This window comes from Enhydra lutris, unplaced genomic scaffold (genome assembly GCF_002288905.1).
Source record: "Enhydra lutris kenyoni isolate GAN:26980312 unplaced genomic scaffold, ASM228890v2 scaffoldscaffold15, whole genome shotgun sequence".
NCBI classification, from domain to species: domain Eukaryota; kingdom Metazoa; phylum Chordata; class Mammalia; order Carnivora; family Mustelidae; genus Enhydra; species Enhydra lutris.
In genome coordinates this window covers 25,650,348-25,722,436 of record NW_019154099.1, presented here as the reverse complement: position 1 = coordinate 25,722,436, position 72,089 = coordinate 25,650,348, and the positions used below count along the sequence as shown (strand labels likewise).

At 36.4% G+C, this 72,089-nt stretch overlaps 1 pseudogene; it reads right to left on the bottom strand.

The window, feature by feature from the left end:
* Positions 1 to 39,105: 39,105 nt before the first annotated feature.
* Positions 39,106 to 47,088, bottom strand: LOC111146871 (annotated as a pseudogene).
* Between the last annotated feature and the right edge of the window lie 25,001 nt (positions 47,089 to 72,089).

Sequence of the window (72,089 nt, the reverse complement as noted above, 5' to 3'; positions counted from 1 at the left end):
ATTATATTCAATCAGCCAATATATAAGACCCATTTTTTAAAAGTGATATGTCTTCATGGGTTAGACCAATACTTAATATAGCATTAAACTAGCTCAACAAATGTTTGCTGAAGGTTAGATGGATGAATAAATGAAATACTTTGAAAATATCTTTAGAGATATTTCCATTTAGGTTAGGAAAATTAATGTTTTTAAGTGATTTAAGTTCTGCTGTAGAATGTTATCATTAAAAATTGACATACAAACTGAAATGGAATCCTACTTACATAGTTGTTAATGAAAATTGATTTTGCTTCCACAGCGACAGATGTTTTTAAAAGAAAAACATCTCCTTTCTAGAAATGGAATGTACACCATAAAGGTTCATTAGAAAACTTTGGATACTAAAATTTCCATAATTGCTATTACCTGTTGACAAAATAATATGAAAATGCAAACTGTTCTGAGAATATTTTAGGACAAATTCTATTATTAATGAAGCTGATGTGGATGCTTGTTTTTCACTCAAATTCAGATTCAGAAACTAAAGCTTGTCTTGGAACTAAGGATTGTATTAGAAAGACAAACAGAAATAATTCTTTGATTTAAAAATACATAAGGAAATTTCTATACAGGAAATTCACTTATTTTTTACTGCAATAAATATTTACTGAGAATTATCATGTGACATTGTTCTTGGTACTAGGATACATTAGTGAAAAATGAAGTTTTTTGCCTACATGCAGCTTACATTGTAGTGATGGGCAATCAACTTAAATAGACAAATATGGTAAGTAATTAAATTTTATTTTATGTTATAGAGTATAATATGGAATCAAATTAGACTTTAATATATCAGATCAAGTTAGATATTATCAGAAAGGTGAAGTATGAAAGAGATGCTCATTTGTCTAGGTTAGGAGCATTCTCTATGATGCAGATAGCCAACACCCAAACTGTCAGGTGACAGGAATAGGAGTGTTAGAAAAACAGCAAAGGAGAAGGAAAAATGTAAGTGTGGGTACAGCAGAGTAAAGTGAGGTGAAGAAAATAAATAATAAATGTACAGTGATAATGGAGAGTTGGTCCTGAAGGTACCTTTAGGGTATATCAGGACTCTGGCTTTTCTTTGTCTAAAACTGGGAGACAGTTCAGGTTTCTGTAGAGGACTGGTATGATCTGGCCCAAATTTCAAAGACGTCTGTGGTTACTTTCAAAATACACATAAGAAAAATATTTTTAAAAAGTAACTATTTAAAAGACCTAGTGTGTGGTGGTTTCTGTTTCCTCAACTAGATCTTGTTGGAACATGGTTAGTTAGGTAGAGAATGGCTTCTGAGCAACAGGGTGGGGAGGTGAAAGTGGAGCTGAAGCTTTCACCAGTAGAGATAGGAAAGTCAGTGAGTATTGAAGGATTCAAATTAAATGGGCATCATCATTTTTATCTATTTATAAAACAAAAGTGGAGATTTTAAGTAGACAGTATAAATAAGATGATCAGTAAAAAGTGAGTTCACAACTAGAAATATGAATTTGGGTTAATGACATAGAGAATTATGGTAGAAACTTCTAATCATATAACAAAATTCCTTCTTTTCCTCCATTATAATAAAATTTTGGCTGGGACTATGCTATTTTACTAGATATTTTTAAGCTTTCTCATCACCGGTTAAGTTCTGATCATTGGACAGAAGTATGTTAATTACAGATCTAGAACTTAAGACAGAAGGCATGCTTCCTAGAAGCAATCTTCCTTCTTCCCAGTGATTGGAATCCAGGTATGGATTTGAACCATAAAAAAAAACAACATTATAGGGGACTGTGAAGTAATTATCTGGATGACATCCAGGTCTCTGAGGTGCAAAAATGAAACAGTGATTCCAAACTCTAACGAGAGAGAGACATTAAATTTTATATTGTAAAAACCACTATATTTCAGGGTCTCTTTGACCCTAAAATATAGAGATACTAGAGTCACAGATGTGTAATAAAAGTTATTTAAGGGGCACCTGGGTGGCTCAGTGAGTTGAGCTTCTAACTCCTGACTTTGGCTCAAGTCATGATCTTAGGATCCTGAGATCTAGCCCCATTAGGTCCCATGCTCAGCAGGGTGTCTGCTTGATTCTCTCCCTCTCCCCCTGCCCCCCCCATTTCTGTCTCTAAAATAAATAAATAAATCTTTAAAAAAGTTATTTAAAATGATTTCTAACTTTTTGGTTCTAGGTTAATTGCATTTCAAAGAGCTGTAAGAACTTGTAAAAAGGGAAAGTGTTGATTCTATTTCAGACAACTATGAGAAATAACTTCCATCAGAATCTTGGAATCAAACAACCATATTCTTCCTTCTATTTATATTTTCTTTAATTTCTTGGTCAATTTTTTTCCAGAGCTCTCTTCTGCTAAAATTAGCAAATACTGCAACTCCACTGACCCTTGCAACCTAAAGTAAATTCAACTGAGTAAGTACACAGCTTTCAGTGATCATGATCACAGAATGTAGATCAAATATATAATGAATTTGCTGATTTCAACTTTTATTATATCCTTTTTCCCTCTCACTTCATTATCTGTCATTGATATGAAGGCATTATGGTTCATAAGTGCTTTTTCTTTTTTTTTTTTTTAAAGATTTTATTTATTTATTTGACAGAGACACAGTAAGAGAGGGAACACAAGCAGAGGGAGTGGGAGAGGGAGAAAAAGGCTTCCTGCTCAGCAGGGAGCCTGATGCTGGGCCCAAACGCATTACTCTGGGATTGTGACCTGAGCCAAAGGCAGATATTTAATGACTTAGCCACACAGGCAACCCCATAAGTACTTCTTCAAGCATGTTAACTTCCTCTATTTCTTATGCTTTTAAGAATGCATAACATTTTAATAGTATTAGTAGAAAATCATTGAATAGATTTATCTACATATTGACCTATTCTCTTTCCCAATCTTAGTCACTTAAAATAAACTGAAGAGCCTTTCAAATATTTTAGGAATTCTGTTGACAAATATATTTACCACATTCATCCACACTGTATCTATATAGAATACATAAAAATTATGGTATTCTTAATGATATTCTGAACTCTACATTTCCTGGAAATACATTGTGACTCCTTGTATTGAAGTTAATCATCCCTATATATCAGAAGAAATGGATAGCAGTCACTGGATTGCAATCCTGGGACTGTCATCTCCAAGACATATATTTCAGAAAGAAAACACTAAGCCAAGGATTTTCAATCATATCAGAAAGATAATGAGTTTATATTTTCTCTAAATATAAAAATATTATGTACTAACTTGTGCTTTCAGCCATGAAGAAGTAACAAAGAATGGGGTTACCCTCTTAAGCAAATAAAGACCTAGAGAATATATGAAACAGTGGTTTTCAGATATTAGACAGGCAGCAGTGGACAATGATTCCTGAAGAAAGAGAGATTCCAGTCTGCAGCACAGGAAAAGGAAAAGTGAATGGAGCCCAAAGTCAAGTGATTACCATATCAGCCAGAACTCACAGGGAAGAGCTCCAGAGAGAAGGGAGTTCTATAGAGAGAAAAAGAGTTCAGAAATTTGCACACAGACCTGTGTCTTAACACTAAGCAGCATCAGAGAATATGCATGAGAAAATGGCCAGAAGCTTGTGAAAGAATACATGAAAAGGATCAAGTTGAACAGTTCCTGGAGCCCACACAGGTTTAAGAATTATTTTTGTTCCCACCATCCAAAGTACAGAACAGTAAAATATGGACCTTAGGGGTTATTGGGTAGGGTATTTAGAAGGACAATATTTGATAGTGGGACAAAATTGCTGGAAAGTAATGCCCTGCCTAATGAAGTGTAAAAGGCAAAACTCCTTCCAAATAATGAAGGTGTCTCACACAAAAATGGTCAAGGATATATTTTTTTTTACGATTTTATTTATTTGAGAGAGAGAGAGAATGAGAGAGAGAAAGAGAGGAGAGGATGAGAAGGGGGAAGGTCAGAGGGAGAAGCAGACTCCCTGCTCAGCAGGGAGTCTGATGCAGGACTCAATCCCAGAACTCCAGGATCATGACCTGAGTCGAAGGCAGTCGCCTACCCAACTGAGCCACCCAGGCACCCAAGGATTTTTCTTTTTTGTATTCAATTTTTATTTTTAAAAATTTTGGGTGTACAAAAACTGTACATGTTTAATGTATATATTTTGATAAGTTTGGACAGATGCATACACCCATGATACCATCACTATAATCAAAGTAACTAAACATATTCATTACCTCCAAAAATTTCTTAGTCTTCTTTGGGACTTCCTTCCCTTCCTTCCATTTCCTTCCTTCCTTCCTCTCTCTTTTTTCAGCTTTGTAAGAATACCTAATTGAGATCTCTCTTAATATATTTTAAATGTACAATATCATATTACTAACTGAAGATACTATGTTGTACAGCATATCTTTAGAATGTGTCTTGCAAAAATGGGGGAACTTTATAACTATATTTGGTATGTTCAAAAAGGGGGAGGAAAATAAAAGAATTTTTTTAAAGATTTCACTTATTTATTTGAGAGAGTGAGACAGATAATAAGCTGGGGAGGAGGCAGATGAAGAGGGAGAAGCAAACTCTCTGCTGAGCAGGGGGCCTGACATGGGGCTTGATCCCAGGAATCTGGGATCATGATCTGAAACAAAGGCAGACACTCAACCAACTGAGCCACCCAGGCACCCCAGAAAGCATGAGAACATTCAAGTATTGTTATTACTATTAATTAAAAAGACCCAAATCAAACTTTTGGAGGTGAAATGAATTGTGTCAAGATTAAAAAAAAAAGAATTAACAGCATATTAGACACTATTAAAGGAAATCTTTGAACTTGAAATATAGCAATAGAAACTAACCATATGAGGGGCACTTGGATGGCTCAATCAGTTAGGTGTCTGACTCTTGGTTTCTGCTTAGGTCATGATCTCAGGGTTGTGGGGCTGAGCCCCATATAACATCAGGGTCCACACTCAACGGGGAGTTTGCTTCCCTTCTTCCTCTGCCCCTCCCCCAGCTTATGCACTCTTTCTCTCTAAAATAAACAAAAATCTTAAAACAAACAAACAAAAACAAAACCCTAACCACATGAAACACAAACAGGTTAAAAAAAAAGAGATACTAAAAACAAATTCTGATCATAAATGAGATATGGGATAACTTTAACCAGCCACATAGACATATAATATAACTCCTAAAACAGAGTAGGATACAAAAAAGATATTTCAAGAAATAATGGCTGAACATTCTCCAAATTTGATGAAAACCATAAAGCTTTAGAACCAAGAAGCTCAATGAACCCCAAGCACAAAAAGCATGAAGAAAAACTATACCAAGCTATAATATAATTTCCTATAACCAGTGTTAAATATATATTTTTAATGAAGTCACAGGAAAAAAAAAGTTTATATACAGGAAAAAAAAATTTATATACAGAATAATATAAGAATGATCACTTCTCATCAGAAACCATATAATGAAAGCCAAACACTGGTGCAACATTAAAATACAAAATAAAAAAACCGGAGGAGTCAAGATGGCGGAGAAGTAGTAGGCTGAGGCTACATCAGGTAGCAGGAGATCAGCTAGATAGCTTATCTAAAGATTGCAAACACCTACAAATCCAATGGGAGATCAAAGAGAAGAAGAACAGCAATCCTAGAAACAGAAAATCAACCACTTTCTGAAAGGTAGGACTGGCAGAGAAGTGAATCCAAAGCCACGGGAAGATAGACCGCGGGGGGAGGGGCCAGCTCCCGGCAAGCGGCAGAGCAACGGAGCACAAAAATGGGACTTTTAAAAGTCTGTTCCGCTGAGGGACATCGCTCCAGAGGCTAAACCAGGGTGAAGCTCATGCGGGGTCAGCATGGCCCCAGGTCCCAGAGGGTCACAGAAGGATCGGGGGTGTCTGAGTGTCGCAGAGCTTGCAGGTATTAGAACGGGGAAGCCGGCTACAGAGACAGAGCCGAGGAGTGAGCTCTCAGCTCGGGGTTACCTTGACCCGGTCGCAGCCTGGGTGAGCTCGGAGCTCGGCGGGAGGCCAGGGAGATGGAAGTTATTGAGCACTATTCTCTGAGGGTGCACTGAGGAGTGGGGCCCCGAGCTCTTGGGTCCTCTGGGCCGGAGACTGGGAGGCCGCCATTTCATTCCTGTCCTCCTGAACGCTACGGAAAGCGTTCAGGGAACAAAAGCTCCTGAAAGCGAACCCGAGCGGATTACTCAGCCCGGCCCCTGGTAAGGGCGGTGCAATTCCGCCTGGGGCAAAGACACTTGAGAATCACTACAACAGGCCCCTCACCCAGAAGATCAACAAGAAATCCATCCAGGACCAAGTTCACCGACCAAGGAGTGCAGGTTCAATACCAAGGAGAGCAGCGAAATTCCAGAGGAGGAGAAAGCAAAGCACTGAACTCATGGCTTTCTCCCATGATTCATTAGTCTTGTAGACTTGCAGTTAATTTGTTTTTTTTGTGTGTGTGTGTGTTTTTTTTTTCAATTTTTTTTCTTCTTCTGCTAATTTTTTTTTAACTTTTACCCTTTTCTTTTTTAACTTTTTTTAACTAGTTTATCTACTATATATATATTTTTTTCTTTATTCATTTTCTTTTCTTAATTGTTTCTTTTTTTTTTCTGAACCTCGTTTTATATCCTTTCTCACCCCCCCATGATTTGGGGTCTCTTCTGATTTGTTTAAGCGTATTTTCCTGGGGTCTTTACCATCCTTTTAGTATTTTACTTGCTCCTTCATATACTCTTATCTGGACAAAATGACAAGGCAGAAAAATTCACCACAAAAAAAAGAACAAGAGGCAGTACTGAAGGCTAGGGACCTATTCAATACAGACATTGGTAACATGTCAGATATAGAGTTCAGAATGACGATTCTCAAGGTTCTAGCCGGGCTCGAAAAAGGCATGGAAGATATTAGAGAAACCCTCTCGGGAGATATGAAAACCCTTTCTGGAGAAATAAAAGAACTAAAATCTAACCAAGTTGAAATAAAAAAAGCTATTAATGAGATGCAATCAAAAATGGAGGCTCTCACTGCTAGGATAAATGAGGCAGAAGAAAGAATTAGTGATATAGAAGACCAAATGACAGAGAATAAAGAAGCTGAACAAAAGAGGAACAAACAGCTACTGGACCACGAGGAGAGAATTCAAGAGATAAGTGACACCATAAGACAAAACAACATTAGAATAATTGGGATGCCAGAAGAAGAAGAAAGAGAGAGGTGAGCAGAAGGTGTATTGGAGAGAATTATTGGAGAGAATTTCCCTAATATGGCAAAGGGAACAAGCATCAAAATCCAGGAGGCGCAGAGAACCCCCCTCAAAATCAACAAGAATACGTCCACACCCCGTCACCTAATAGTAAAATTTACAAGTCTTAGTGAAAAAGAGAAAATCCTGAAAGCAGCCCGGGAAAAGAAGTCCGTAACATACAATGGTAAAAATATTAGATTGGCAGCAGATTTATCCACAGAGACCTGGCAGGCCAGAAAGAACTGGCATGATATATTCAGAGTACTAAACGAGAAAAACATGCAGCCAAGAATACTATATCCAGCTAGGCTATCATTGAAAATAGAAGGAGAGATAAAAAGCTTCCAGGACAAACAAAAACTGAAAGAATTTGCAAACACCAAACCAGCTCTACAGAAAATATTGAAAGGGGTCCTCTAAGCAAAGAAAGAGCCTAAAAGTAGTAGATCAGAAAGGAACAGAGACAATATACAGTAACAGTCACCTTATAGGCAATACAATGACACTAAATTCATATCTCTCAATAATTACCCTGAATGTTAATGGGCTAATGCCCCAATCAAAAGACACAGGGTATCAGAATGGATAAAAAAACAAAACCCATCTATATGTTGCCTACAAGAAACTCATTTCAGACCTGAAGACACCTCCAGATTTAAAGTGAGGGGGTGGAAAAGAATTTACCATGCTAATGGACATCAGAAGAAAGCAGGGGTGGCAATCCTTATATCAGATCAATTAGATTTTATGCCAAAGACTATAATAAGAGATGAGGAAGGACACTATATCATACTCAAAGGATCTAACAAGAAGATCTAACAATTTTAAATATCTATGACCCTAGTGTGGGAGCAGCCAACTATATAAACCAATTAATAACAAAATCAAAGAAACACATCGACAATAATACAATAATAGTAGGGGACTTTAACACTCCCCTCACTGAAATGGACAGATCATCCAAGCAAAAGATCAACAAGGAAATCAAGGCCTTGAATGACACACTGGACCAGATGGACATCACATATATATTCAGAACATTTCATCCCAAAGCAACAGAATACACATTCTTCTCTAGTGCACATGGAACATTCTCCAGAATAGAGCACATCCTTGGTCCTAAATCAGGTCTCAACTGGTATCAAAAGATTGGGATCATTCCCTGCATATTTTCAGACCACAACGCTCTGAAGCTAGAACTCAATCACAAGAGGAAATTTGGAAAGGACCCAAATACATGGAGACTAAACAGCATCCTTCTAAAGAATGAATGGGTCAACCAGGAAATTAAAGAAGAATTGAAAAAATTCATGGAAACAAATGATAATGAATACACAACGGTTCAAAATCTGTGGGACACAGCAAAGGCAGTCCTGAGAGGAAAATATACAGCGGTACAATCCTTTCTCAAGAAACAAGAAAGGTCTCAAGTACACAACCTAGCCCTACACCTAAAGGAGCTGGAGAAAGAACAAGAAAGAAAGCCTAGACCCAGCAGGAGAAGTGAAATCTTAAAGATCAGAGCAGAAATCAATGAAATAGAAACCAAAAAAAACAATAGAACAAATCAACGAAACTAGGAGCTGGTTCTTTGAAAGAATTAATAAGATCGATAAACCCCTGGCCAGACTTACCAAAAAGAAAAGAGAAAGGACCCAAATAAATAAAATCATGAATGAAAGAGGAGAGATCACAACGAACACCAAAGAAATACAGACAATTATAAGAACATACTATGAGCAACTCTACGCCAACAAATTTGACAATCTGGAAGAAATGGATGCATTCCTAGAGACATATAAACTACCACAACTGAACCAGGAAGAAATTGAAAGCCTGAACAGACCCATAACCAGTAAGGAGATTGAAACAGTCATCAAAAATCTCCAAACAAACAAAAGCCCAGGGCCAGACGGCTTCCCGGGGGAATTCTACCAAACATTTAAAGAAGAACTAATTCCTATTCTCCTGAAACTGTTCCAAAAAATAGAAATGGAAGGAAAACTTCCAAACTCATTTTATGAGGCCAGCATCACCTTGATCCCAAAACCAGACAAGGACCCCATCAAAAAAGAGAACTACAGACCAATATCCTTGATGAACACAGATGCAAAAATTCTCGCCAAAATACTAGCCAATAGGATTCAACAGTACATTAAAAGGATTATTCACCACGACCAAGTGGGATTTATTCCAGGGCTGCAAGGTTGGTTCAACATCTGCAAATCAATCAATGTGATACAACGCATTAATAAAAGAAAGAACAAGAACCATATGATACTCTCCATAGATGCTGAAAAAGCATTTGACGAAGTACAGCATCCCTTCCTGATCAAAACTCTTCAAAGTGTGGGGATAGAGGGCACACCTCAATATCATCAAAGCCATCTATGAAAAACCCACCGCAAATATCATTCTCAATGGAGAAAAACTGAAAGCTTTTCCGCTAAGGTCAGGAACACGTCAGGGATGTCCGTTATCACCACTGCTATTCAACATAGTACTAGAAGTCCTAGCCTCAGCAATCAGACAACAAAAGGAAATTAAAGGCATCCAAATCGGCCAAGAAGAAGTCAAACTATCACTCTTCGCAGATTATATGATACTATATGTGGAAAACCCAAAAGACTCCACTCCAAAACTGCTTGAACTTGTACAGGAATTCAGTAAAGTGTCAGGATATAAAATCAATGCACAGAAATCAGTTGCTTTTCTCTACACCAACAACAAGACAGAAGAAAGAGAAATTAAGGAGTCAATCCCATTTACCATTGCACCCAAAACTATAAGATACCTAGGAATAAACCTAACCAAAGAGGCTCAGAATCTATACTCAGAAAAGTATAAAGTACTCATGAAAGAAATTGAGGAAGACACAAAGAAATGGAAAAATGTTCCATGCTCCTGGATTGGAAGAACAAATATTGTGAAAATGTCTATGCTACCTAAAGCAATCTACACATTTAATGCAATTCCTATCAAAATACCATCCATTTTTTTTCAAGGAAATGGAACAAATAACCCTAAAATTTATATGGAACCAGAAAAGACCTCAAACAGCCAAAGGAATATTGAAAAAGAAAGCCAAAGTTGGTGTCATCACAATTCCGGACTTCAAGCTCTATTACACAGCTGTCATCATCAAGACAGCATGGTACTGGCACAAAAACAGACACATAGATCAATGGAACAGAATAGAGAACCCAGAAATAGACCCTCAACTCTATGGTCAACTAATCTTCGACAAAGCAGGAAAGAATGTCCAATGGAAAAAAGACAGCCTCTTCAATAAATAGTGTTGGGAAAATTGGACAGCCACATGCAGAAAAATGAAATTGGACCATTTCCTTACACCACACACGAAAATAGACTCAAAATGGATTAAGGACCTCGATGTGAGAAAGGCATCCATCAAAATCCTTGAGGAGAACACAGGCAGCAACCTCTTCGACCTCAGCCGCAGCAACATCTTCCTAGGAACATCGCCAAAGGCAAGGGAAGCAAGGACAAAAATGAACTATTGGGATTTCATCAAGATCAAAAGCTTTTGCACAGCAAAGGCACAAAACCAGCAGTTTAAACAGCACAGTTAACAAAACCAAAAGACAACTGACAGAATGGGAGAAGATATTTGCAAACGACATATCAGATAAAGGGCTAGTGTCCAAAATCTATAAAGAACTTAGCAAACTCGACACCCAAAGAACAAAGAATCCCATCAAGAAATGGGTAGAAGACATGAACAGACATTTCCGCAAAGAAGACATCCAGATGGCCAACAGACACATGAAAAAGTGCTCCACATCACTCGGCATCAGGGAAATACAAATCAAAACCACAATGATATATCACCTCACACCAGTCAGAATGGCTAAAATGAACAAGTCAGGAAATGACAGATGCTGGCGAGGATGCGGAGAAAGGGGAACCCTCCTACACTGTTGGTGGGAATGCAAGCTGGTGCAACCACTCTGGAAAACAGCATGGAGGTTCCTCAAAATGTTGAAAATAGAACTACCCTATCACCCAGCAATTGCACTGCTGGGTATTTACCCTAAAGATACAAACTTAGTGATCCGAAGGGGCACGTGCACCCGAATGTTTATAGCAGCAATGTCTACAATAGCCAAACTATGGAAAGAACCTAGATGTCCATCAACAGACGAATGGATAAAGAAGATGTGGTATATATACACAATGGAATACTATGCAGCCATCAAAAGAAATGAAATCTTGCCATTTGCGACGACGTGGATGGAAGTAGAGGGTATCATGCTTAGCGAAATAAGTCCATCAGAGAAAGACAACTATCATATGATCTCCCTGATATGAGGGAGAGGAGATGCAACATGGGGGGTTAAGGGGGTAGGAGAAGAGTAAATGAAACAAGATGGGATTGGGAGGGAGACAAACTATAAGTGACTCTTAATCTCACAAAACAAACTGAGGGTTGATGGGGAGGGGGGTTGGGGGGTGTGGGTTATGGACATTGGGGAGGGTATGTGCTATGGTGAGTGCTGTGAAGTGTGTAAACCTGGCGATTCACAGACCTGTACCCCTGGGGATAAAAATATATGTTTATAAAAAATAAAATTAAAAAAAAATATATATATATATATATATAAAAAAAACTACAAACAAGTTAAAAGTAAAAGGAAGGCAAATACATACTATTGCACTAACACTAATCAGGAGGAAACGGCTGGAGTGGACATATTAATATCAGACAAAGTGTATTCCAGAGAAAAGGATATTACCAGGTTGAAGCAATCATTTTACAATGATAAAGGGGTCAATTCATCAAGAGGACATAAATATGATGATAGAAAGTACTTTCATGTTTGCACACAGATGGTTTGGGTAACAAAGGAACACAAAAAATCTTCTGTGGGTGACAGATTTCCTTATTTTCTTGATTAGGTGATTGTTCCAAGCTGTATATGTGAAAAATTATAAAATTATCCTATTTAAATATGTGTAATTATGTCTTAATTATGACGCAACAAAATTATAAGAAGACATGTGCCCTCTAATGAAATTCAGAAAATAAAAAGTGAGAGGGGATAGTCTCACCTCCTTTAAAACTTTAGGGGAGGGGAGCCTGGGTAGCTCGGCTGGCTAAGCATCTGGCTCAGGTCATGATCTCAGGGTCCTGGGATCCAGCCCTTAGTAGGGCTCCCTGCTTAGTGGGGAGTCTGCTTCTCCCTCAGCCTCTCCCCACTATTAATTCTCTTTCTCATTCTCTCTCTCAAATAATCACATAAAATCTTAAAAAACAAAACAACAACAACACCTTAGGGGAAAGTTATTCAACTTTCAACAGGAAGTATGATGGTAACCATAGGCTTGTCCTAGGTGCCCTTTATCAGTTTATGTTCCTTTTTGTGCCTAGTTTGCTGAAAGCTTTGTACTCAGTAAAGGTTATATTTTGTAAAATTCCTTTTCTGCATCTATTGAGATAATCATATCATTTTTCTTTTTTATTCTCATTAATATAGTGAATTACATTGCTTAATTTTTAAATTGTAAGCCCCTTTCATTTCTAAGATAAACCCTATTTAGCCATGATATATTTTTGGATTTATTTTACTAAAACTGTGTTGAGAATTTTTGCATCAGTGCTCATAAAATTATTTTTGTCTTGCCTTTTTTCTGGTTTTCTGTCAGAACATTGCTAGCCTCACAGAATGTGTTTGGAAATATGCCTTTATATTCAATTATCTGGAAGTGTTTATGTAAAATTGGTATTCTTTCTTTCTCAAATGTCTGGCAGTGAAGCCACCTTGGTCTAAAATTTTTTGATAGAATATATTCAAGTGCAAATTCAATTTGTTTAATAACCATAGAGATATTCCCTTTTTGAGTGAGCTTTGGTAGCTTATGTCTTTCAAGAAATTTATCCATTTCATCTATGTTTTGAATGTATGTTCATTAAGTTGTTTATAACATTTTCTTGGTACTCTTCTACTCTCTGTAGAATTATCAGAGATGTCCCCTTTCTCATTCCTTATTTTGGGGAATATATTCCTCACTATCTTCATTGAGGCAGAATATAAAGCTCATTACAGATTTTTTAAAAAGACTGATCACTTTACTGTCCTATTAATTTTTTTTTCCTTTGACACAAGGCTACTCTTCAGCCCAGCATGAGAAGACTCTCTAGCAGCTTCTTCATTCCTATTTATCCACATGGATTACATATTGGTTAACTCAAATTCTATAACGAAGGAATTCAGATGAACTGAGAGCAAAAAGTTGCAAATACCTAAAGCCAGGGTCTATTGTTCAGGTTCACCAAGGATCACCCTTCACTCTCCAAACACATAGAGTTTCCAGTCCAGTAACAGGTGCAAGACCAGGTGTTAGATGTCATCCCAAATGGATAGCTACACTCACTTCAGGTATCTTTTTTTCAACCTGGAACATAATGATTTTAACAATATCTAGACTACTTTCAGAATGGGAAGTTATTATTTTATATCACATTTTCCACTAATCTAACCCAAAAAACAGAGAAGAGGACCCAGACATTTGCTATAGGTTACCTTAGATTCTAGGTACTATTAACGTCTGCTTCAATGGCTGTTTTCATAAGAGAAAAGACACATTCCACATAGGGAGCCTAAGAAAATGCTTCCACATTTAGGTCAGGATTATTTGATTGAGTTTAAGGGTCTACATTGTGTATCAGCTGTCTAGAAAATTAAGATTGATGGAGCATTTAATGTTTCCAAAAATAGTTTCAGAGCTGCCAGACTGATTTATCTGTACCTCACTGTACCATTCTGTTACTGGATCCAACATTTTCCTGTAATTCACTGCTCTTCCTTCTAATGCTTCAGTTGGACAAACAACTTTGTGTGTATTATCTAAGGATATGTATGTCCCCCCACAACTTTCTCTCACCTCCCATATGAATATATCTTGGACAAATGTTTTAATACTTTCAAATCTTTGAGTTCTCATTCCTGGGAGTAAAGTCTAATAGGGTATCCTTTACAAATCAATAAATTCTTCCATATTTTTATCAGAAAACAAGAGAGAATGTAAGATGAGAATTCTAGAAAAGTGTATTGTTAGGTGCATTTACAGCCAAATAAACCTTCACATTTTATCTACTACATATTCAAATTATATACACTCATATATACTTTAAATTATATCTATGTATAGCCAATAAAGCTTTAAGTATGGCATTATCAAATTATGATCAAGATGATGTGGTACTGAAGTTGTTTTAACTATTGTGTTCTGCAGCTTTGAAAGAGGAAAGCCAGTTGTTGCTAAAGAGCTTTGTTAAATCAGTATGTGATTCATTAAGTGAAATTTACAAAACCTTATGCTAATTTCCCTTTGAATGAATATTTCCAGTGGCAAAACTTGCACATCAATAGTTAAGATATTCATTGTATATTGAACTGTTTACCATGAACTCAAAATGAAGTCTTTACAGAGTTATTCATCAAATGAATTTATGACTTTGAAAATAAAAATTTTTAAAGTTACCACGGTACAATAAAATTACAGTCAGTCATGGCTAAACAAAAAAAATAAAAGCCAAGAAATTTAAGTGCCTTCTTGTTCTTTGATGTATTTGTTTCAGTGGAAAATTTCCCTTCTGATGATGGCCTTTAACATTTAATTTATATTTATTCACATCAATCTGAACCCTGTAAAAAGAAATCACCATGTATTATATACATTCCCTGTATCTTACAAAATACCTAAGGTTTTAGATTAAGAATTGAAGTATAAGTTCATTTAGCACCAATCCAGTGGTTCTAACTGCAGTTCTAATAATCACTGAATCACATTTCCTGCAATGTTGGAGCAAACTTCCAGTACAGAATTCAGAAGTGAAGAAAATTACTCATCTTTCTTAATCAGTGTGAAACATGTGGCTTACTATCACTGCATTGGCCTTGCACAGCCATAATGCATCAAGCTGTGTATACTGAGGCGAAAATCAAGTTGAACTCAGAAGAGAAATAAGCGGAACAATGATACTTCCTAATTTAAAAAGTTTGGCCTCTCACTTAGATAACTGCCATGGGCTCCAAACTCTGCCCTCTGCTTTCTTATATACTTTCTTTAGGGGATTATGCCCAAAGCAGAGTTTTTCCTAAATAAATCATAAATCCTCCATAAATTGTGTCATGTTATCCATTTGCTTAAAACTTAATATACTTGGGAAAAACTGACATTTCTCACTATGACCTGTAAGGCCCTGCATCTTCTGGATCCTGTAGAGCACTCTACCCTGATCTCTAGCACAATGCTTGAGACACACGGGCTGCTTTCAGAGTCAATATTATCCCAAGCTCCCCGCCATGTAACAGTCTTTGTACAGCATTTTCCTTCTGCCTGGAACTCTCTCTTTCCTGCTGTTTTATCACAAGATTCCATTAGGGCTCTGAATAAATGTAACTTCTGAAAGTTCCTCCCTGAACTCTTTCTCCAGAGGTAGTTTGGATTCTCTAACTCTCTAGTCTTAACCACTGTAATTTCTTTCTTTCTTAATGGCACTTGCCATACCTTCTATTATTACTTGGCTCTCTAACTGTATTTCTGTCTTCCCTTCCATACTGTAAGCTCTTTAAGGACAGGAGCTATATTTGTTTGTCTTTAGCCACCTAGCACTCAGCACAATGTTGGTACAAAGTAAGTGAAGAGTAAATATTTTAGCAAATTAATCATTTATATGAAACATCTGGACAAATAATTATTTTTTAAAATATTCTACTTCCTGTAAAATTGATATTTTATTGATAGGAAAAATGTCACTTGTTTTTCTAATAGCTTTGGTGAATAAGAAAGCAACTTACTCATTTCCTCATGCCTTCTTATTCCTCTTATGACTAATAGCATTCATTAGCAAGTTGGCTTTTAAGAATCATGAGTACATTTCGAGTTTATATAAGAACCAAATTTATGTCATTAATATCATTCCTCCCCATAGCCCCTTGGTAAGAAACTGTAGAAGGTCACTGTGGAGGGATAGACAAATTTGTGCAAAGCCAAGGGATCTCCTAAGAGTAAAGGAATAGACATCCTTCCTCTTTTTAATGTTATTAAGCGGAATGAAAAAGGCTTATCCCAACTGAGAGATTTTGGGACTCCATAATGGAAATGATCATGAGGAAACAGGAAGCCTGGGCAGGTAATCCAGGTTTAGTGCCATGGCCAAAGGGAAGTTAGAAAGGGGTGGCTCTGGTACAACATGTGGCTGCTCTGGAACATGTCACTGAGACAATCACTGGCATAGAGAAAACACTTTGCCAATATGGTAATTCACGTAAGTATAAAGTAAACAGCCACCATCTGTCTGGAGAAGACTGTCTGGAAGTAATCCAGGAGGTCTGGGCTTATGTTTTATTGAAAGACCACTGAGGCCTGTAAGAAAATCAGCACAGTGGTGAGCGAGGCTCGTTTGAATTGTGGAACCCTAGTTTTCTACAGGAATCATAACAAAAGGAACTGTAGCCAAAAGGCTGGCCTAATAGCAGATTACTCAGTACAGACCAGCTGAGCCCAGGAGTCTAGGAAATTGGGAGAAAGATCTACAGGTGGATGGTCCATATAATTTGAATGTGAATGAACAACATGGACTTATTTGAATATCTCTAGCAGACATTGTCAGTGATCTATTTCCCATAGGTACTTAACATTTCCAAGCACGGAAGCTCTAGTTCCAACTACGGTCTTTGTGTCCTTTTGCTTAAGGACTGACCAGAGCCTGAGTGCTTAATGCATCAGAAGTGTTGGGGAACAGAAGAACTCTCTGGAAAATAGCATTTAACCAATGGGAATTGGTAGAGAATTACCCCAATTCCAGCATTTTCAAAAGGAATAACTGAGGAATGTATTCTATATGGATGCTCAGAATTCCCAGGTGGGAATAAGTTACAGCAGCTTGGAATTTGAGAACATAACCTCTCTTGACTTCCTTCCTCTCCCAGCCTGTATTATTTCCTAGAGCTGCTATAAAAAAACAAATAAACTAAGTGAATTAAAACAATAGAAATTTATTTTCTTAGGCTAGAAAACCAAAATCAATGCATAAGCAAAACCATGCTTTCTCTGAAGGCTGTGAGGAAGAATTTTTCTTTGCTTCTTCCTCATTCTTGACGGTTGCCAAAAATCCCTAGTGTTCCTTGTCTTACAGTTGTATCACTTGAACCTTTGCTTCCATCATCACCTGACCTCCTTCTCTGTCTCTTCTCTGTGTCTCTACCTCCAAATCACCCTTTTCTTTCCCTTACAAGACATCAGTTATTGTATATGGGGCCCTGCCCTAACCCAGTATGACCTCACTTAATTACATATGCAAATCTCCAATTCCAAAGGTCATGTTCCAGGTAGACATGAATTTTGGAAGAACACTGGTCAACTGGTATATCTTCTCATTTGTTTTTCCCACATACAGTGTCTCAAGGAAACAACTTGTACTTAAATCTTTGTTTCAAGGATAACTTTTGGGGGAGCTCTCACACCCTGCCTAACAACCATGCAAAGGTCTCACACGAAATAGATTTCTGTTATGATAATACCTTCCTCCACTTTATCTCATTGTTTCTAGATTAATACATCTGACTAAGTCTTGCTATGGATTAATGAAGGAAGTACTGTTTCTGCTGTAGGAGGTAAGGGATTATTCATCAAAAGAGTAGGAGAACCTAGCTATTAGAAACCAACCAGAACCCAGAGATCATGACTGGGATGCTGCTAGATCAATGAGGGCTGAACATAAGGATGAATAAAGTTGAGTTTATTAATAATAGGGTTCCTATGATTTCATAATTTGTATCTGTCAAAGATATGTAGAGCTAGCCTTAATATGTTGATGGATGAGTTCTTTAAAAATTAAAAAAAATAAAAATAAAAAGCTAAGTAATTAATGGAAATTAGGTAGAAATGCCAGAACTGCCTTTTGGTCAGAAGACTGAGAGCATAGCAAGCTAGAGTAAATTGATTATATAAAATTAGAGAACCCAACAGCTGGCTCTGATTTCCAAGGATTAGCTCTAAGGACAACGTCCCTAAAGCAAAGAGGTGGCAAGGGTATTGTTGAGAAGCCAGTGGTGGCTATTCTTTGCAGGCTAGGGATTAATGGTAGAAAGGCTGCTATTCAACTGGATAATATGTCAGTGAGGACAGAATTCCAAAAGAACGAAGGTCAAGTTTCAGCACTTAACCATCAGAGACAAGTGGCTGAAATTATGGTAATGGTAGCAAGGCTGAAATGACACTTGTGACTCCCAGGAATCTGTGGAGGGCTGACAGGCTATGGTGTTCTTAAGGTAAAGGTCCATGAGCAGCCAGTGATTTCTTAACTTTTGTAATGAAGAAATTTATTTATGAATTTATAGATGGTGCCTGGATGGCTCAGTCAGAAAAGCATGCGACTTCTGATTTTGGGGCATTGTGAGTTCGAGTCCTATGTGTGGTGTCGAGATTACTTAAATAAATAAAACTTAAAAAAAAAAAAAAAAAAAAAAAAGAGGGACCAGAAGGCTGATGGCAACTGTTACAATGCAAATTATAAACCTGAATCTAATTTCCAGACCTGCAACATTCCTCAAACAGAAGTTCCTCTGACAGAAGCAGAGGCCAGGGCTCTTTGAGAAATAAGTATTTAATGCTACAGCATGAATACATACTAGTAATTATTCCTATATATCTCAAAGAGACCTATAGTCATTCACCAGAGTAACTGTACAGTGAAGAAAGAGGAATACTCAATTATTTCAAGGATTGGTGAATATACTTTGAGCTGTCATTCATACTAAGGACCCCTAGTTGGAGTGGGGATTTCAAATTTTAGATGTTAAGTGAAGTACTGCTCTAAATCCATTCACAGTGTATAAAGTAGATCTTAGCATCCTATTCTGTATCATCAGGAAAAGAGCTACCCTGATGGACATAGTTAATGCCCCATCAATGGCATCCTTATAGTATTCTTCAAGATGAAAAATCATACAAGGGCCCAATGGCCAGGGCATGCTGACTTATTCTATTATGTGGAACATATGGGTTTGAGATGTAAGGGTTAGAAGTAGAAGGAACCTTTTATCATCATCACCAGTGAGTCACATGTAGAGTTTCTGCTTCCTTTTCCCCATAAATACAGATTCTGCTTGACTAAACTCCCCGGTCCCTAAAGGCACTTTTCTCCCAGGGGACATAGAAAACTAAAACTGTGGTTACTACCTAATCACTTTGAAATCCTTATCTCAGAAGACCAAATGGCAAAAGTCACTACACCAGCAGGAGGAACTGATCATTATACTATAGAAAACATAGAGAAAACAATGTCTGAAACCCATGGGATTGGTGTTCCCATGCCTAGTGTCAAAAGTAAATGAGCATTTATACCAGTTATGGTCTGACATGGAAAGGTCATTTGGGGGCTCAAATCCTACCATGCAAATAACTGAGAACAACAAAACTGCTGGTTGTGGATGTGGGTGAGGGGAAATCTAGAAATGGCATGAGAGATATCGTTGCCATTGGACCAATGAAGCAGTAGATATTGGGGCCATCTCAGTAACAGTCTTATTTTTTGTGTTTGTTTGTTTTGTTTCAAGAAAGTAGACCTGTCAAAATTTTGAAGAACTATGAAAGGACAGAGTAAAATTGACTCAGCATACAAGAAGTACATTTCTCATTTTTTTCATCTCCCATTTTTTATTTATTCATTTTCTAAGATAAAAAATTATGGTCTTACAATATTGTAAATAGGATATAAGGAGGAAAAACTAGCTATAATTTTGCCATTATTTACTAGAGTTTGGCAGCATATGCAGATATAGAAATTTGTGCCCACATCTTTGAATATTTCTGAAAGCAGAAGGCTTAGTAGAGAAGTTTGCAAACACAATGAATAGGGACTCATAGAATGGTGTTTCCAGGAAAAGGAGAATGAGAAAAATGTTCTCCCAAGTTCCCACAGCTTTCAGATTCTTTGGGAAAAAAAAATGTAGTTTTCTAAGAATTTAAGTGGAAAAGGAGGCTAAACATTGATCCCTGTCTCTTCAGAATACCGTTTCAGAGATAGTCATGAGCGACTAAGAGGATCAGACCAAGTAAGACCTCTACCTGGGCTGTTTTACCATTGACACGTGGTTAGTTTTTAAGAAGATTACTGTCATGGCCTTTTTTCCTTCCTAGCCCACAACATCAGAGGAGGAAGAACCAGAAGAAGGAGAGAGAACAGAATACCAGAAAAGGCATAGCTCCAACACACTCATCTCCATTGTAGAGAAAAGACAGAATGAAAGAGTAAGTCCTGCCTCCTTCTCACTCCAAAGTCCTGGAACTGAAACAACCATTTAGGAAAGATGTAAGACTTGAACTGAATTTTAATTGGAAGTTTAATTACAAGGCAATAAGGAAATCAATAATGGAAAGTGTATAGAAGGAGTCATATAATCTTAACACTAAGGAATTTACTAATCATTAGAGACTAGAGAGTCTATATTATTCAGTTGGGGATATATATATATATATTTTTTTCAAAAATGAAGAAATAAAAAAGGAAACAAAGTCCAAACTTACCCAGTGTATTTGTCTTGTTTAATAAACTAGTTACATATGATGACACCGAAGAGTTCAGAAGACACTACATCCATTACTTTACAAGCAAAAGGACTGATAACTAAGACATATCTAAGCAACCAGTGTGATCTGCATCACTGAGATTCTCTTTGTTAGGGTTCTCTCAAGACAATTAATTTACATGGAAGTAATTTAAGAGCAAATTCCAGTAAATACCTGGAGAGGAGCTGAGCAGTGAAACAGAAAAGGGAAGGAAGTCTATCCTCCTATCTTTCCCCCACTTTTACTTGACATCCAGAGAACTGGGGTCACTTATTTACAACTCTGAGCCCTCTCTCTATTTTATGCTTTCCCCAGTCTTTTTCTTTATAAACAGGTAAGAGAGGTGCTGTAGTTAATGACGGGATTAGTAGAGCCAGTTAGGCTATCTCCTAACAAGCTGTTTTTTTATTGTTATTGTGTAACAACCCACCCCCCAAATTATTGGTTTGTCATGAGAAGAACCATTCCTTTTGCTTACACATCTGCCATTTGATCAGAGCTTTATGGGGAATTTTGTCTCTGTTCTATGTGGCATCAGCTAGAATGTCTGGACTGGGACTGGAAGATCCGCTTCCAAAGATGGCTCAATAAACATGGTTAAAAGGTTGGTGTTGGTGAGCTAGAGCCCTGGAAACAGTTTTGTGGCACATGAGCCTTTCCATGCGGCTGGTTGGGCTCCTCACAACTTGACTCATATTCTGTTTTTCAACCATTTAAATTTATTTGCCCTAATTTAAAAGTGACAAGGCCATTTCATTAGCTGCTTTGGGACTACTTTGAATTTCATTTGTATGTTTTTAATCCCTTACAAATCCTTTTTTGCCCACATTAGATTCAATGTCTCAAGAAATGAATAATCTTCAGAAACGTCTTACGTATAGGAAAAATGAAGGAAGTAGACTAGGAAATAGCTTTAAGCTAAGTCTTATACATCTCTTTAACAAATCAAAGTAGTGCTTCATGATGTAGCTATCTGCTAAATCGGGCCTATCAATTTGAATTTCTCCATGCCCTGTTCTCTTGCCCTTGTTTCCACTGTCGTATTGTGTTTTCAAATCAGTACTGATGCCTTCCACCTTCCTGACAGTTTCCTTTGTCACTGGTAAGGCTTGAATCTGGCATTGAACATAGGTCTGACTGGGAGGACATGAAGAGTTTGTTGGCAAGAAAATCACCCTGAAAAAGAGTTTTCTTGCTAGTGTGCTTAAATATATCTGTGAGTCAGATGGTTTTCTTCCCAAACATTTCTTCTTCCTAGGAAGAGAGATGGCCTTGTGGAGGAAAGTCTCTCTGTCTGAATAAAAACAGAATTAACCATAGGGGAAATTATTTCTGTGCTGAAATGAATTCTTCTTTGTGGCTCTATTTTGAACTATATTACCTATATTCCTCACGAATACAAAATTGGACAGCCGAATTTCATATCATTTTGATGAAATGAATAAATTCAGTTGGGACTAACACTGGTGCTGAGGGTCTTCAAGACCAGGAGAGTTTGTGCTTATTTTGAAGAGTTATCAGATAAGAACAAAAGACAATATATGCTCCAAACAGGCAGGCTGATTTCATGTTTGCCTCAGGCAAACCAAATGTTCACTGTTGATTTACCATTGAGTTGTGAAAGCAAAGGCTATAAAAGTAAAAACAATCTTTGTTTTTTTTTCCCCACTGTAGTTCCTTGATACTCAAGTAATATGATTTGCTATGGAGGATGTGAAGAAGGGTTGGTTAGACTTAATGGTTCTGGAAACTTGCAACTGTTTTAACATTGAGGACATGAGCATTAAAAAATCAAACCATTTCTGTGACAAAGGTTAGAAATATTGCTACAAAGATAGGGGAATTGAGTTTTAGTGATCTCTTTCCACCTTAGAGTCCCTGTAAAGGCTGTGAGGTGAGGTAAAGCAGTAATGCCACACAATGTGATTTCTACTATAATTGGCATTCCTTTAGAAGGGCACAGGCTTATGAAACATTAGCTCTAAGGACCAGAGAGGTCACTAATATTTAAAGGCTATCTCCTGTGTGAGCAAGAATCTATGTTAGACAATGTGTTGCTGAGTATGAAGAATCATTTCTTCCCTGAGTGATTATACCAATCAATTAACATAAATTGTGATGAGTCAAAATGTTAAAGCAGCATTTTCCCCCACCATCTTAAGGATAAAGTTGCTTACTTTCCTTTCTTTACTGAAAAAATGAGAAAATCATAACATCGTGACACTTTCATAGGAATCTTACTAACCTGACATAACTTATCTTATCAACAATGTGGGGAGTCAGATGAGGGACTAGAAACTCAAAAAAAATTGCCTAAGTGAGCAGAGTTAAGGAAAAGGGAAGCATGGGACTCAGACTCATACTTTACTGACCTCAAAAATCTCTGGTCAATCCCTTATGGATTGATTACAGCTCCTACTGGCTCTAAAAGTTATTAGGATCATTTACTTCACATTCTCATCATGAGGAAAAAAGTTTTAAAATACATCCCTTCCACTGGTTAAAAAGGAAAAATCCTTAATCATTTTGAGATTATGTTAAAAATGTAATACCTAAACTTTGAATCAAATAATATATAAACCTCATCCTTTAAATTGTTTTAGAATTAACAATAGCCATGGATTTCTCTGGAATTTTCACATGTCCTGGGCCACATACTATTTCTGGGGCTGCTGTAATAAGTGCCACAAAATTGGTGGTTTAAAACAACAGAAATTTATTGTCTGACAGTTCTAGAAGACAGAAGTCTGAAATCAAGAGATCAGCAAGGTTGTTTTTTCCTGAGGAGTCTGATGCAGAATCTGTTCCCTGCCTTTTCTCTAGCTTCTGGTGACAGCTGGAAACCCTTGTCATTCTTTGGCTTATAGACTCATTACTGTAATGCCTGCTTCGATCTCCACATGGCACTCTCCCTGCATGTCTCTTCTCTCCTATGAGGATAGTGGTCATATTAGATTAAAGGCACACACACTCCAATATGACCTCATCTTAATTTGCATCTTAATTACATCTACAAAGATCATTTCTCCAAATAAAGTCACATGCACAGGTATCAGGGATGAAGACTTCCACATATCTTTTGGGGAGACACAATTCAATCCATAGCATATAGAAATCATGCAACAGAGATCAGTTAAAAAACAATCAAGCATCTCTTACGGTTTGTCTCCCTCTCAAACCCATCTTGTTTCATTTTTTTCCTTCCCTACCTCCCATGACCCTCTGCCCTGCCTCTCAAATTCCTCATATCAGAGAGATTGCTGGGAGGTGGGAGGGTAGGGATAGGGTGGTTGGGTTATGGACTTTGGGGAGGGCATGTGCTATGGTGAGTGCTGTGAAATGTGTAAGCCTAATAATTCACAGACCTGTACCCCTGGGGCAAATAATATATGTTAATAAGAATAATTAAAAAATAATTTAAAAAAGCAATCAAGCATAAAATATAAAGCCTGAATGAGCTGGATAGATGTGGTTATATGTGTGTGTATGTATATGTGTGTTTATGTATGTGCCAATATATACAGATTTATGTGTGATGTCACAATTAATACATTGATTTTAGACTAGTTCCTCTTTTTGATATGGATATGAAGATGTGGAAAGTTAGGAATCTGAACAGACTACTTCAATGATCAGGTATGCAATTCCATCTTCTCTGTCTACAAACAATTTACCAATGTTAAGATTTCTCAGCTAGAGATTTATCTTCAAGAAATATTTCTGGACTTTGCCTTTGGGACTTGTAAATTTTATTCTCTGAGAAGTTTCTCAGAATTCTCCAATCTTCTAATTAAAAAAAAATCCTGGTTTTAGATGTATAAATTTATTATCTTTTTTCATATAAGTAGGAAATGATCATACTTTCTTCAGGGATTTTTATCATGAATAGTTAACCATACCCTTGGTCCCATATTCTAATTTTCTAGCATTTAGATTTTTTTTTCTTTTTTTTTTGGTAAATATTTATCTAAATAGCTAAAATTATACCTAGTAATGATGAAGTTTCAATGAATATATAGAATATACAATAAAAATCTGAAAGCAGCTTTATAGAACACTGAAGACCATGATTTTACAGTTATATGGTGCAAGAGTTAAGAAGCTATTCATCTGGAAAAACAGAATAAAAATCCTTAGGTCAACATTCACTTAATTTTTTAAAAAAGTGAAACACCTCCATATTTTAAAGAGATCCTTTGCCTACTATGCACAAAGCAGCAGTCCATTTGGAGCAAAATATATTGGCTAAGCTGCTGAGAACTCAAGTCTTCCTGTTTTCTGTATGCATTTTTATTTATGTTTTCCCCACTTTTTATGGGTCTGATCTATGCTTGCTATAGAGTTTAAAAGCCATTCCAAAACCTAATTGAGTTGCTTTATTTCATTTTCTTCATATAGTTTTTTTTTTTTTTTTTCCCCAGTAATGACACTCTCACAGTACACTAATGCTTAGATGTTCTAAGAAAGTGTTATTTGCTTTTGGTTTAGAAACTAAATTAGAGTAGCAAAAATACCAACAGTATCTGCCTCTCTTATTTTAAATGTGCTTGCTCTGGCTTTTATGTGACACAGATTCTAGAGGAAGTGTAGTAGAAGACAACAATTATTAATTTTTATTCTCTCCTTCCAGCTCAGAAGATAGTTACCTAAATGCTATACTAAATTTGGAGAAAAGAATATTACTTCTGTGATCCATGTTCTTCCCCTAATCTACTGAGCTAAGTTTATTGCCCAACAAGCTAATGAAGAGGAAAACAACCATGGAGCACAGACAGTGAAACACTAAAAAGAAGAGTGAAAACTGTAGTTATCCAGCTCTTCTCCACTCCATCTAGTGGGGGGCGGGGGGAAGATGTGGTGACATGGGAAAGAAAGAACACCAGCTTCCTTGCTTACCCTCTCTTCCTAAGACCCACCAGAAAAACAGAAAAATCTATCTAGTGGGGACAATCCTTTGGCCCCACTTATGTTCACGCTGAATGTGAGCACACGCTTGTGAAAGTATGTAAGACAGCCCTTCATGGTTTTATCTCCCTGTTTTAGCCAATCTTATTTTTTTTAAGATTTTATTTATTTATTTGATAGAGAGAGAATTCACAAGTAGGCAGAGAGGCAGGCAGAGACAGGGGGTGGGGGGAAGGGACGGTGGGAGAAGCAGGCTCCCTGCTGAGCAGAGAGCCCGATTCGGGACTCCATCCCAGGACCCTGAGATCTTGAGCTGAAGGCAGTGGCTTAACCCACTGAGCCACTCAGGCAATCCTAGCCAACCTTCTTTTAATTGGCCATACCAATTCTCTGTTAAAACTCTTACTGTGAGGAGGCTCTCTCTCTGTCCATTGTTGGCCGTTATGGGTTATAAAATGTGTTCCCTGGTCTGCAGATATGATGGTCCACTGTCCAAACTGGTGCAATATCTTCTGTTCTGGTTCTTTCATAATACTCAGCATTTGCACCCACACTGAGTAGGTGTAGCCCAATGCACAGTCAGTGTCTATTCCTATCGGGACCCATCTGTAGTTCACAGTGCTACCGGCATCAGTCTCACTTGCCAGCTACGATCAAGGTCTTTTTCCACCAGGGGATCTACCACATAGCCATCTGCGTCTCCCTCTCTTGGCAGACAGAACAGTTTTTATTGGACTTTTTTTTTTTTTTTTTTTTTTTTTGCCTCAGAGGGTACGAGAGGGCTATGTTTAGATCAAGCCCATCTCTGCATTGCCACTGTATCACTGAGTTCACTCATTTCATGGACCCTGGTGGCCACCTTAAGTGGGCACTCAGGGATATTTGCTTAATTCCAATCATCTTCTGAAATGGAAAGAAGATTCCTCTAAGGGCATCACCATGTCCACTTTAATACACTACTCAAATTCCCAGTGATTTTCATAAGACTGTGTGTGCCCCATAAGGACATCTTTTAATAGGCCAGGTTTCCATTGCCCTCCTGAAATCATATGACCAGGCCACAAGCACTGCCTGGGAGTCAGTAAAAACCCATACCTTGGAGATTCTACAACTGTTCAATTCTTCCATCGTTGTTAGGAAAGCAGCATGCAATTCAGACCACCAAGCTGATTTGTTTTTACCTTCTTCCCTCAGAATGGTAGCCTTCCATATAGAGTATAGTCCATTCACCTTGGAACTGCTATTTCTTTGTGGGTCCGCTGAGAGCTATTTATAGGACACTATGTTAATAGAATCCAAGAGCCTCTCATGCACTTCCAGAGTCAGTCTGAGAGGAAAAGAGGCTCCCTGCTTGTAAGTATCTCTTCCTTGCATTGCCCAGATACCATGATCCTGTACAAACCATTTAAATTTTATTGTGGAATTTTGGGGGCACTGACAACTGCATTAAAGTGTTTGTCTAGGACATCACCCAGACATTTATAGCTACTTCAGATTTTAAGATCACTTTGTCTGCTTCCTAGAGGTAGCTTTAGTGAATAACATTCAATCACAAGGTAGTAAATGCCCCTCAAATGGAAATTCTTATAGTCCAAAACCCCAGTAGTGTTTCTAGGCGAAGCTCATAAACCCCAATGTGTGTCCCACTTAGGGCTACCACACAGAGAATTTGTACCTACCAGCACTCCAGCTTGTTTTCCACACTGTGTGGGTTCAGGCAGTCGTACTGGATCCCATTTATATGTCCAATTAACGTTGCCTGAAGGGCAGACTTACACGCTTTCTATTTTACAGTACTAGGTAGGGGAAGCATTCCCCAGTGAGATACAATGTCTATTTCTACAATGTATCAGGTAAAAGAGACTTCACATAAAACCTTTCCCCATAAAAACTGTTCAAAGACACCAATTCTACACATTTTTATCTTAATTCCATCAACTCTTACTCTGACATCAACTCTTCTGTTTCCTAACTGTAGCTTCTATTAAGTCTTCATCCACAGATTTTTGCTTTACAATACTAGACAGGGGAGGTATTCCCCAGCCAGACATATTATCCATTCTCAAAACACATTCAGGTAAAGACAACACAACTTGTTTATATAAAGCTTATTTAAACATTCCAACTTTCACAATCTTATCAACCATTACATTTTTATATTCTCTCAATCCAGTTGTAGCCTAAATCAGGGTTTTGCCAATGGGTTGGTACCGCAGTTCATGGAACAAAACCAGGAATCCTGGTAATTTCTCTTCTCTACCCCTGCCCAATTTACCTACTTCTGTGCAATAGGCTTTGGGTCCCCAACAAGGAGTAAAGCAGAGAGACCCTGTTCCTTTTGTCAATTTTTTTATCTTTATTAGCCTAATCATTGTCCTATTGTCCTGGTCAATTTTCTTTTCTTTTCCCTCTCTCTCTATCTTTTTTTTTTTTTTTTTAAGATTTATCTATATATTGATTTGAGAGTAAGAATGAGAGAGCACAAGAATGGGGAGGGGAACAGCAGAGGAAGAGAGAGAAGCAGGGAACTCTGACAATTCAGAGCTCCATCTCAGGACCCTGGGATCATGACCTGAGCCCAAAGCAGACGCTTAACTGACTGAGCCACCCAGGTGCTCTGGTCAAATGTTTGCACAGTAATCGCTACAACACAACTTTTTAAATTTTTCCAAGTTGGGGTAAAGAGAATAGATGTGTTTAGGGCTATTTCGTGTTGGAGGACCAACAAGCGATCTCTTTGGCACCCCAAAGCCTTGACAGTGATGTATCGTAACCTTTTTTTTACTCCATCAATGTCCATTTTAATCATTCCATTTCTTAATAAACCATCTACAGATTTCCTCCGGCTGGGATAAGACCTGTAACTCCTCCCCTCCTGTTTCTTCTTTGTTTCGCTCCTGCCAACATTTGATTTACCCACCTTATTTCCTAAAGTAACTTTTACAGATTTCTACCTAATTGGGAAGAGGCCCTTGACTCTTACCTAGGCTTCTTCCCATTCTCTTGTTAATAAACCTAATTTATTTAATTGTATCTGTAATACTCAGGAGGAGAAGCTGAGACAGCAAATTCTGTCTGTCTCTTGGTTATATGGGGTGCCCACATAAGAAAGGCCCCTTTAACCACAGCATTTACTATGAGTAGGTAACTGGCATATTCACTGGGTAAATATCCCTGTCGTTATAAAGCCAGTCCCATGTAGCCTGCATATGAAGCGTAACAGCTACCACATCTGGGGAATGCCACATGGCATTTATGGGGGAGATGGACAGCCTCCCTTCTCAAGGTAAACAGACCATACAGTGGCTCTTATCCAGTTCATGAGGCTGGCATATAACCATCTGTTATTGTTCCATAGTGAGCTGTGGGCCCTGTTGTCAACCCAAACATGCTCTTTCATTCTGGAGCATTCAAAACCAAAGATATAGCTCCTACATTTAGTTATCCTCAACCTGTTTCAGTGAAGGTTCCTCAAGAACTTGATGATATCAATCCACAAAATGAAACCGTTCTTGCATACTATCCTCCCTGGTTTTCTGGTTTGCCCTTTCCCTATGCTGCCAACCTTATTGGTGACCAGTATGCCGCTACCAGTCGGCAACGGGAGAAGAATTAGGCACAAACAAGTCAGCAGCAAGAGACTGGGAGCAGCGGACAACAGTCGAAAAGACTGCTGCCACGAGCAACTCCACAGTCTCACTTTTATTAGATAGAAACAATATCCAACAGAAGGACCGACGAAGGTCAAACGTTAGTCACATGTCTTGTGGACAAGCAAGAAGGATAAAGTTTATAGTTAACCAAGCACATTCAAAGGACTCATTTTACTAACAACAGGCGCTTCTGGGAAGAGAAAGGAGCGACAACGGAAAAGGGAAGCAGGCGGTATTTCGTTCCACCCTGAGCTGACCTGGCGTTCCCGGTGCTCGGCTTCCCTGAAGCAGGCGGCCTTCCGCCCTGTTCGGGGCGGGCGTTCCCAGCTGCCCGCTTCTGTGAAGGGGCGGCCTTCCTGCCCTGAGCGAGCCGGGCATCCCCAGCTGCCCAGCTTCACAGTCGTATATCGTCCTTCTCCCCAAAGACCTGTTGCCAGTATATGTTTTTCTTAAGGCCATATCTAAATGTGCTTGGCAACTAGTAAAATCCTCCAGGGGTTATAGTTTAAGTAACAAATTGTTCCGAGGGGCAGTAGCACAGCTAATTATAAAAGGATATAATTCAGGGCCAGCCAGATGGAAGAGAGACATAGGACAAGGTATGGGGAAAGGGTGTGAAGCTTCCATGCCCTCTTGATTCCTCCTCAAATATGCACCTGTTAGTCAACCAGGAGGATTTCCAAACCCCACCATTTTGGGTTTTTATGTAAGTTCTATTATATAGGTATGATGGATGAAATCTTGCGCCTTTGGTGGTTGAACTCTATCTCTAGACTTTCTTCCCTCTATACAAATCTGGAGGAAGCCTTGGCTCCACAAGCAACAGGGCCCTCATCCTTGAAGTGTTTCCAAAAATCACCTCATTAACACAACATTGCTCTCATCACAGAAAATTTCAAGAGTTTTAGGGTTTCTGTGCCAGGGACCATATACTTATTTCTTGTTACACATCACAGTATTATAGTACCTTTGAAATTTCATAGAAATCTACTTTACTGGAATACATCATGAGACTTAGTTTCTAAATACTTCCTTTTTAAGAAACAATGACCTGTACAAATGCTTCTCATCCTTTTTGACTGTAGGACCAGAATGAAAATGGAGTCACTTATGTCAGGGACAAAATGGAGTTGGCCAAAGCAGGTACATTAAAGAAAAATGAAACTCAACCTTACTGAAGTTGCAGGAATTTATAGTTCTCAGAAATTAGCAGAGGATGTCAACCAGTCCCCAAATGCCACATTTGTTTATAACATCTTTGGGCTCCCCTGTTCCCCTGACGCAGCAGCCCTGATCCAAATAAGGAAGAAGGCCACAAGGCAACCAATCAGCTGAAAAAGCCAAATAACTTCCACATTTCCCACATTAAAAAAAAAAAAAAAAAGGAAGAAAGAAAGAAAGAAAAAAAGAAAAAAACTTCAGTCCGTGAACAACCCGGAAATCATTGCTCCGTTAACCTTGAGTTTACTGGTTTGCAGGTAAGAACTCTTGCAATGAACTCATCTTCCTGATGTACAGAGTTTGGTTTTGGACATGACAGTGACATTGTATTTTTTTTTTATTTTTAATTTTTTTAAAAGATTTTATTTATTTATTTGACAGAGAGAGAGAGAGATCACAAGTAGGCAGAGAGGCATGCAGAGAGAGAGGGGGAAGCAGGCTCCCCGCTAAGCAGAGAGCTCAACGCTGGGCTTGATCCCAGGACCGTGAGATAATGACCCAAGCCGAAGGCAGAGGCTTAACCCACTGAGCCACCTTGGTGCCCCTACAGTGACATCTTAAAATGCCAAAATAAATAAATAAATAAATAAATAAATAAATAAAATAATGATTCCATAGGAGATGGTCTTTGGAATTTACTATAATTTGATTGAGAAAATAAATTTTATAAAGGTAAAACCTTCTACCAATGAAGGACTTTTAGGAGGAAACTATTACTTTATGAATTTGAAAAATCAGTAGTTTTTTGAGAATTGGGTACATTAGTTTATAGGATAACACTTCTTACTGAGTCTAAATGAAAATTAAAGCAACTTTATTTTGACATTAAATTATCTGAAAAAATATAATTTGTTTTTTTCTATAAGTAAAAAAGCTTATTTTGAATTAGCTTGAAATAATTACTTTAAATTAAGAATTTATAGCATTCTTTTAAGTAAACCTCTCCATATATGTTTTCACAGCAGTTAAAAATGTGTTATTCCTATTCACACAGTTTTACTGATTTCTCGTTGCCTTTCAAAATTCTTCCTTCATGCCCCTTACATTTTCTAAGAGGTGGGGAGAGGCAAAACTATAATTTACATCAAAGTGAAATTCTCATAATATCTTTGAAGATTTTAGACTTTTAAAACATGGTTTATCTTTAAAAAATCAAGTATCACAGCTGTTACTAAGAAGCACTGACTGCCAGAGTTAAATGTGGTAAAAATGTTAAAAATCCATCTCTTTTATGAAGTATTTTATCTTGGTCTTCTAGTTCAGGACATTGATTGGCCGAAGATTCTCTGAGCAGTAAATACTGACATATCAACACCATGTAGCTAATTAAGTTTTCTCTCCTCTTCCAACATTTACATAATTCCCTTTCCCACACACTTATTCATGAAAATATTTCTAAACTTACCTATCTCCTGTTATCTCCTCCAGTTGCTTTGTTGTTCTTGGGTCATTACTACTTTTAATTCCTTGGTTCTGTTATTCAGCCATAAGTCACATGTTTCTTCCTTGAAAATAGAACAGAGTATTTCCTAGAGGTTGTTCTGTTCTTATTCTGTTCAGTGCCCAGCTTCCCCTTAATTTTCTACATTGGAGGTTTACCCTAGGTACCCATGCATACCCAGGGATGTTCCTTTTATTATTAGTTTTACAGATAATGGCAGAAATGGACAAGTGTTTGTTGCCTTCCCAGCATGTATCCACAGTGTCCACTGTGAGCAGCCATACAACTAAGGTGAGTTTGACTCTGCTCCCAGCCTTCCAGTTTGCTCTATCACCTCAGCCCCCTTGCCTTAGTGATTTGATTTACACCGTGCCTATCTCAGTTAGCACAAAGCAAGGTTGGAGATCTGTGGTAGGCTGAATCATGGCCTCCCATAGATGTCCATGGCCCAAGCTCCCAAATCTGTGACTATTACCCTATATAGCAAAAGGGATTTGGTATTTGTAATTAAATTAAGGATGTGAGGTATAGAGATGATCCTGAATTTTTCCCTTGGGTCCTAAGTGTAATCACATGGATTTTTATTAGAAGGATTCAGAAGGAGTCAGAAAGCAAGGAGAAGGTTATGTGATAATGGAAGTAGAGATCTGGAGTGGTACATATTGGAGACAGAGAAAGGGACCATAAATCATGGAACACAAACAACAAACACCGGAAGACACCAGTAAACACTGAATATGGCAAAGGGATAGATTGTATTCTCTGAGCTTCCAGAAGGAGCCAGTCTAGCAGACACCTTGACTGTAGCCCCAAGAAACTGATTTCAGACTTCTGGAACTGTAAGAGACTAAATGTGTGTTATTTTAAACCGCAACATGTGTGTTATTTTGTTGCAGCAGCAATAGAAAACTAATACAGAATTAGGACCCAATCAATGGGCTTTTCTTGTGTAGTTGGTTACAATAGAAATTTTATTTTTTTCTGTATGGTATATAGAACAGATGTGAGGTAGGAAACTATTAACCATTAACCCATATGACTGAGGACAGCTTGAATGTGAAACTGACAGATGTAGGAGAGTAAAATTAAAAAAAAAAAAAAAAAGTACAGAAAAGCAGGAGCACAGCCCTGGTCAAAACGTGCTTGAAACCTGCAATGATTCAGGACTATTACAGTTACATAAGCTTATCAGTTATCTTCATTATTGACAAGAGTTTTTCAATTACCTGCAATGGAAACTAACTCAGTTGATGTAACAGTTTTGCACAAAACATAAATTTTTAAATACAATAGCTAGTATGTTTTCAAAGCTGGTCTGAACCAGTGTCACGGATTAGTAAGGACTCTGAAAGTAAGCATGGTATTATGGTGCCTGAATTACTCACCACCATATCCTCACTCTCTAGCAGTGTTACTGAAAGTAAATAGGTGCTTTTTTTTTTTTTTAAGATTTTATTTATTTATTTGAGAGAGAGACAGTGAGAGAGAGCATGAGAGAGGAGAAGGTCAGAGGGAGAAGCAGACTCCTAGTGGAGCTGGGAGGCTGATGCGGGGCTCGATCCCAGGATTCCGGGATCATGACCCGAGCTGAAGGCAGTCGCTCAACCAACTGAGCCACCCAGGCACCCAACAGGTGCTTAATAAATGTTTTTGAAATGGGTAGATGACTACAGGGCACCTGGGTGGCTCAGTCAGGTAAGCATTGAACTTGGTTTTGGCTCAGGTCATTATCTCAGGGTTCTGAAATTGAGCCCTGGACCAGGCTTCACTGAGCAGGGAGTTTACTTGAGATTCTCTCCTTCTCCTTGCCCCTCTGCCCCTCCTGCCATGCCATGACTGTGTGCACGTTCTCTCTCTCTCTCTCTAAAAAAAAATCAACTCTTAAAAAAGAAAGAAATGTGTGCATGACTAAATATAAAAAATACGAAGTGTGACTAGAATGCCATTATCAGCTAACCCTGCCTTAAAAAAATAAGCAATGAGAGACTGAATATACAAATGCACAAGGGCCAGGCAGTAAAATGAAAATAGAACTCTGACCCACAACCTCTAGAGTAACCAGTCGGGAAGTAAATCACAATCTTGCAAGCAAATAGCCCAAAACAGTCAGAACTTGGTCGGTGACTGCCAGCTTCCCTATCTTTGCCCTATGATTCCAATTCAGGACTAATCAAAGAAAGCCAACTATGCTCCTCACACCAATCACATCGGATGCCTAACTTCTCATTAGCCTGCCTCTAGCTTCCCCTTGTCAAAAACATCTGATAAGAACATACCTGATGTCATCTCTTTTTCTACTAAGAAGTTTCTCATTGCCAAGTGACAGTGGCTGAGTCCTTTGCTACATCGAACTCTGAATTAATACCTTCTGTTTCATCTCACTTAGATTGTCTTCATTTATTTGTACAGCTATACAAATGAGACTGACAATTTTTCTTCAGGTTATTTCTCGCCTTGGTCATTTATGCATAAGTCACGGTTTCTAAGAAAAGCTATCTTTTCAATAAAATTTCACCAAATAAATGGGTCAAACAAATTTTTTTGAAATGCAAAGTCAGTAGATGGTAATTACGTATTTCTTTCCTGAAATAATCTCCCACTGATCTGGAATTTGCTTAAGGTGTGACCACTGGGGTATTATTTAATTCATTTATTAATTCTTTTAAAATGTATGCAACAATTAAAACTCTCCATGACTGGCACTAAGTATAAGAGCAGAGTGATGGACAGAAAGATTCTGCTCCAGACTTCAGGGAGTTTATATTCCATAGGGATAGTGAAGATACTGCACATTTACATAATTATATTTTAAATTATAACCTTAGTAAGGACCAAAGGTAGAAAGTCAGGAAGATAAAAGGATATGGTACAAGGGTTCCAGGCTTGACTGGAGACTGAGAAGGTCTTTATAAAGTAGTGGTAGAGGATCAAAATGCCCCTCCCTTTAATTATCTTCTAAAATTTTAGAGACTGGTCATGATTCCAAGAAGGGTTTAAAATCCAAATGACTGTAATTAAATTCCTGTCATTCTGGTAGAATGGAGCATAATAAGAGAAGTCATTTTGGCTTATTGGAAAATAAAGTTACGTTTCTTAACATACTAGAGATTTTGGACTCTGATTCATACCTACTATACTTATATGCTAAGGTGTTAAAAATGATTATATCAGATTCATTTATTTTCATTTTAGAAATATCTGTGCTTTTATAGTAAACTAGTTATTTTGAAAAAAAAAAAAAAAAAGAAAGAAAGACTGCTTGAAAACCCTTTGGCATTTATTTCCTGGCAAAATATAGGGCAACCTCCTTAGGAGAGTCCTTAGGAATACTCTTCGTAATTTATCCCCAAAACTGTCTTCTTCTACTTTCCTAGGACTATCCATCACCCCTTTTGACACCTTTAGTGTTTTCAACATACCAAGTTTCTTTCCTGTTTTCATGGCTCCATTTTTCTATTCATGTGCTTTAGTCCACTTGAATTGGGTCCTTTGCCTTCTCTCTCTTGTAGCTTCATTACATATCCCCAGACTAATTATGAGCTCCTCTGTGAGGCTTTTCCCACCCAATTCTCCTAAGATAAGCACTATTAATTTCCTATTTTACCCTTATAATGTAGTACATTTTCTTATCACTAATTTAGTTTTCTGAAGTATTAGGGCTAGTATTTGGAGATGAAAACCATACACTTCAGTTGTCTTCATCAAAAGCATTCACTGTATCGTTGTTCAAACTTATTTAACATTTTTTTAACCTATATCTAATTTATTATGGAACTAATTTAACTTAAAACGATATAATACTTCATATAACTAAAATGTGGTCTCAAAGATATAGATTATTTCAACTACATTTACAATTTAGAAAAGCATTTATTAAAAAAAAAAAGAAAAACATTTATTCAGAGAAGTTAATGGTGCAGTTATGAGCAGTAATTTATAGTGGTTAAGAGGCTGAGTTCTGAAGCTCTGAAACCAGACTGTCCCAACTTGACTTTCAGATCTGCTATGTATTAGCTGTGTGACCATGAGCAGATGACTTCAACTGTCTTTGTCTCCATGTCTCCCTTTCCTGATATGTCAAATGGGGACATTTATAGTACCTGGCATAGCCTTTGCAGTGAGGTATACAAGGAGGAAAAGATGTTAGAACAATGTCTGGCACATAGTAACCTCTCAGCATATTTTACCTAAATTCTATCAGTAGTCATGATTGTAGTGGTAGGAAAAGGAGGCAAGGGATTAGTTTTGGTGTTAGTATGTGCCAGACAATATGCTAGTTTGGAGTTATAGTCTATCTAGGGGGCAGAAATTATAAGCAGATCAACACATACCACTGTCAGAAAAGGTGAAGGCACACAGGAGATCAGGACCATTGTGGGAGAAGCATTAGAGAAGTAACATCTGGGCTGAGTTATGGAGTCCTAGTAGACGTCAGCAAGAGAGAAACAGAGAAGCAGGGTCCCGTGCACTGTACGGGCACACATGAATGCAGGGAACCTGGGAGACCATGGTACCCAGAGCCCTTCCCTGGAGTATAGCAGTGGTAGTCAACAGCATGGTCAACAGAGAAAGACAGATTTTAGATTGGAAAAGAGTTTCTGTTTCATGTGGAGATGTTTGGAATTTCATAAACGAAATTAGAAAAAAAAAATTTCAGCACAGAAATTTTACTTTTGGTTGATTAGTTTAAAAACATTACTTGCGGGGTGCCTGGGTGGCTCAGTAGGTTAAAGCCTCTGCCTTTTGCTCAGGTCACGATCTTGGGGTCCTGCGATTGAGCCCCGCATCGTGCTCTCTGCTCGGCGGGGAGCCTGTTTCCTCCTCCTCTCTCTCTCTCTCTGCCTGCCTCTCTGCCTACTTGTGATCTCTCTGTGTCAAATAAATAAATAAAATCTTAAAAAAAAATTACTTGCCATTAGTGTGGACAATGTATTAGGAGACAATGAGTTAGGAGCAGGTAAGCCAGGTAGAAATTTATTGCACTACTTCAAAAATAACCACAAAGCCCTGGATAGAAGTAGGAATGTATATACAGAGTAGAGAGACACTGCTTGAAAAATATCAAGGGGGTTCAGAAGAATAGAAAAGCTAGAGGTGGAAATGGGATATTATGAGGTTTGGGCATGGTTGCAAAAATGTAACTATAGTTAAGAAGAAGTTTAAATTGAGGAAAAATGAGGAAACTGGCTATATGGCACTGAATGTTCACTATGTTCTAGCTTAAAGTAGTTTTTTGATTAGTCAATTTATGTCCTGAACTCGGAGGCCACACTACATAAATAAAATAAGAGCTAAGTAAATATCTGCACTATCGTTATGAGAACACTGAGGATATAACTTATTATAAGCTATAATTTAAATAATTTATTTTGGAGAACAAAGTGGAAGGTAAAAATTAATAAATCATGTTACTTGTGTAATTTATGTTAGTTATGTAACTTACATGTTACTTACATTGTGTTCCTGGCATTGTGTTGATCATTTTAAGTATACGTTACAACACAAAAGCAAGCTTATGAAATGGGTATCAATATCCCATTTATATAGAGGAATGTGAAGTTAAAAGCATTTAAATAATTTGTTTAAAGTTAGATGAGAAGTGGAAGAGCCAGGATTAAAATCCTAATCAATCAAACTGCATATTTTATTCATCCATAACCACATTGTACTCCTAACAAAGTAAAAAATAAAGCAAATAAAAAGACTAGATATACAGTAAATCCAGTTTTGGATAGGAAGGGCACATTTCTTCTAAATGAGAGGAAGAAAGCCTCCTGCAATATAAAAAAAAATTAATATTGTACTTCTTACAATGTGCTGACATTGTGACAGGAGTTAGACTTTAAAATAAGAAAAGTAGGGGCACCTGGGTGGCTCAGTGGGTTAAAGCCTCTGCCTTCGGCTCAGGTCATGATCCCAGGGTCCTGGGATTGAGCCTCACATCGGGCTCTCTGCTCAGCAGGGAGCTTGCTTCTTCCTCTCTCTCTACCTACTTGTGATCTCTGTCTGTCAAATAAATAAAATCTTAAAAAAAAAATTAAAAAAAGAAAAGTACTGTTTTTGCATGTAAGAAATGCAAGGCTCAGACTTCAGAAAATATTTGGAGACTTCTACTGAAAGTATAAGAAGGTAGAAAGGTGAGGGTAAAATGGTGAAGCAATACTTAATGCAGAGGCACAATTTTGCATAGTCCAAATTCACTTTCATCTGTATAATGATAAACAAAGTATCTCAGATTTCATCTTTAGGAGATCTAGATTATTAAGAAGAATTCAGAGAAATCCTGATTGCACTCCCACTTGATACTCTTTACAGAGTAACTTTTTATCCCCTCCACCCCCCCACCCCCACCCCCCACCCCCGCCATTTTTATTTCAGAGGGAAGGAAACAAAATCAGACACTAGCCCACTCCATCCCCAAAGCTCCCGCCTCACCCAGAACGTGCAGTGAAAGAGGGACACAGGCCTGGTCTCCCCAAACCCCCACAAAGTAGCAAGATTAGAAAAATTGTAACCATATTGTTCTGCCTCTGGCACTACACAGAGGCCCCACTGTGGCCAAAAAGTTAAGTGGGAGAGGCAGATGTGGCAAAGGGAATTCCCTATTACTACACAGTAAGATGATGCCCAAGCTACTGGGTGATGGAGAGGTGGAGATAAGATCTGGGGCAGGGAGAAAGCCCCCAGACCTTTTCCTTCAACCTGACATACTTATATATTTACAGCTTTCAGGGAGGGGAAGAAGTTTGGAATGACACTAGTTCTGCAAAGGCAGGAAATGAAAACCAAACAGCAGCTGTTTGGGCCACAATTTCTTGCCTCCTTGCTCCTAAAATCTTTAATGGGAAAGGGGGAAACAGAAGCAGGCAGTGGAGGGAGGTAATGTTTGAGGGTCACGAGCCCAAAGCTTAGTGGGAGAGAAGGTAAGGCAGCAGATCAGCGGCAGCCGGGTCCTCCGAGGAACATGTAAGAGAAGCATCCACTCACATCCCGCCTCTCCTCCAGCTCCCCAGGTCTCCAAAGGCCAGGACGGCGGCTACACCAGCCATCTCCAGCAAGAGCGCTCCTCCTCCTCCTCCTGCAGCTGGTCAGCTTGCCTCACAGCCTTCAGCACACGCTCTCGGAAGCTGTCCTGGATTTCATCCCCCCATCGAAATCTCATACCGAGGAAGCAGGCCTTCTCAAGGTTAAAAACGAAGTCCATCTCGCATGCGCTGCGGAAGTATGAGTCCAGCAGCTTCACACCTCGGTGCATCAGATCCGGCAGGACGAGTTCATCGTCCACGTGCTCCATGGCGCAGCAGAAGAGGCTTATCTTTTATAGACGTATCTTTTATAGTCGGCTTTGAGGTCCTTCTCCTCCAGAAAGCTGCACGTCATGGGCTTGCAAGCCGAAACGACCTGCATAAGCTCCGGAGCCGCCGTCCTTCGCGGCGTGTCTGCTGTGGCCAGGGACCGTTTCGGCAGCCACAACCTCTGAGGCCCGCCTATCGGCCGCGTGAGTCGCTTCGCCTTGCAGCAGTCGTCTCTGCGTGTCCCTCTTTGGCCACCGTAGGCCCTAAGACCTCTTTTAAAATCCTTTCTTCCGGTCCCTCTTGAAGCCTCGCCGGCCCCAGACCGCCTGGAAACTTCTAAGACGCCTGGCTCAAAGCAAGACAGGTCCGAAGGGTATCTCCTAACCAAGAGTACCTTGGGGGCGGACAGGCTTTTGACAAGACTAACGGCTCGCCTGCTGCTTTATCTAGCGTGCTTAAGTCAGTCTCGCTTGGGGCTTTGACATTCAGAGATCAGTTTTTGCTGAGGACACTGACATTTCGGTTTTTTCCCACGGGCTGAACTTCGGTGAACCTGAGACATAGTTTTTATTCTATAGTGAAGTTTTATAGATATATAAAATTATATATATATATATATATATACACACGCACACACACACATATATATATATAATTCAAAGCAGAAACAATTTGTTATATATGTAGAATCTTATGAATAAGCAAATACATCTTTTACCCAGTTTTCCAGAACATTTTTAGAACTGACTTAAGATAATGGTAGTTTAACTTGAACTGGTTTTGAATGCAATATAAAGCCATTCTTTTCCCATGATTGCTTGATTCTAGATTTCACATTTGTCTTTGTATATAATTATAATGTCTTGAGTTTTTTCACTAATGAAATATTAGGCAGACTTGTAAAGCCCGTATAAAATGTAATTAAACAATTTACATTATCAGGCATCTATCAAGTATCAGTTAATCAGGGTTTCAGTGAACAAGCAGTTCAATGACAAAACAAAATCTTGTGTTGTCTCTAGAAGAATGGCAACGCTGTATTAAAACAAAGGTCAGCTGGTGTGCCTGGGTTGAAATGCTAGCTCTATGGCTCTATGAGTTATTAGGTGTAGGACTTAAGGAAAACATTTCATTTAACCATGCCTCAGTTTCTTCATCAATGAAAGTGTCCTTAGCTTTGTTGTAGGTGTTAAATGACTTACAGAGTTAGTGGGTGGGAAGCATTTAGCCTGTTACTTGCCATAGTAGTTAGCACTAAATAAGCATTATTATTTATCTATTCCATACCCACAGACAGATTTGAATAGGGGTGAGGCTACATAGTGAGTCGCCTAGCTTTATTTTTCCTGTTGCCTAAGATAACCTGATAGGTACAAGTAGGGACTGAAGTTAACTTCTATTGGGAGAACTGGTTGGGAAATTTTTAGGAATTTTGGGAGTTGGTTGATGTTGTGTTGGTAGCTTGAAATTGGCTATGATGGGATTATTTATACCAACTAGTCCTAGAAAACAGTTCTTAAACATTTACCAGGATAATACTGAAGTTAGCTTTGTTATCCAAGGCTGTAGTTTTCTCTGGCTCTGATCTACTGGTCACATGTAAAGGATCTTTAGACAGATACTAGAAAATATTACACTTGTTAAAAAAAAAGGGGGGGAGAAGAAATTGGAAATTTGGCAGTTTCTTATATTGTAAATTTTTTACCTACAACATGACCCAGAAATTCTACTCCATAGTATTCACCAAAGAGAAAGGAAGGCATAGATCTACAAAGGAATTGTTCAAGAATTTCCTAGCAATGTTATTCATAGTGGGCAAAAACAGAGTTCTCACAACAAGAGCATAAAAACAAATTTTCTATTTGTACAAGTGAATACTACATAATAATAAAAAGAAATGAATTGTTGATACATGAAGCCAAGGAAAAAAATCTCACAGAAGTAGATTTCATTGAAGGAAGCCAGACAGAGAAAGAGTGTGCAGCATATGACTATTTATATAAAGATTAAGACCAGACAAAGTAATCTATGGTGAGAGAAATTAGAACAATTGTTGCCTTTGGTGGGTGAGGGGTTGTGGTGGTGATGGTGGTGTTGACTGGAAAGAGGCATGACAGAAATCTTTGGGGTGATAGAAATGTTCTATATTTTGTAGGGGCTGTTGGCTACATGGGTATACACATTTATCGTATCTTATCAAATCGTACACTAAAGATCTTTACATTTTACTTTATATAAATTATGTGTCAATAAAGAAAAATAGAGCAATGTATTTTAATAGAAATGCTGCTTAAGAATAGATGGGGTAATGACTAAGTTTGGTAATTAGAAAATACAGTTTGGGGAATATGTACATTTATATGAAGAGAAAAGAAGAGTAGTAATTAGGCATACAATCCATCTATTTCACCTTTCAGTCACTGTAATTTTTTGAATTGTGTGGCCTTAGATAACTAGCTTGACCTTAAGTATATCCTGGTTTCTGATCTGCTGAAATGGGATCAAATATAATATTTACCTTAAAAGATGGCTAGTTGGATTAAATGAAATAATTCATCAAAGGAATTTAAGGTGCCTGGCGTTTAGTAAATACCTAATAAGCATAAATTCTTTTATAGCTATTTTTATTATTAAAGGATATATACATAAAGGAAAATACAAAACTCAAAGAGAATACTTACTGAATTTCCAGCTCCATCTCATGAAAGTGCCAGAAAGAATGGAGTAGGTAAATAAGGAACTAATAGGCTAAATTTCCCCGGAGCTGAGCACCTGGAATCTTCAGAATGAAAGTATCCAGGAAGTACAAAATAAATAAGAAACAAACCTAATCACTTTTGCTGCAGTTTTAATTTTCAATTAAAAGGAGAAAGTATTCCCTCAAAAGAGGGAAATGATATGGTTACTTTTAGTAAGCAAGGGGCAAATTGTTATCATCCTTCTAACCAGCAATAATGTATATTCTAGAACAATGAATCTGTTCCTTCTAATGCACATGGGAAATAATTTTAAATCCAGACTTAAATGTAGGAATAGAAAAAAAAAAATACAGGCATGTAAGTACTCAGAAATTCAATTGTGACATACTTCAGTTTTCTAGTAAAAATAAAATCTTTAGTATTTTCTATTTAGCATTAGTAATCAGTGATAAAGAGAAGAATGGAATTAGCTTTGTGGGCGGAAGAGAGGTTAATTTATTTCATTATATACTATTTACTTCAAAAAAATATGTTTCACTATGGTTACTTGTTACTTTTATAATAACAAATGGATAACTTAGGTAAGTTAAATGAAAACATCATATATTATATGTATCATCTTTTTTTTTTTAAGATTTATTTATTTGAGAGAGAGAGAACACATAGCAGGGGGAGGGGCAGAAGGACAGGGAGAGAATCTGAGGCAGTCTCCGACCCCCCATTGAACATGGAGCCTGATGCGGGGCTGAACATCACTACCCTGAGCTGAAATTAAGAGTCTGACACTTAACCAACTGAGCCACCCAGGTACCCCCCCTTAGGTTAATATTTTTTTAAAGCTTTATCTATGTTGTTTTGAGTACCAGTAGTTTATATTTTTTTATAGCTGAGTAGTAACGCATTGTTGAATATACAAGTTGTTATCCATTTCCTTGTTAAGGAAAGTTAAGGGTGTTTCAAGTTTTTGGCTATTATGAATTAGTGTGGTCTAAAAATCCTCATATGAATGATTTTGAGAACTGTATTTTCAATGTTCTTGGATACATAGTCTAAGAGTGACTTTTCTGGCCCATAAGGTGTAAACACACATGCGCACGCGTGTACACATACACACACACACACACACACACACACACACACAGTATACACGCCATGTTTTTATGTAGTAACAGTATATTATTTTGTTATACTGTTAAGAAATGACAAACAATTTTCCAAAATATTTGGAGAATATTCTTACCAGCAGTGTGTGAGAGTTCCAGTTGCTCAACAACTTTACCAACATTCTGGTACACTTTTTAACTTTACGCGTTCTAGCTCATTGTAATTTCAGTTTGCATTATTCTGATGCTCAAAGATGTTGAGAGCTTTTTCATGTGTTTATTAGTCATTCATTGATTTTATGAAGTTTTAGTCCAAATTTTTGCCCATATTTATTGTATTTTTTGCTTTCATTTTCATAGTTGATCTTTAAGATAAAAGACTTTAAGAGTCTTTTATCTATGGTGGATATATATTCAGATATGTATAAGGCAAATTGTTTGTTTGTTTTTTTTTCCCTTACTGTGGCTTGTCTCTTCATTTTCTTTTCTTTTTCTCTTCTTTTCTTTCTTTCTCTCTCTCTCTTTTTTTTTTTTTTAGGATTTATTTGTTCATTTTAGAGAGAGAGAGAGAGAGAATATGTACATGATCAAGTGGGGAGAGGAACAGAGGGAGAGGGAGAGTCAAAATCTCAATCAGACTCCTGGCCGCGCACAGAGCCAGACACAGGGCTTGATCTCTTGACCCTGAGATCATGACCTGAGCTGAAACCAAGAGTTGGACACACAACCTCCTGAGCCACCCAGGCACGCCTGTCCCTTTATTTCTTAATGGTATTCTTTAATTAACTGAAAATTGTAATTTTGACAAAGTTCAGTTTTTAATTTTTTTCTCTTGGTGCTTTTTTATGACATTTCTGATAAATCTTTGTCTACCCAGCAAAGGTTTATTTCTTAAACCTCAGGTATTGAGGTGGGAATATTCTACCACCCTAATTATTCTTTCCTTCTTACTGATTATCCATATCCACCTTTCTATTCAAAGAATGGGATATGACAAATTAAAATAATTAATGAAAGCACCTTCCTGTTAGAGATTGCTAAATAAGTCTGGTTGCTCCAAAAGATTATTAAAATTCCAAAGCAACTCCACAGTGTTTTAGTAAATTATGTTTTTGTGGAGGACATTATGTTTAAGCTTTTTCCCTCAGAAGGAGACGAAGAAAAACATATTTTAAGCCAAATTTTATACAAATTATGTGGATATAAAACCCTAAATACACATCTGGTCTTCTGGGAAACTCTTTCAACTTCACAGACTAATGTTGTAACAAAAGTTACAGAGATTTTAATCTGTAAAGTGTTTTAAGGCAATGATTATTCAAATACAAACTCATGTCTATATTGCAGAATACATACAGTTGCTACAGATAGATCTAAATTTATACCAAAAATATAAAAACACAAACTTTCTTGGCAATATTTTTTTCTAGTTATGTATAGACATAAGCATTTTTACAGGAAAACATCTTGCATTTTCAAAGTGGTACTTGATTTTGTAACACAAATAAAACATTTGAAATTTTTAAAAAGATTTATTTATTTATTTTAGAGGGAGAGAGAGTGTGCACACCCAAGAGAGAGTGAAAGTGGGTGAGGAGCGGAGAGAGAGGGCAAGCTGATTCCTCTCTGAGGTTGGAGCCCATGCAGGGACTTGATCCCATGACCTTGAGATCATGATCTTAACCCAAACCAAGAGTCGGATGCTTAATCAACTGAGCCACCCAAGTGCTGCAACATTTGAATTCTTAATAGAAAATTTCATTGCTCTTTAGCATATCTTTATACTTTCAAATGATGGTCAGATAATATAAAAAATAAGTTTTAAAAGCATAATCAGTGCTCCAAAACTGAAGAAAATCTTTGTCTAAATGTTTATCTTTCTTACAATTTAAAACTCTGGAAGTAAAATACCATTATTTCACTCCTATGTCATATTTATTTTTAGTATGTATAAATACACACTCTGCACATTTGTTTTCTGTACTTAAAGTATATACGGATAGGGGCACCTGGGTGGCTCAGTCAGTTTAGTGTCCGGCTTGTGATTTCCACTCAAGTCACGAGCTCATGGGTCCTGGGATTGAGCCTCACGTTGTCAGGCTCTGTGCTTAGTGGGGAATCTGCTTGAGATTCTCTCTCTCCCTCTCCCCTTGCCCCTCCCCACACTCACTCACACACACTTAATCATTTAAAATAAATAAATCTTTAAAAAATCAAGTAAAGTAAAAATGGGTAAATAAAACACCAATGAACAGTCATGCTCTATTGTTTTGCTGCAGATTTCTGAAAAGCAACCAAGTAGCATGTCATCCCAAGGTCAAGATCGTTAAAATAATATATTTTTTTCTCAAAATGAACTAGGAACTGCAATTACAGATGTGCCTAAAGTTGTTTCACAGGGATCCCAAGGAGAATGTGTGGTTCCTGATTTCTGTTTTTACTTGATCCTAAAATTTAGGGTTTTAATCTCCTTTTCCCATTTTACTGGTAGTAATTATTTTATATAATTATTTAATGAAAATTTTTATTCACAACTTCATGTTTAGAAATCTACACAGATTCAAGATCTTATGTATGTTCAGTAAACCATGTCAGGCTTTCCAAAGCTGAGGTTATTATTACAGGTTGACCTTGATCAGGGATCCCCTATATTAAATTAAGTCAGGCACTCCAAAAGGAATGTAGAAAATATAAGCAGTTGCTGAAGTGACTCTTTTATTTGTGAGCTGGTTGAAATCATTAAGCTTCTTAATTTCTTATATTGTAGGCCTGAAAGGGCATATGCCAAGATATGGCACAGAGATATCACAAAACCTGGTATAGTTTACTTTTGGCTCAGGATATATGAGCTTTCATATTTTTTTCCCCTTTTGCATGAAATGCTCAGTTTTTAAAGTTTTTATTTTTCAGAAGCGTGATGTTTAACCATTTCTGCACACCACAAAGAAAAAAAGAATAGCAGCAATTGCCTTAAGTTTCAGGTGTGTATACCATGTAAAATAATATACAGATTACTTGGTTAGAATGTTATCATAGTTATGCCAAAAAAATAAGGATTTATGCAAGAAACATATCAAATATTAATTCCATCTATTAAATAATATAAGAGCACGATGATATGGCAAGATTTAGTTTTATTTGCCATGTTCAAAAAATATATTCTACATATCTTGCTTTTAGTTACTTATTTCATTACATCCATTCTTTTTCATCTCTTAGATACAGGAGAACTAGTAAACACTATATAAATTAAACACACATGCAAGGAAGAAACAAGGAGTGCAAGGGACATTAGGGAAGACTTCAGAGAGTCTTGAGTTATGACCAGAAGGATAGTAGGCTTTTTCCAGATGGACAATGCAGTTCTAATTACTCTTTTTACTCCCCCCTCCAGCTGTTTTATTTGTGATCTTTATTTAAAGTGTTGACTCTTGTATTTGTAATACTTTTTTTCCTTCCCACATACTGTGCATTTGGGAAAATAGTTACTGCAACAGTTCTTCATTGGTTGGTCCAGATGTCCAGAGGGTGAAGAATTTGTAGAGGCTTTTCTTTTAGCCATGACACAGGTAGATTTATTCCCACAAGCTTTCTCAAACCCTATTTGGCAAAACACCTCTCTCACTCTTACTGCTATTAAATCTCCAGTGAGCATTTATTATACATGCAAGAGTATAAGGAAGTAAGCATCTTTTTTATGTTTGGTCTAGTTAATCTTGTATCTAAGGAAAATAGCTTCTCATATGCTTTTTACAACTCTGAGTACATAGAAAAAACATCATAATCATGAAATACCCATTTCATGAATTTTTCCTAAGGCTGAGTAGTAAGTAGCGAAATCACCACTCTTCCACTTACTTTTGTGTACTTCCTTGGCCCCCAGTTTAATCTGATTTAATTCCTCTTTAGCTTTAATTGCCATCTCTTTTTTCAATGGTTAAGTTATATATTAAAATTTGTGCAATTTCTAATGAACTGCTCATTAAGATAACTGTTATATGACTCATATTAAGACTGTAGAAAAAATATAACATTTCTTCCTCTTAACATGGAGAAAAAGTACATACTAAACACTTGTTAATGTGTATTAAATATAACCTTCCTATAAGATATAAGTGACTCCTTTTCAGCAAATCATGTTCATGGAAAAAGTAATATGAGATTCAAAAGATTAAATAGGACTATTAAATTGCAACTCATTTATGTTGTATAATTCATGTGCTCTTTGGGAAGTAGTTTTAATCACAGAGCATATAAAATTATTTCTAACCAACTGACAAAGAATCTAAAATTTAAGGTAGAAGAAAGACTTTTTATTTAATAGATTTCCTATTAAGAGTATTATTTCTTAAGGAAGGCATTATGCCTAACTGCCTGATTTACACGCTGATTTTATGGACAAGATGCTTGTGTTTCTGTGTTTGCAACTTGTAGAAGAAAAAGTAAACTAATAAAGTTTTCCATTTTTTAATCGTATGTTATTTAATAATTGCTTGTGCATTAGTTACATGGAATGCGGTATATCTTCTGAAATATATGACTTAGTTCACGCATCCAATGAATAATGGTTAAGAGCATATGGCCTAACTACCTCTGAGAATGTTGAATGTTACCTGAGCCTTGTGCTTCTGTAAACACCCTTCCTCTTCCCCTCCCCACTTTGTGTTCTAGGAAATGCCCTACTGCAAATAATTACCAGCATGTAACTTAGATAAAAGATTCATGGATAGCCTTTTTGCTTATGTATTGATAAGGCTAGACATAGACCCTCCAAACTCCTATTCTTTGGCTCATAAATGAATAGTTAAACTATGCTATCTGACTTGACCCACATTTAGTAAGTTTTTGCTTGGCCACTGAACTTTGGTCCCTCTTTTATGAGTCCCTCCTGAGAATCAGCTCACCTCACAGAAAAACATTCCTGAACACACTACCTGTTTATCCCACTTTCACACAAGGGTTCTTTCTAGCCTTGTTTACTCATTCCTATAAATAAAATTCATTTCTGCCTGACCTTTGAGAGGTTTATAGATGTTTTAAGTTCAGAGTGTTTTTCTCTACTGTCATAGTCTGCTTCCCCCTTATTGCAATAGCCTTTTCTCCTTACCTGAGTCTGGATTTGGTTTCAATTGATAATCCCTTTTTAAATTGTGATTAGTTTCTGACTTAAGTTAAGAAAAATTGTTACAGACAATAATTCATGCAAACCCATCTGTACAAATCAGAAATAGAATTAGGATCCCTCTCAAATTTGAGAGTTTAACTTACATATTTTTAGGAAGAAAGAATCAGAATAATTTAGTCTTCATTTTAATGCTGGCCTAGGTTTCAAAACACTCAATTATATCCAATTTACTATTATAACTATCTGAAAAAGCTAATCAAGTATCATAAAATTGAAGTAGAAAATGAAGCAAGCTCAAACTTTGCATGTTAGGGTAAAATTCTCGTTTAAATGTGTATCTTGGGAAAGCTAACATGCTCTACTTGTTGAAAGTTTTAGGTATAATCAAAGGCCCATCTGTATATAGGGTGCAGCAAGTCATGGAAGAAGAGAGGAAGCCTTCAAGTATATCTGGACAATTTATTATATTATATCCCAGGTGCTTAGCCCAACATGTGGGGCATAGTGTATACTGACATAGTATTATCTATAATATCCTTTTTTTATATATCTTTTTCTGACACAGGCAGATTTCATTTTTTTTTTATTTTAGTTCACTCAAAAACATGTCAATTCTTGGAATAAGATTGACGAAAGGGAGGACGTACATATTTATTCATTGAACAGAAGAAATGGGATATTAGGAAAATGAGAAAGTGACATGTGCATGTATTTTGATCTCCCATTTTCAAGTTTAATAAGCAACTCTAAATTTTATGCTTAGTCATCTTGAAATGAAATTTTGCATGGCATTGTGTATTTTTGGTCATTTATTTTTTATTTTGAACTTATAAATGATGTTATTATATAATTTTATGAAAGTATAAACTAATGGAATGGTAGTATATTGTGAGTTAATACATATAAGATTAGGTTCCAAAAATCCAATCTGATATGAATAATAATTTAAAAGTCAGACTCAAAACCAATTTGTTGAGAACTACAATCTTGACCCAGAAAAATTTTTCAAAAAATGTAATATGATAAAGTCATTGTCAACTGTAGTACTGGCCACTCTTGGTGCTCTCTCTGTTTCAATATATACCCTTCATTTACATTTGCAAATTTTAAGAAATAGCTTTGATGATACTATTTATGTTGGGAAATTTACTCTGACTGTTATGCACATACTTACACTACAGTGGACCTCTCTCTCCCTCTAATCTATTTCTTATTCCCTCCCACACTATATTAGGTTGATGGTGTTGCTTCAGAGTTCATGTCCATTAGGAACCTTAGAAAGTAGCCTTCTTTGGAAATAAGGTTTTTGCAAACGTGATCAAGTTAGATGAGATTGCGATGAATTAGGATAAGCCCTGAGTCCAATATGACTATTGTTCTTATAAGAAGAGGACGTTTGGACATAGAATCACAGAAAACCAAGTATTGCCATCAGCCACCAGAAGCTAGAAGAGGCAGGAAGGATTCTTGAGATTTAAGGGGGTGCTGAGACTGCTATCTGGATCTCTAGCCTTCAGATCTATGAGAGAATAATGTCTTGTTTTAAGCTACCCAGTTTCTGGTACTGTTATAGTAGCCATAGGAAACTAATATATACCCCAGACCCAAAAGAACCCTTTTAGGGATTTTTTTTTTTTTTTAAGATTTTATTCACTTATTTGACACAGGGAAAGAGAGGGAAAGAGTACAAGCAGGTGGACTAGCCGAGTGAAAGAGAGGAACAGGCTCTCCATTGAGCAGCGAGCCTGACGTGGGGCTTGATTCTAGGACCTTGGGGTCATGACCTGAGCTGAAGGCAAATGCTTAACTGACTGAGCCACCCAGGAGCCCCAGATCCCTTTTGAGTATTTAGGATAGGGATTTTGTAAAGATGAATAAAAAGAGCTATAGGAGCTTTCAACACTCACAGAGTGCCATATGCTTCTAAGGGCTGACAGTGAAGTGTTTTTTGTTTCTAAAGGGTGATATCACTGATTCCTTCTATTAAAAGGAACAAGGTTTGTTTCGTTTTCTTTCTTTCTTTCTTTCTTTCTTTCTTTCTTTCTTTCTTTCTTTCTTTCTTTCTTTTAATAAGATCTGACTTAGGTAAGGTGACAATATATGCTGTAAGTATCCAAAATAGTTAGTGACTTAAAATGATGAAAACAACATGACTCACTCATGTAGCTGTCTAAAGCAGATGGTCCTGATTGGAAGCCTATTCTCCTCCAAATGTAGATTCAGGGACCCAGGGTCCTTCTCCTGTTTTGCTCCAACATCATCAACACTTGGCTTCAGAATCACCATGGAAGGGGAAAGAATGACAGTATGGGAAGATTTTAATGGGTCAGATTTGAAATTGGTACACATTTTTAGTAATTATATTTTATAGCCAAAACTCAGATTATATTGTTACAAACAGGGGTCTAGTAGAAGATCTGGAGAATTTTTATTCATATCTTATAACTAGCAAATAGAGAAAGTAGGTTTGGTTACAAGGTCAATTCATTTCAATAAATAATTACTGAGTAATTATGGTGGTCCAAGAATATGTGCTGTCAGTCAGTAACTAATGAGTTACTAGAGGATTGTCTATAATTCAGAATTCATAATAATTTAAGCCAAGTTTAAATGGCCCTTAATATATTGAATATTAAACATAAGGTTGATACATTTTCTATTTTGTTAGTATTTAGGTTTTATTTATTTTTCTAAGATTTTGTTTATTTGAGAGAGAGAAAGTGAGTGAGAGGCAGAACATGAGAGCATGAGTTGGGGGTGCATGGGGAGACAGAGGGAGAAGACGACTTCCCACTGAGCAGGGCTCAAGCAGGGCTTGATCTCAGGACCCAGCATCATGACCTGAGCAAAAGTAGCTGCTTAACCAACCCAGGCACCCCATTATTTAGGTTTTATATTTTAATTTAGCTTCCCTGGTATAGTATTGATATTTAATGTCATTCTTTATTTATTTGTAAACATTTTGCAATTTCTTCTATTATAAATGTTCTGAAAATTTTAAAATAAAAATAACTTTGGTACAGATAAGGAGAGAGATTAAGCAGTATTTGAATATGTGCTCACTTCAAACCCGTAATCACACCAGTCATTTTAAACTGAGATAAAAATTAGAGAAGCATGGTTAAAGGAAATGGGCAAGTTTGAGTCTCTGACAGACCTAACTTGAATGACTTCAATGTCAGCTGCAGCATTTGAAAGCACTTAAAAAAAAAAAAAAAAAAAAAAGATACTTTTTGTTCCAGTGATAGGCATTGTATTTGTAGACTAAGTTATCTCTCGGTTTAGGAAAGTCAAATATTGACAGTGTTCTCAGTAATTTATACCCTTCTATTTTAGCTTAGAGGACTTCAGTTAGGTGTCTTCACTCTTCAGTTGAGGCAGGACCAGCAGGTGCTGGGGAGGCAGCCCCTGCAGTATTTGGACATAAAGTTTGGAAAAGGAACTGAACTCAGCAGGGTCTTAATACAGAGTGACACTATTATCATGTCAGTCTCTTGCACTTAAATTAAGAGTTTCATTAAGAGACTACAGAGTTTATTTTCTGGGTGTTTTGATCAAGGGATTTTTAAATTTTTTTTAATTTAATTTAATTTTTTCATTGTTCCAAGAGTCATTGTTTATGTACCACACCCAGTGCTCCATGCAATACATGCCCTCCATAATACCCACCACCAGGCTTATCCAACCCCCCTACCCTCCTCCCCTCCAAAACCCTCAGTTTGTTTCTCAGGGACCACAGTCTCTCATGCTTCATCTCTCCCTCCAATTTCCCCTAACTCACTTCTCCTTTCCATCTCCCCATGTCCTCCATGTTATTCCTTATGCTCCACAAGTAAGTGAAACCATATGATAATTGACTCTCTCTACTTGACTTATTTCACTCAGCATAATCTCCTCCAACAATGGATTTATTTTTGGCTATCCTGGGACAAAAATATCTGGAACAAAATATGTGTCTTTTTCTCTCTCAATCTCTCTCTCATTTTCCTGCTCTGGAAATTGTCTTTGCAGCTCTTTATCTTAAAGAAAGTTAAAATGCAAATGGAAGTGAAAAGCTAAAGTGTTCATTGTTGTATATTCATAACAAATTTATTATTTAATTTATTAGAAAGTAAAACATCTTTTACTAAAACTATAATTGGAGGCTGAGTTAAATTTGTGATTAAAGAGGAAACAACCATGAAGTAAATGGTAGTTAGGCACAGTAAATTAAAACAACAAACAATGTGTCTAAGAAATATGTAGTTTGGTGGGTAAAAAAGTTACCACTGTCATATTTCAGACTAGTTATTAGCTGTTAGTACTTACCCTAAACTGTTGCTGAAATTTATCATATTCCAAACTTGAAATTGCCTAGTAAGAAGTAGTGTGAGAGGCAGTGGGAATCACAATAATCCCAAGTAAGGGAAGTTGCAGTTCTTATTACTAGTTATCAAACACATGGACAAAAAGCTTATTACACTTTGCAGGAAAGCCATGTATTTAACCTGATTTTACATTATGAGATTTGGTAGGGGATATTCAGGATGTCAGAGTGGTTTGTTAATTTTTCCCCTTCTTATAGATTTGGTAATATCCTGTAATAAAGATAGAGATCTGTGTTAAAAACTGACTCATCGGAAGGAAAGTCGTACTTTTGCCTCTGGCCAACCTCTGAGAATATAATAACCTGGAGCCCTGTTTGGATAAAAAAGCTAAATTATTTAACAAAAAGCTTGTTAGTGTTAGCAGAGTTAAGGAAGTCAGAACCAAAATTGGCAATAAGATTGAGTTATGTGAGAAGCCTGATTCCCACAGGCCCTTTCCATGAATCTCCTGTTATCTACTACCAGGCAGACACAGGAGACAATTATTTTTATGGTATAAGCGCAGATAGCAGGGAGAAGTGCAGATTAACTGTGCCTCCCCATCCTGAACCATTGTCTCAAATTGTCCAAAGCAGATGCCTCAGTGGAGGTCATTAAATTAAGGGCTAGGGAAGTGAACATATAACTGAGAATTGTTGCTAGGAAACAGATAACTCCAGGTTCCAGCTCTAGAATCAGGAAACATGGCTGAACACAATATCTGACTTTAAGAGAGTTGCTTTCCTAGTGTCTGGGATTAAGAGATGGTGTTTGAGCTTCCACTTAGCAATCAATCTTCTATTCACACTTGCTCTACTCACACACAAATGAAGATACATACACACAACCCTGCAGGAAGTGAGATGATGAAGAAAATCAGCACCCAGAATAGACATTCTTGCCAATTGCCTCAGATGGTCATGGTTAACACTAAATAAGGGACACCTTTAGAGGCCAAAACCAAGAGGCAGGGTGGGGGATGGGGGTTGAGCAGGGGAGGGATTGGGTATGAGTAATGCACCTAGAAATTTTTTCTAGAAAAATATCTAGGAATCTTCCCACTATCAGGACAAAAAGTTTATACTGTTCTTGCCAACAGGATATGAAGTATGGAGCAATGACCACTTTGTTTCCAATTAATTTTTTTCTCCAATGATTTTTTTTCTGATGTATTATCTTTATCCTCCATTTTATCTAGAAATATCTAGACTTCGCAGTTACGTGAAATAAAGTATTTACTTAGTTTTCAGTCAAAGTAGACTGGCTTTTCTTTTAACTGATATTAAAAACTGATATTAAAAACCTTAGAATGGATACATGGACATTCAATTCTCTGATCTTTATGTTTTAGAAAATATATTTATCTTCTGACTTAATTAAGAGTTTGGTAACATCTTTTAGTCAAATTATGTTCTTTCTGAATTTTAAAAACACTTATACTTGGTCTGGAAATCCAGAGAGATGTCTGATTGAAATTTAATTATTGTTACAGTATAGAGAACCTGCTTTCAAAATCTCAAATCCTTTCACATCTATTTTTTTCCTACTTGAAATTCTGGAATAGTTTTCAGTAATGAATTGTTTACACTCATCTTGCTTGACCTCCTGTATGCCATTTGAAATTAAAGACCCCTGTCTTCTTTCAGTTAAGAGAAACTCTTGATTAATTTTTTTTCCTTTTTTATTTTTCTCCTTGTTTTAGTCTCACTATCTGAGTCATATATTTTAAATTCTGGTTTGATTCCTTCTTGTCTTTTCTTTCTTTTTGACCTTTGTCTTTTTCTTTTTGCAACTCATGCTGGGAGATTTTTTTCCAAATTCATAGTCCAAATCACTCTATCAACTACATTATTTTTTAAAGATGGTGATTAAATATTTTTATATTTCTTTAAATTACCTTTTCTATTCTAACCATATCCCCTGCTGAACAACTCATCTTGTTTCTCCTTGTACAATATTAAGCCCATGCAACAACCTCTTTATAAAATGCTTCTCTACTTGCATTTACATATTTCCTACTTATTCATCATATTTCAAATAATATATCACATTCTGAGAGAATTCTTTAATTCCAAGGATTTTTTTGCTGTTATTAAATCTGTTATTTTTATCTTCATTGCATATATAACTCTGTTTTTATGTTCTTATTAAATGATTTTTCTTCAGTTAATTTTGCACTTCAGAAGAAAAATGATGTGTGATTACAGTACATTGTAGTGTCAGTGTGGAATATTACTAATATGTGTGGAATAAGTGATTTAACAAATTATGGCATGGGGAAGGAAGTTTCTTTTTCTCTTCAGCTTCTTCTTCCAGTTCTTGTTCTGTTCTTAAAATAAACCCTCCTTGGGGTGCCTGGGTGGCTCAGGTCATGATCCCAGGATTCTGGGATTGAGTTCCCCATTGGGTTCCCTGCTCAGTGGGGAGCCTGCTTCTCCCTCTCCCTCTTCTGCTCTGCCTGCTTGTGCTCTCTTGCTCTCTCCGTCAAATAAATAAATAAAATCTTTAACAACAAACAAACATAAAACCTTCCTTAGGGATCTCTGCCATTATTACAGTTAGTGATTAATTTCCTAAGACCTTAGCTCCACAGTCCTCATTAAAGAAATGTTTGTATTTTTATTTCTTTAAATGCTGAGATATTTGCCCTAGAACTTACAAGAATCTTCCCTGTTTTTTCTTTATATCCCGAACTGTGATCACAGTGTTATCCTTATTATCATGTTTAATTTCTCTCTCTCTCTCTCTCTCTCTCAGTCTCTCCACTAAGCATGGTATTCCTGACTTTGTCTTCCACCATTGCTACAAGGAATTCTTCATTGAGTATTCTTATAGTAGTTTTATCATCCTACAGTCAAATTTCAGTCTGAGAACATTCTCTTGATTATCTGTTGTGACACTTAGAGTAGCACATCTCCTCATTTGTGGAATGTGCAGCTGCCATTTTCACACTTCTGAATTCTGACTGCAGCTTGCAATTATGTGCATTTGTTGATTTCATATATCTTTTGATTTATTATATATCTCATTTAAGTCTCTCAGCAAGGAGAAATGTGAAATTCAGAGATTTAAGCACATTTCTCAATAGCTCTCATTAATAAATGACTGAGCTAGCTTACTCATGCAAGTCTCTTTGATATGGAAATCTATTTTAAAATCAAAATTTGTCCATGTCATTCACTTCCCTGCTTAAATTCTTCAGTTGTTCCCTGTCACCTAAAAGATTAAGTCTAAATCCTTAAGCATGATACATAAGCCCTTCCATGAATTGGCCTCTTTTTATAGATCCTGCTTCATTTCTTGCTCTTTTACACCACAAACTTCATACAAAGTGCTTCACATAATATATCATTTCATAGTTCTATTCTTTTATTCATACAGTTTCTTTTGACAGAAGTGCCGGCTCCACATTTTTCTTTAACATTTATAGTTCCTTTTCTTCCAGTCTTGGCTCATTTCTGCTCTTAATGCTTTCTAAGATTATCTGGGTGGTTTAAATGTTCATCTTCTGCTCTTTCAGCACTCTGAATATCTGCCTTCTTACATATATTGTATTACGTAGAAATCAGTGATGTTTTGTCTTTGTCTCCTCCACCAGGATGTAAAGTACTTGAGGGGAACACCTCTATTTTTACTGATTTATTTATTTTTAAATTAAGATATAATTGACATATAATACCATAGTAGTTTCAGGTACAGCATAGTGATTTCACATCTGTGTACACTGCAAAATGATCACCATGAGTCTAGTTACCATCTGTTGCCTTACAAAGTTAGTACAATGTTATTGACTATATTCCCCATGCTGTACATTACATCCACATTACTTATTTATTTTATAACTAGAAGTTTGTTTTTCTTAATCCTCTTCAACCATCCCCCCCGCCCCCGCCATTCTGGCAATCACTAATTTGTTCTCTGTATCTATAAGTCTGGGTTTTGTTTGGTTTGTTTTGTTTTTTAGATTCCACAAATAAGTGAAATCATGCAGTATTTATTTTTCTCTGTCAGACTTATTTCACTTAGCATAATCTCCTTAAGATCCATCCATGTTGTTGCAAATAGCAAGATTTTATTCTTTTTTTATGTCTTTGTGAGTAAAACACATCCTTTTTATGCATGTATCTATTGATAGGCAATTAGATTGTTTCTAAATAGCTTGGCTAATATAAATAATGTAACAATGAACATAGGCATTCATATATCTTTTCAAATTGGTGTTTTTATTTTATTTGGATAGATACCCAGTACGGGAATTCCTGGATCATATGGTAGCTCTTTTTTCTTTTTTTTAGGAACCACCATACTATTTGTCATAGTGGCTGCACCAATTTACATTCCCAACAACAGTGCACAATGACTCCCTTCTCTCCACATCTTTGCCAACACTTGTTATTTCTTGTATTTTTGATAATAGCCATTCTGACAGGTATTAAGATTATATCTCATTGTTGTTTTGATTTGCATTTCCCTCATGATTATTATCTTTTCATGTGCTTATTGGCCATTTGTGTGTCTTTTTTTGAAAAATGTCCATTCAGATCCTCTGCTCATTTTTCACTGGATTATTTTTTTTTATTATTGAGTTGTGTGAATTCTTTTTATGTGTTGGATATTAACCCCTTATTGGATATACAGATATCTTCTCTCCCATTCAGTAGATTGCCTTTTTGTGTTTTTGAGTGTTTCCTTCAGTCTGCAGAGTGTTTGGTTTGATGTAGTCCCAGTTATTGATTTTCACTTTTGTTACCTTTGCCTTTGGAGTCAGATTCAGAATAACAATGTTAAAACTACTGTCAAGGAACTGACCACCCATTTTCTCTTCTGGGATTTTTTTTTTTTTTTTAAGTAAATTCTAGGCCCAATGTGGAGTTCACACTGACCCTGAGATCAAGAGTCACATGCTTTACTGACTGATCCATCCAGGAGCCCCTCTTCTAGGGTTTTTATGGTTTTAGCTCTTTCATTCAAGTCTTTAATCCATTTTGAGTTGATTTTTGAATATCGTGTAAGATGGTAGTCTAGTTTTATTCTTTTCCATAGAACTGCCCAGTTTTTCTGGCAACATCCATTGAAGAGACTATCTATTCCCTATTATATATTCTTGCCTCCTGCGTTGTAATTTACTTGACCATATATGTATAGGTTTATTTATGGGCTCTCTTTTCTGTTAAATTGATCAAGATATATGTTTTTATGCTGATATCATACTGTTTTGATTATTATAGGTTTATAATAGAGTTTGAAATCAGGGAGTATGATGCCTCTGGCTTTATTCTTCTCTCTCAAGATTGTTTTGTCTATTTGGAATCTTTTGTGTCTCCATATAAATTTTAGAATAATTTGTTATAGTCAGGGGAAAATGTCATTGGAATTTTGATAGGGCTTGCATTGAATCTGTAGATTGCTTTTGGCAGTATGAACATTTTAACAATATGAATCTTTCCAATCCGTGAGCATGGGATGTCTTCCCATTTATTTATTTTCCATTTATTTGTGTCTTTTTCAATTTCTTCCATCAGTTTCTTATAGTTTTTAATGTACAGGTCTTCACTTCCTTGGGTAAATTTATTTTAAGTATTTTATTCTTTTTGATGTGATTATAGAGGGATTGTTTCCTTGATTTCTCTTTTTGATAGTTCTTTTTAGTATGCTGAAATGCAGCAGATTTTTGGATATCAATTTTGTATCCTGTGCCTTTATTGAATTCATTTATCAGTTATAATGGTGTTATGGTAGAATCTTTAGGACATTTTATATACAGTATCCTGTCATCTGCAAATATTGACAGTTTTACTTTCTTTTTAATTTCTATGCTTTTGTTTCCTTTTATCGCCTAATTGCTATTGTTAGGATTTTCAATACTATATTGAATAAAAGTAAAGATAATGGTCATCTTTGTTTTGTTCCTGATCTTAGAGGAAAGGCTTTCAGCTTTACACTGTTGAATATGATATTAACTCTGGGTTTGTCATATAATGTCTTTATTATGTTGAGATACATTCTCTCTATAACCACTTTATTGAGAAATTTTATCATAAATAGATGTTGAACTTTGGCAAATTATTTTTTTCTGCATCTATGGAGATGATCATATGATTTTTATCTTTTATTTGGTTAATGTGGTGTATCACTTTGATTGATTTGAATTGTTGAACCATCCTTGCATCCCTGGAATAAATCCCACTTGATCATGGTGTATAATCCTTATAATGTGTTGTTTAATTCAGTTTGCTAATATTTTGTTGAGGATTTTTGCATCTATGCTCATCAGGGATATTGGCTTATAATTTTCTTTTTTTTTTGCGGTGATCTTGTCTGGTTTTAGTGTTAGGGCAATATTGGCCTTGTAAAATGAGTTTGGAAGCTTTCCTTTCTCTCTAATTTCTTGAAAGAATTAGAGAAGGATAGGTATTACTTTGAATGTTTGATAGAACATTTTCACCTGCAATAAAAAAGAAAAGTGTGTATTTTATATTACTCTCTTTTCTTTTTCTACCATTCGTCCAAATAGAGTCTAAGAGATATTTAAAAGGAACTATTTTTGCAATCTATTCTGTAAATAAATAATAAATAAGTAAATAAATGGCTTTTCTCTTAAAAGTGAGGAAAAATGCTAAAATTTTTTATGTGACTGACATTAGAGCTGATGGTATAAATCAATAATTCTCTTTGTTTTAAGACTTTTGGAAAGTAGAGAGCTTCATGGTATGAACAGAGTAAAATTTCATTTTTTTTCTTTGTATAGGACTAACATCTAGCTCACATTATCAATTACTAAATTATATGGAATCAAGATATAATACTTTTAATACCAACTTAATCTATTTCAGAAATTTTTTAAAAATTACAACATTTTAAAACAAGTAACATATTTCCAGTGAAAAACCATGTGATGTCCTTATTCCTTGCAGCCTCATCTGTACTTCTAATTTAGTTTCTTTTAGAAGCACATTTTATTATTTATTTATTTATTTGAGAGTGAGAGAGAGTGTGAGCAGGGTGGGGGAGTAGCAGAGGGAAAGAGACAAGAAGATTCTGCATTGAACATGGATCCTGATGTGGGGCCCAGTCTCATGATGTAGAGGTTATGACCTGGACCGAAATCAAGAGTCTGTCACTTAACCAACTGAGCTACCCGGGTGCCCCAGCTTCCAGGTACCCAGGAAGAACATTTTAAATGTTTCTTTCATAAAGGATTTTGAATTTTTTATTAAATTATCAATATTTAATTATTGATCTTGAAGAATAATTAGAAGTTAATATAATTATTTTATATTATCATATTGAAGATGTTATTTCATTTATAGTTGGCTTCTGTTTCTACAAAAATATCCAGTTTGAGCCAACTTGTTGATTCATTTTTATTTCCGGGAAATTCTAAGATTTTCTCTTTGTCTTTGATTTTTTATTTCCGGGAGATTCTAAGATTTTCTCTTTGTCTTTGATATTCTGCAGTTTCACTACCATATATCTAGAAATTGATTTCTTTTTTATGTATCCAGGTCAAGATCATCTACCTATTCATTTGTTTTTTCTACTAATGAACAAGATGAAGAAAATATTAAAGTCGCTACTATATTATTTGGGATACCTGGCTGGCTTAGTCAGTAGAGCATGTGACTCTTGATCTAGGGTTGAGTTTGAGTCCCATGTCAGTCATAGAGATTACTTTAAAAAAATTACTACAGTATTATTCAAGTGCCCCTTTCCAGTTTTATGCATGTCAGGAGGCGGTTGCATTTGGGCAGTTCTGGTCTCTGTAGCTCCTTGGTTTTGACTTCCTTATCTCTTGATTTCCACCACATAGTGTTCTTTTCCTGTAATGTAGTGCTACATAAGCAGGTGTTAACAAGCCTACTGCTTGTCATCCTGTGTGAAGAGGCTTGGGCAACTTTCACAAATGCTGATACTCCAATATTGCTATTGCTGTGAGAAGTAAAGTTCTTTGTTTTTGACCTAGGAGTCCTATGTCTTCTGCCACTGTTCAAGATATTGGAAAACTAATTTATCTTACAAGTATAATAAAATCTCAGACCTTTCACCTTTCCCCACATATGGATGTGTCTTGATCTCAAAGACAGTAGTGTTGCTACTTGCTTTACATCCTGATTATTTTATTTATTTATTTATTTATTTATAAAAGATTTTTATTTATTTATTTGGCAGAGATCACAAGCAGGCAGAGAGGCAGGCAGAGAGAGAGGGGGAAGCAGGCTCCCAGCTGAGCAGAGAGCCTGATGCGGGGTTTGATCCCAGGACCCTGAGATCATGACCTGAGCTGAAGGCAGAGGCTTAACCACTGAGCAACTCAGGCGCCCCAACATCCTGATTATTTTAAAAAATATATTTTATTTTGACTTTCATTCTGATTTAATATCTTTTACCAATTCTATAAATTTCTTATCAAAATACTATTTTCAATATTACATTTGTTTCATCTTCTTTATTATTAGTTCTTAAAACTTTTTTGTACATATATTGATGCATTTATCTTTCAGATTATTTAAGTTCTCTTAATTATCATCCGTCTTTTCAGTTCTTCATGTTGTATTTTATAAGATTCTCAGTTTTGTCTCCTAATTTATTAATTCTCTCCTTCCTGCATTATTTTTAAGTTAACTGGCCCAAGGAGTTTTACATTTAAAGGTCTGCATTTTTTTGTAATAGAAATACAATCTTGGTTCTATTTCACATCTACTTGTACTTTTTCATATTATCTCATTCTTTTTATATTTTTAATCCTTTAAGCTTTTAATCATTTTAGATACACTATTTTTTTTAATTTTATTTTTTATAAACATATAATATATTTTTATCCCCAGGGGTACAGGTCTGTGTATAGCCAGGTTTACACACTTCACAGCACTCACCATAGCACATACCCTCCCCAATGTCCATAATCCCACCCCCCCCAAGCCCCTCCCCCCATCAACCCTCAGTTTGTTTTGTGAGATTAAGAGTCACTTATGGTTTGTCTCCCTCCCAATCCCATCTTCTTTCATTTACTCTTCTCCTACCCCCTTAACCCCCCATGTTGCATCTCCTCTCCCTCATATCAGGGAGATCATATGATAGTTGTCTTTCTCCGATGGACTTATTTCGCTAAGCATGATACCCTCTACTTCCATCCACGTCGTCGCAAATGGCAAGATTTCATTTCTTTTGATGGCTGCATAGTATTCCATTGTTTATATATACCACATCTTCTTTATCCATTCGTCTGTTGATGGACATCTAGGTTCTTTCCATAGTTTGGCTATTGTAGACATTGCTGCTATAAACATTCGGGTGCACGTGCCCCTTCGGATCACTACGTTTGTATCTTTAGGGTAAATACCCAGCAGTGCAATTGCTGGGTCATAGGGTAGTTCTATTTTCAACATTTTGAGGAACCTCCATGCTGTTTTCCAGAGTGGTTGCACCAGCTTGCATTCCCACCAACAGTGTAGGAGGGTTCCCCTTTCTCCGTATCCTCGCCAGCATCTGTCATTTCCTGACTTGTTCATTTTAGCCATTCTGACTGGTGTGAGGTGATATCTCATTGTGGTTTTGATTTGTATTTCCCTGATGCCGAGTGATGTGGAGCACTTTTTCATGTGTCTGTTGGCCATCTGGATGTCTTCTTTGCAGAAATGTCTGTTCATGTCCTCTGCCCATTTCTTGATTGGATTCTTTGTTCTTTGGGTGTTGAGTTTGCTAAGTTCTTTATAGATTTTGGACACTAGCCCTTTATCCGATAAGTCATTTGCAAATATCTTCTCCCATTCTGTCAGTTGTCTTTTGGTTTTGTTAACTGTTTCCTTTGCTGTGCAAAAGCTTTTGATCTTGATAAAATCCCAATAGTTCATTTTTGCTCTTGCTTCCCTTGCCTTTGGCGATGTTCCTAGGAAGATGTTGCTGCGGCTGAGGTCGAAGAGGTTGCTGCCTGTGTTCTCCTCAAGGATTTTGATGGATTCCTTTCTCACATTGAGGTCCTTCATCCATTTTGAGTCTATTTTCGTGTGTGGTGTAAGGAAATGATCCAATTTCATTTTTCTGCATGTGGCTGTCCCAATTTTCCCTGTCCTATTTATTGAAGAGGCTGTCTTTTTTCCATTGGACATTCTTTCCTGCTTTGTCGAAGATTAGTTGACCATAGAGTTGAGGGTCTATTTCTGGGCTCTCTATTCTGTTCCATTGATCTATGTGTCTGTTTTTGTGCCAGTACCATGCTATCTTGATGATGACAGCTGTGTAATAGAGCTTGAAGTCTGGAATTGTGATGCCACCAACTTTGGCTTTCTTTTTCAATATTGCTTTGGCTATTCGAGGTCTTTTCTGGTTCCATATAAATTTTAGGATTATTTGTTCCATTTCTTTGAAAAAAATGGATGGTACATTGATAGGAATTGCATTAAATGTGTAGACTGCTTTAGGTAGCATAGACATTTTCACAATATTTATTCTTCCAATCCAGGAGCATGGAACATTTTTCCATTTCTTTGTGTCTTCCTCAATTTCTTTCATGAGTACTTTATAGTTTTCTGTGTATAGATTCTTAGTCTCTTTGGTTAGGTTTATTCCTAGGTATCTTATAGTTTTGGGTGCAATTGTAAATGGGATGGACTCCTTAATTTCTCTTTCTTCTGTCTTGTTGTTGGTGTAGAGAAAAGCAACTGATTTCTGTGCATTGATTTTATATCCTGACACTTTACTGAATTCCTGTACAAGTTCTAGCAGTTTTGGAGTGGAGTCTTTTGGGTTTTCCACATATAGTCTCATATCATCTGCGAAGAGTGATAGTGTGACTTCTTCTTTGCCGATTTGGATGCCTTTAATTTCCTTTTGTTGTCTGATTGCTGAGGCTAGGACTTCTAGTAGTATGTTGAATAGCAGTGGTGATAACGGACATCCCTGACGTGTTCCTGACCTTAGCGGAAAAGTTTTCAGTTTTTCCCCATTGAGAATGATATTTGCGGTGGGTTTTTCATAGATGGCTTTGATAATATTGAGGTATGTGCCCTCTATCCCTACACTTTGAAGAGTTTTGATCAGGAGGGATGCTGTACTTTGTCAAATGCTTTTTCAGCATCTATGGAGAGTATCATATGGTTCTTGTTCTTTCTTTTATTAATGTGTTGTATCACATTGATTGATTTGCGGATGTTGAACCAACCTTGCAGCCCTGGAATAAATCCCACTTGGTCGTGGTGAATAATCCTTTTAATGTACTGTTGAATCCTATTGGCTAGTATTTTGGCGAGAATTTTTGCATCTGTGTTCATCAAGGATATTGGTCTGTAGTTCTCTTTTTTGATGGGGTCCTTGTCTGGTTTTGGGATCAAGGTGATGCTGGCCTCATAAAATGAGTTTGGAAGTTTTCCTTCCATTTCTATTTTTTGGAACAGTTTCAGGAGAATAGGAATTAGTTCTTCTTTAACTGTTTGGTAGAATTCCCCCGGGAAGCCGTCTGGCCCTGGGCTTTTGTTTGTTTGGAGATTTTTGATGACTGTTTCAATCTCCTTACTGGTTATGGGTCTGTTCAGGCTTTCGATTTCTTCCTGGTTCAGTTGTGGTAGTTTATATGTCTCTAGGAATGCATCCATTTCTTCCAGATTGTCAAATTTGTTGGCGTAGAGTTGCTCATAGTATGTTCTTATTGTCTGTATTTCTTTGGTGTTAGTTGTGATCTCTCCTCTTTCATTCATGATTTTATTTATTTGGGTCCTTTCTCTTTTCTTTTTGGTAAGTCTGGCCAGGGGTTTATCGATCTTATTAATTCTTTCAAAGAACCAGCTCCTAGTTTCGTTGATTTGTTCTATTGTTTTTTTGGTTTCTATTTCATTGATTTCTGCTCTGATCTTTATGATTTCTCTTCTGCTGGGTTTAGGGTTTCTTTCTTGTTCTTTCTCCAGCTCTTTTAGGTGTAGGGTTAGGTTGTGTACCTGAGACCTTTCTTGTTTCTTGAGAAAGGTTTGTACCGCTATATATTTTCCTCTCAGGTAGATACACTATTTTTTAATATTTTCTTTTAGATTATAATATTTTTAGCTTAAGACCTTAGAGTTTCAATCACTTTTATTGTATCTGATTATTCTAAATTATGGTTGATTGTTTCCTTACGTATTTTGTAATTTTGAATTGCTCATATTTTAGAAGGTCCGTGTTATCTTTTGCAACCTGAAAGGCGCTTTCTTTTCAAATACTTACGTGGATCCGTCTTTTGTCCCTGCATGGCATTCCACTCCAAACCCTAATTTTAAAGACCCAACATTTGTGTCAGCAGCCATACCATATGCATCCCTTATTAGCCACAACATCACTTGTTGTTTCTAGTGTCTCAAAACCACTTCAAATTAATTGATTTACTAGAATGACTCACAGGACTCAGTAGCATGTTACAGTAGTAACTAAAATTTATTACATCAAAAGATACAGCGCAAGATCAGTATGAAACAAATATGCATTGGGTGGAATCTACAAGGGTCAGGTAAAGGCTTCAAAGTCATTATCCTACCAAGTCTCATCTTTCTATCTTGTAGCAAACTACAGTGCAAAATGCCTCAGTGCAAGAAGTCCATTTGAATCTCAGGGTATATTTTTGTGAATAACTGGTAATATAGATATGTTCTATTACACAACCAGCTGTGATAATAGAAGCCCAAGATCCTGACGGTGAAAGCTGGTGTGTCAGTAATCTTAATGTTTACATAAAAATCATCCTCATATGTCCTGAATATATGGTTCAGCATGCCCCATTCTTCTGGATATATGAAACATAAGTAATATAAGAATATGTACATAAGATAATCATGTTTTGGGTTTGAACTAGAGTCAGTCTTGGTTCCAAATGACTGTAGAGACACGCTAGGACTGAGAAACCAAATCAGCCATGTTAATCTTTTTCACATGAGCTTTGGCTCCTTTTTTCACTCCCTTCTTGAATTCTGTTCTTTAAGCATTTGGTATAACTACTCAAAATATTGCTTTATTTTATTTAATATTTATAAGTATTTTTAGAATTTTTTTTTTACTTTTTCTTATTCTCCATCTTTTCCTGTATATATTTCTTTATATGATGGACCCTACTTTTTAACTAATGAGTTATTTGTGCATATATGTGTGGCTCATCATTTCTCACAGTGGTAATAAAGAACTGAATGTGTGAAGTTTGTGTACAGAGTATGTACATTGCAAGCATTAATAATCTTTTCATACATCTATTTATATATCCATCCATCCATCCATCCATCCATCTAATCTTCACTTGTTTAGTAACTGTTATGAAAATGGTATAGTACCAGAAGGGGAAAAAAATAAGTAAGATATTAAAAAAATGTTTTGTATAGTAGTCTACAATTTTATCTTTGCATCACAAATGATTCCAGTTCAAGAGAAAAATATTTCAAAGATAAGAACTATCCTACATCATCACAGAGTCAAAAATTCTCCTTTAAATTGATTTTTTTTGAATTTTCAGTGAAGATCTTACTGTTTGGAAGAATTTTGTTATAGCTCAATACTACCGTGATACAGCCACTAACTTTCATATCCCTCACATTTACCTATTTTGCTTAAATGTATTAGTTTCAAACATACTGAATTTTCACTAATAGTTATTAAGTTGTGTTTTGTATATATTCCACTCCTCAGTTGTAACTGGAGCTCCTCTAGAGCTATTTGCGTAGCTTTCTCCTTATTAGTTAGATCCCTGTTTACTCTGGTTTATTGCTTTGTATCAAGTGTGACCTTAATAAAATTTAGTAAGTTTTCAGTTATGCTGCCAAATACGTTTCTAAAAATCTATTTGAAATATAAGAAGAACTATGGTATAACATCTGCAGGTGAATTACCAGGACTAAGACTGAAAATTTACTTGCTTGCTTGTTCATTTTTTCATTCAACACATACTTATTGGGCAACTACCGTGTGACCCCTTTTCTGTCCTAAACACTGGGAATACAGAACAAATAAAATTTGAGATGTCCATGGAGATTACCCTTGGAGAAAGTTATCATGCAACACTGGTATCCTCTTTTTATTTTAGAAATTACCACCTCTTGCAAGAACTTATAGATTATTCTCTTCCTTTGATATTCTTTAACCATTGCAGTGCCAAAAATTGTTCAAAATATGTTAAAAAATGTTCAAAAATAGGTGTTAATACACATCTAAAAAATGGAATATTAGTTTTATAGAAATTAATTCTTGTCCAAAAATTGGATTTTGCTTCATTCAGATTAGGGTGACTTTTCAAGTCAAACATTAATTTAAAAATGGTACAATTACCCTTCATCTAGTTGTGATGGTCCTTTTAGCTGTGGCAGAATGCTGGGGGTGGGAGGAGCATTGGATTTTGCTTTTCTGCTTGAAATGCTCTTCTTGTTCTGACACAATGCATTCTTATTCAATTCTTAAGACACAAATCCAATATCAAATTTTATATGCAACATACTGATCCCCTTTACCATCCTGACAGAAGATGTTATACTTTAAAGTGCTATTACTATACCATATGGTTACCTTAAAAATACATCTAACATACTATATTACTTGTATTTATTTACTTATTTGTTTATATTTTTACTCCTTTTGATAGATGGGGAATTCCTACAATGTAAAATTTGTTAATGATTTTCCCATTTTTATTTCCTTGAAACAAAAGGCCTACTGTTGGCACATTTTGGCTCATATAATAAGACAGTGTTGTGCTAAAAAGATGAATGAATGAATGAGTCTTATGCAAAATGGTGGAAGTCCAAAGACTTTCTAAGCAGTGTTCTTACCCTTCTGGGCTTGAGTGATATTATAACTTGTTTGAATGTTTTATTTCTGATTTACTAAAATATATTTGTTTCATTAATCTATGATATTATAATTGCATTCTGTAATGGAAAATAGTTAAAGTTTTTTTTTTTTAATAGGTCTAATTGTCTTGCCAAATGTTGAAATAACGCAATCTTTCCACCAAAAACAACATATGTCTTAAGACTAGGAACTAGAATTGAATAAATATGTCCTAGGTAGATTGTAATAAAGGCTGTTTCTCTTGGTAGACTTTAAGTGTTTAAGTTCTTCATGAGTGACAGGTATTAAAGATAGGATGGGAGGTAAGAAGTGAAGGACCCAGGCTAAGACATTTGTAATTTTTTAACTTGATCTCTTAAGTGAGATATATGTTAGCTGTGGTGCACAAGCTGTTCTTTAAAAACCTGCATTTTAAATGCTTTACGTCAGTCACTTGGTAATGAGTATTATTATTATTCTTTAGTAAAGAATAATTTTAGTAAAATAATTTTAGTAAAGAATAATTTTAGTAAAGTAAATTTGTAAAATTTCCTCTTCTTTTCAACTCTTCAAGGAAGAAGAAAGGGAAAGTTTTTATCAATGCCTGATTCTCTCTATATTGCTGGAGTAGTGTTGGCACAGAATAAGAGATCTCCACTGAGACATTCAGGATCTATGGTCAAGGTCATGTGAACCAGAAGCCCCTTCCTATCCAGAGATTCATCTTCCAGGGTGAGTTTGAAGTTTCTGGTGTTTTCTCATTTCAAAAATGAAAAAGCTTTTTAAACTTCTGGTTAAAAGAAGTTTACTCAAATCTTTTCAAAGCTGAGTGTCTGTCTACGAACGTGCAAGGGTATACTTAGTGAGAGGTGCCACTGCTTCAGTGAAAATTGTCAGAACAGATGATTTGCTCACCAAAAATTGAACACACATCAGTGAGTGGACTGAGAGCCAGAACCGACAAGTTTTGTTTATTGTTGTAAGTGATTATTAGCAGTTTGGGTGAGTAGAACTCACTATAACAGGCAATAAGGGTTAAATGCAGAAATATTACTAGAATATTATTTTAGAATAATATGTGAGTTTCTAAATGAAAGTAATATGTCTAGCAGACATTTTCAAAATTATATTGATTATGGCTTAGATCTTAGTGAAAACAGACTTCGTTTCCTTCATATCCATAATCATTCTGTCCTTAAAGATCTGGGTTTTTTTACTGTGTATCGGTGATAGTTTGTGTTTCACAAGAGAAACTTGATTACAGTAGCTCAAGCATAAAGGATTTATCTCATGTAAAAATAAATAAATAAATAAATCTACTGGTAGAACTATACGCTAAAATTCTGCCTCAATAATGACAGGAAATGGTCTCCTTCTATCTCTTGGTACATTTTCCTTGGCAGTGCTACTCTATTCCCAGTTACCACCAGCATTCTAGAAAAGGAAGAAGGAAAAACTATCAAAGTAGTACCAGTTGACCTCCTCTTCATTTCACAGTTCAGAAGAGAGTCACATGAACACTTTTTGGCTCAAAGAGGTTTAAAAAAACTGTAGGATTTTAAAAAAGATTTCTAGCCTCTCTTTTGGAGGCAGGGTAAGAAAACCATTTTCTGTTGAGTACGCCAACTACAGTATCTGTTATACTTTCTTCTGAAATGTCACTATATTTTTATCATCTCAAACCTATGGTTGACTTTTCTTATTCTATATTTACTGATTTCTCTGCATTAAAATTTATGTAAATTCTTTGTAGTTGCAATAGTAATGCATATCACTAAAATTCCCAATTAAATACCCATTGAGTTAGACAAAAACAAAAAGAGTAAACATTGAGATAAATCATAAGATGGTGTTATTTTAGAAAAAAAATTACAAATGGCAGGCCTTGTGATGGTTGAGAAATTCATTTACAACCTATGGAATCTGCCATGTGGGGAGAAAAAGCAGAATTAATAACAATAAAGAAGATAGAAAGAATATGTTATTCATTGTTTTCTCCCTATAATATTGGCTTCTTCTAATGCAGCTTCAATCTTTTGCTGAGTATGACCTAAAACAGCCATTTTTCTTCACCTGCCACTGAGTTCTTATTTTTCTGCATCTATTCATAGGATACAATGTGTACATAATGTGACTGGGGATAGAGGGAAATAGTGACAATTCCGTAATGTTATGTATAGTAGTTATTTGTCAAGAAGCATACAAGAAGTGAGGTCAGTATGGTTATAGTGACCAACAAATGCTGGTGATTTATTCTTTTTTATACTATGCTAGTAAACAATACAGTAAAATTATCTTTAGGCACTTCCATACCCAGAGAACCTGGCAGCAGAATGATCCAGTCCTTTGCTTCAGAACCTGCATTAGATGAAAGACTTCTAGGGTCTGAACATTTCCTAGGGCGTGTTCATACTGCACTCTAGAATAGTACCACTAAAAAGTGGGTTATATGTCTGGCTAAGAACCATCCATACACTGATTTTATGCTAGACACTGACCTGGAAATGCAGTTTTCAAGTGAAGTTATATAAAAGATCTGTATGGTTTATATAAGTCATAGTACTAATCTGGAACTAAAAATCCTGAATGCATTAATGGATAGATTGTGAATTCCTCATTTTATTAAGGGAGCAATGAAAAGTTGCTTCTTAAAAAATGTTGTGACAAATAAAGAAGTAAAATTTTAAGTTTTAAGTCTCTATGGCAGAATAGCAGGAGAGAGAAATTAAATTACTTGTTTCTCATCTGCAAGCTTCACATAATAGAGGAATTAAATTACTTGTTTCTCATCTGCAAGCTTCACATCCTTCCTCTGTCTCCATGACTTTATGAGAGTTTGGTGTCCTAAATGTTTCTCCATTACATTTGGTCAGGGGACTATAAAGAGCTACTTGATTTTGAAAGTCATAAGTTGGTCATAAATTAATAGCCAAGGGTCATACCTGGCCTTACAGTTACTTTATTTGGCTTATGTAATGTAAAAAAGTGAGCCAACATTTTGATTTTAAAAGACATGAGATAAAAATACACATTTCTGATTTTTCTTTCAGAATTAGTCATTTTGGTTATTGTCGTTCCACATTTCTGCACAGCAACATTAGCTACAGTTGAGCAGTCCCACTCTCTTTGGTTTACTGTTTCCATGGTATTTTCTTCCTGTCCTTTCACTTTTAACCTATTCAAATCTTTGTAATCTCTTGGAGATAGCATATTATTTGGGTCATATGTTTTAAAACATATGTTCTACAAGTCTGACATTGATTAATCGATTTATAGTCAATGTAATTACTAATAAGGTAAGATTAACATCTGAAATGAAGATTTAATTTTCTATATGTCTGATGTCATCTTTGTGCCAAATCCAGGCTGGTGAAGAGAACAACTCATTATCTAGAGTTTCCTGGCTTTGAGCAATATGCAGTAACTGGTGGACTGTTGGAGTTACTGTTGTTTACATACTTCAGTTTAATTTAAACCAATAGATGAAAGAAAACAAATAAAAGAATTTTGAGACAATGTAATATAGTATTAGTGGTCCTTAGTTATTTTTTAAGTTTGCTCAAGTTTGAATACATGTGAAGTAAAGTAAGTTTAAAATCAAAATTATAGCATTTTAATTTTATAGATTCTAATTTTCAAATTTCTGTGCATGCTTATAGCATGCAAAGTGGAAAGAATTTCCATTTTGGTCTATTTCTGTATATGGGATAATAATCAGTGGAGGCATAATCAAATCAAATTTTAAAAGAATAGCTTTTTTTTTTACATTCATTATGATGAATTATAAAGCAAGAAAGAAAGGTGCAACTTTAATTCAGCTTTCTCATGGTTGAGCGTTTTTTAATCAACATAGCCACAGTGTGTCTAATTTTCTCCTTTTGGTATGATTCTTTTCTGTATTCAGTAACAATTGCAGTTGATAATGGTTATGATAATAGAGGCTACATTTATTGAATTTGTACTCTGATCCAGGCTCTAAGCTATTAGTGTCACATTCTTGTATGCTTGTATGCTTACTTTTTTTAAACAATGTCTTTCTGTTTCTGTTTCTTTCTCTTTCTCTTTCTTATTGTCTCCCTCTGTTTCTCTTTCTAAACTCAGTCTCTTCACTCAAACATAAGATCTGCTGGTTTATAAATGCCCCTCAATCATTAATAATAATGTGTTTGCAAAACAATGACAAAAAAAGTTGACAGTCCTAAAATATTGTGTGCTGGAGTTTGAGATTTATTCAGTATAAGCAAACTGGACTGTGCTCTGCTACCACGGATGTATTATTGTTCTCGGCGCGCGCGCGCGCGCGCGTGTGTGTGTGTGTGTGTATGTGAATAAATAGATCTGTTTTAAGAAATTGAGACATGCTATTATGAAGGCTGGCAAGTCCAAAATCTTCAGGGTGGGCTGGAAGGCAAGAGACCAGGGCCGAGCTGATGCTCTAGTTTGAAACCTGAGGCAGTCAGGCTGAAGACATGGAGAAGAGCTGATGTTGCAGTTCAAGTCCAAAGGCCATCTGCTGGCAGAATTACATCTTTCTCAGGAGAGGTCAGTCTTTTGTTATACTCAGAATTCCAACTGATTACAGGACACTTCCTCACATTATGCAGATCAATCTGTTTCACTCAAATTCTATCATGTTAAATGTTAATAATCATCCGAGATCCTACAGAATAATGTTTCAACACA